The 69137-nt window shown below is 44.5% G+C and overlaps 6 protein-coding genes and 1 pseudogene across 9 annotated transcripts; 3 read left to right on the forward strand and 4 right to left on the reverse strand.

Annotated features, from left to right (window-relative positions):
• Nucleotides 1-3565: 3565 nt before the first annotated feature.
• On the forward strand, nt 3566-9902 carry LOC112885839 (kinesin-like protein KIN-14Q). 4 transcript variants are annotated; one of them, XM_025951510.1, is made up of 19 exons: nt 3566-3724; nt 4487-4653; nt 4754-4897; nt 5065-5322; nt 5393-5464; nt 5558-5623; nt 5772-5870; nt 6123-6254; nt 6341-6422; nt 6519-6614; nt 6698-6874; nt 6965-7071; nt 7165-7340; nt 7509-7670; nt 7753-8006; nt 8090-8253; nt 8347-8505; nt 8838-9256; nt 9348-9902. In XM_025951510.1, exons 1-19 carry the CDS (start codon nt 3628-3630, stop codon nt 9517-9519), a joined length of 3003 nt encoding a protein of 1000 aa, XP_025807295.1. In that variant the 5' UTR covers nt 3566-3627; the 3' UTR covers nt 9520-9902. The 4 variants fall into 4 exon arrangements, with proteins under 4 accessions (XP_025807295.1, XP_025807297.1, XP_025807296.1 ...); XM_025951512.1 differs by having other exon boundaries at nt 8841-9256; XM_025951511.1 differs by having other exon boundaries at nt 5775-5870.
• A 15-nt stretch (nt 9903-9917) lies between these two features.
• LOC112885840 (calmodulin-binding protein 60 E-like) lies at nt 9918-13694 on the reverse strand. The gene is made up of 11 exons (XM_025951514.1): nt 13534-13694; nt 13324-13444; nt 12885-12946; nt 12207-12691; nt 11935-12095; nt 11630-11827; nt 11392-11551; nt 11219-11319; nt 10831-11121; nt 10598-10676; nt 9918-10515 (listed from the first exon to the last, which is right to left on the reverse strand). The coding sequence occupies exons 1-11, from the start codon at nt 13641-13643 to the stop codon at nt 10208-10210; spliced, it is 2076 nt and encodes a 691-aa protein (XP_025807299.1). The 5' UTR covers nt 13644-13694; the 3' UTR covers nt 9918-10207.
• Nucleotides 13695-16049: 2355 nt separating this feature from the next.
• On the forward strand, nt 16050-23961 carry LOC112885841. Its single transcript, XM_025951515.1, has 27 exons — nt 16050-16275; nt 16368-16655; nt 17533-17649; nt 17735-17875; nt 18035-18167; nt 18256-18406; nt 18643-18761; nt 18907-18998; nt 19115-19202; nt 19296-19344; nt 19782-19930; nt 20022-20092; nt 20176-20337; nt 20562-20630; nt 20787-20891; nt 20983-21072; nt 21794-21869; nt 21960-22050; nt 22142-22211; nt 22280-22459; nt 22560-22682; nt 22779-22862; nt 22949-23133; nt 23210-23348; nt 23420-23479; nt 23611-23715; nt 23837-23961. The coding sequence occupies exons 1-27, from the start codon at nt 16135-16137 to the stop codon at nt 23948-23950; spliced, it is 3192 nt and encodes a 1063-aa protein (XP_025807300.1). The 5' UTR covers nt 16050-16134; the 3' UTR covers nt 23951-23961.
• A 1412-nt stretch (nt 23962-25373) lies between these two features.
• Nucleotides 25374-31285, reverse strand: LOC112884348 (condensin-2 complex subunit D3). Its single transcript, XM_025949727.1, has 8 exons — nt 29128-31285; nt 28023-28514; nt 27854-27945; nt 27126-27213; nt 26940-27054; nt 26742-26871; nt 26489-26663; nt 25374-26201 (listed from the first exon to the last, which is right to left on the reverse strand). Exons 1-8 carry the CDS (start codon nt 31264-31266, stop codon nt 25548-25550), a joined length of 3885 nt encoding a protein of 1294 aa, XP_025805512.1. The 5' UTR covers nt 31267-31285; the 3' UTR covers nt 25374-25547.
• Nucleotides 31286-33273: 1988 nt separating this feature from the next.
• On the reverse strand, nt 33274-40520 carry LOC112884837 (auxilin-related protein 1-like). Its single transcript, XM_025950436.1, has 8 exons — nt 39619-40520; nt 36496-38008; nt 36300-36414; nt 36105-36202; nt 35765-35830; nt 35529-35618; nt 34729-34905; nt 33274-33864 (listed from the first exon to the last, which is right to left on the reverse strand). The coding sequence occupies exons 1-8, from the start codon at nt 40188-40190 to the stop codon at nt 33826-33828; spliced, it is 2670 nt and encodes an 889-aa protein (XP_025806221.1). The 5' UTR covers nt 40191-40520; the 3' UTR covers nt 33274-33825.
• A 561-nt stretch (nt 40521-41081) lies between these two features.
• LOC112887995 (nucleoside diphosphate kinase 2, chloroplastic-like) lies at nt 41082-44791 on the forward strand. Its single transcript, XM_025954307.1, has 7 exons — nt 41082-41364; nt 42785-42838; nt 42932-43018; nt 43563-43643; nt 43737-43849; nt 43973-44022; nt 44348-44791. Exons 1-7 carry the CDS (start codon nt 41155-41157, stop codon nt 44413-44415), a joined length of 663 nt encoding a protein of 220 aa, XP_025810092.1. The 5' UTR covers nt 41082-41154; the 3' UTR covers nt 44416-44791.
• Nucleotides 44792-46267: 1476 nt separating this feature from the next.
• Nucleotides 46268-48907, reverse strand: LOC112885558 (annotated as a pseudogene).
• Between the last annotated feature and the right edge of the window lie 20230 nt (nt 48908-69137).

Raw genomic sequence — 69137 nt, forward strand, 5'->3', positions numbered from 1 at the left:
AAAGAGTATGGCGAATAAATCTTGTATTTGAAAAAAGTTTGAATTTTAAATAGTTTGTAAAACATAAATTTCAATAAAAAATAACAAAAAGGGGCACCTCCCGCCCACTGGCCGGGCGGGAAGCCTTCCGCCCACTGGCCAGGCGGGATGCCTGCCTCAGGGGCCTCTTCGCGAATAAGAAACTTTTCTTATTCGTGAAGAGGCCCTCGGGAGGGGCCTGTAAATAGTTTTCGAACCTCCCGCCCGCTAGATGGGCGGGAGGTCCCGGCCCCACGCCTCCCACCCGATCAGCGGGCGGGAGGTACCCATTTTTCAAAATATTCCCAACCGGCACCTCTTTTCCGAATTTTATTTTTTTAAACCTTTTTTTAAAAAAGTTCGCGAACGATAGCCCAGATGCTTCTTCCGAGCCGTATAACCTGCTCGCTTTGGTCCAGTTAGCATATTCCAGTCCAATGTTTTCTTTATCGTTTGATTAGTTTCCTCGTTTTGTTTCGTGTTCCCTCCCTTGATTTATTACTTATGCAATATACTTAGTTTATAAAAATGTACAGAGCTGAAAAGATTTATTTGTTTTGATTAGCTTGGTGGAACAGCTCCAACGATCAAATAGAACTATTGTGGGGTGAACTAATACCACACAAATTATATTTCTGGGGAGCAATATTTTGACATCACAACTGAACTGACGAAATGGTGTGACGATGGACCTATCTCTATCTCTACTTTATTATTACTTATATATTTCTAAAGCACCTAAATTTTCCACCTAAATTTTTGGTTGGTCCGCCTTGTATCATTGTCAGGTGAACTTTAGTCTATCCCGTATGCGAGTCGGATCATCCCTTCGTCCACGACTTGATCACGTAGATCCATACAAATTAACGTACGGACAACTATATATATCTCATACTTATACCAACTTTGTTCGTAGCAACGTACAGGTATATTTTCCTACTTTTATTACTAAAGCAAGCAATAGTTTCTTGGTCCGTAATCGGAGTTCTAATCGAAATCCGGATGACGATATATTGAGTTAAGGATCCAAAATCATTTAGAATTATCGCTTGGTGAGTAAAATAAAAAAAGACTGAAGTACTTGGTCCACATGTACTATGTTTTTATATAATACATATAGCATATAATATATATATATATTTATATATAAATTAATATATTTATAAGCTTTTCCGTAGCAATGCACGAAAGGGTGGTACTTACGTAATCCGTATGTCTTGCTCTACAGTATATTCAGTACTATACATATTTTTGTAGCTATCCAAGGGGGTCAGTGTCTAGAACTCAATACATTCCGAACAAGTTGTGAGCACATCGGGCTACCAAAGCACAAAACTTGTTATCTAGTTCCTACCGCAAGATCAAAATGGTAATTACTACGTACCTCTCACTATTTGATCCTGAATATTTGTGTCACAGAATGGAGGACAAAATGACTTCTTTTTTGGTAGAAAGGACAAAATGAGTTGAACCTGCCGATTCCATTGACTTGTCGGTTTCATCGCAAGGAAAAGATGCCATCCTTGTCCCTCTTTTTTTTTTATTGCTTTTATGCTACCTATGTTCTCCCACTTTTGCTGTCGGAGACAGAACAGAAATCTGCAAAAGTGCACAAATTTGTAATCGTTTGGTAATTATCTCCATCATCAGGGGCTTATCTCAAAAGTTTGAGCCAAAGTCAACTTTAAACCGTCCCGACCGTTGGGAGATGGTCCTGAACTCGTGACGCGCTTGAACGCCTCCGCTCTCAGCTCTCTTTAAACGGGTCCGGTTCTTAACCCGCTAGGACCCGATAAGACATATTTCTCTTCAAAAGCCCCCAAATACATCCGTGAAAACGTATTTAATTTTTTTAAAAAAAACGCTCGAGCAACTCCACTCTGGTGTTCCCAAAAAGGTACAATTTTAAAAGGTCGGACCAAGTACATCATTGTACTTCTTCAAATTTCTGCCTTTGTGCCTTCAACCATTAAGCAAAAAAATCGTACCTTGCAATTTTTCTTGATTTTTTTAAAAAACAACAATATATTGGTGATAAGAAGGTCCTTGAATATTTATTCATAAACTCAAATAATAAAGTGCGACAAATGTGAACCACATGAAGCATACTAAACAATCATAGTCATTTAGATAGATGTGCATGATGATGACGAAAGTGTACCTTAAAAAAGAAGGTTAAATATCATAGTTCATAGTTTCTATGTGCTGTTAGCCACCATTTAGATGTTGATGTAGTGCCTTCCTCACCTTCGCCAGCCTAATCAGGTCGCACCTAACTTTATATGCTGTATAGATAGAAAATTTTATTGTGATAATAAGGGTATGGTGCTATTGTAGTTAACAGAAAATTGACACCTTTGTTAATTTTCAAATAGTTCAATTGCTTAACCTTTTATGGAAAATGTCCATTTTTTCATCAAAAGTCTCAGCATGGTGGCCCACCGTGTTTAAACAAAGTAGGCAAAAATCAAGGCGTAGTAAGACCTCACTGTAAAAACCGAAATGCCATAAACCCTCATTATTGCACATGCATTAATTGTTAGAAAAACGAACAAACACCAGATCTCTTCACCTATCTATAAGATATATCTCACAGAAGTTCCATGCTCTAGCAAGAAAGAAGCTCCAGGATCCAATAATAATAATAATCATAATATATTAAGAATCCAATTGCAATTATTAACCTACTAATTATCTCAAACTATACCTGTATATTTGTACAACGACTCAAATCTGCGCAACTAAAAGCGCAATATTAACTCTGCACGTGTGCAGTCTGAGATCATATTTGCTGCAACGCCATTGCACGTGGAGGGTGGCGGATAAGGGCTCTAGGATTTGGATCGGCGGCGGTTTCCAAAAGATAGCCAACTAAAAGAGAAACTAGGAGGAAGACAGTATCGCAAGGCGACAAATGGAAATGTTGTTGTTTCGCGCAAAAAAAATGGAAACGTTGTTGTGACTTGTGAAAAGTTATAAGCCAGGTGTGAAGAACGTCGTAGAGATTAGAAATGGCGGGATATAGGTGTGTGGCACGGTGACCTGCATGGGTGTGCCACAATTAGACAAGTAAGAAAGATGAAGAAAGAAGACACCAAAAATGCACAATACTTTACGTAGTAGCGCATGCTAAATAATGTGGCGTGATCAAGAGCATTAGCAATGCCTACAGTTTCATGAATGGAGTACCATTGTGGAAGAATTCTCTCCGAATCATTCTTCAGATCCAAGAAATATGCAACCCAAGACATGATTAAAGGAAACGGCAAAGACACAGCATTCTGCAGATCCCCCCTCGAGAGAGGTCCCTATTACAACTCCGTCCCCTCCCCAACGTCCACATCGCACCCAACCGCTCTCTGCCCCCACGCGATCGAGCGCCATCGCCATTCGAAACCAGCGCCGCCCGATCCCGAGAAGAAAACCCACCACCCCACCTCGCTGCCGCACCCCATCCCCAGCAGACCAGCCCAGTCCACTCCACTCTCTCTCCTCTCCCCCGACCGGATCTCCCCGTGCCTCCTTCCTCTCTCTCTCTCTCTCTTTCTCAGGGCGACGGTCTGAATCGGTGGTGCTGGTTCGGGGGTGTTCCACGACGCGGCATCCGGAATGGCGGCGGTGGCGTCGGTTGTGGAGGAGGTGCTGCGGCGGGGTGTAGGGAGCGTGGGGGACGACGACGTGGCCGCGCGCAGGGCGGAGGAGGCCGGTGAGTTCGGTGTTCTTGGATTCTTTTAGATGAGTGTTTCGCATGAAAAACGGAGCGATTGGGCATGGAGAGTCTGGCCTTGGTGTTACGGAGGTTTGGGTTGATACTGAAGTTTGATTCAGGAAAGGGGGTGTCTGAGTGAGGGATCAAATTGGGATCCGCGTGGGCCTGTTTCAAGTTGCTTGGTACAATGTATTCGGTAATGATCCTAGTGGCATGTACTGGTGTTTCTTGGTACTTATCTTGTACTTCCTTTTCTTGATTCATTTTGAGCTTCAGTTGAGCTCACGGTCGCGCAGAGTTCATGTGTTTGATCCATGATCTGTGCATCTTACTGGAGAAAAGTTTTGTGTTCTGTTTTCTCTCTGCTATTATTGGTTTGAATCAATAGGTACTAGCTGCCCTGTTCCTGCAGATTTATGGGCAGTGTAGTGCTGCGCAAATTGTGCTGCTGTCCGAATTATACTGCTGCGGTTATTTGTCTCCGTTTCGGTCAAATACTGCCATTACTATTGGTGACACACGGTTCATATAGACACCAAGCTAGCATGAATTGGGGTGACTTAACACTGAGCATACCAAATCGGCCTAAAATGGAATGGAATTGACTGTTCCTTTAAGTTGGATCTCTACTCCAGGAAGGCTATTAAGTTTGGCTTTATTATTGCGCTCAAATTGTTTCAGTTTCAAGGGCATCGCCGTGTGTGATTATTACTATATGTCAGGGATAGGTGAATTTATTACCCTTGTCGTTTAATGCAGCAATAAGAAGGCATGATGCAGCCAGTTGGTTGCGAAAAACGGTTGGGGTAGTGTGCGCAAAGGACCTGCCAGAGGAGCCCTCAGAGGAGGAATTCCAGCTTGGACTAAGAAATGGCATTGTCCTCTGCAACGCACTGAATAAGGTCCAGCCAGGCGCCATACCTAAGGTTACACTTCTGACCTTCAGTTTTCCAGTTTGTTTTGCTAGCTGTCGCACATGGTAAATATTTGATGCCAATTCTTTTCTCAATGTAATAATGATTCTAGGTTGTCGGAGTGCTGTCAGAATCAACTGCCCCTGCGGATGGCCCAGCTTTGTGTGCATATCAGTACTTCGAAAATCTGCGAAATTTTGTTGTTGCTGTACAAAATTTTGGCCTCCCAACATTTGAGGTTTCTGATTTGGAGAAGGTATTTTATGTCCTGCTGATTTAAGATAGCTGCATTTCATAATTCTTTTCATTTAACTCAAGATTTACAATGCACTCAAAACAAATGATTCCTGTGCAAAGTTTGATATCTGCTTTACTTTCTCCTGGAGAAAACTTAACATTTGTTATCTGGCAATTCGAATGTAGGGTGGAAAAAGTGTACGGGTTGTGGACTGTATTCTTGCTCTGAAGTCATTCAATGAAAGCAAGAAAACAGGGAGACAAGCTTCATGTAAATATGGTGGCATTTTGAAGCCTTTGATTCCCGGAAATTATTTCATACTGAAGAATTCTGATGCCTTCATGAATAAGAATACGAGAAACCACTCAGCAGAAGCAATCCAGAATGGTTTTTCAGGGGAGCAAAATGCATCTACCGATTGTTTTCCAGAATCCAATGAGTTGGTAAGTATATTGTAATGTAGTACAGTTTCTTGTTTCACACTCAGCGATGACTCTTATCTATTTTTTATAGTCTACTTCAAACTCGCTTAGCACGCTTGTCCGCGCAGTTCTCTTAGATAAGAAACCAGAAGAAATTCCATTGGTGAGCCTACTTTGCTTGAATAGATAGCTGATTGCTTCTTCAGTATGGTTGATGGACATAAAGAGTGAAATTTAAGGTATTGCTAATTTGCAGATTGTTGAGTCATTGCTAGGCAAAGTTATTCAGGAATATGAGCATCGCTTTGCAAACCAGAACTTGGTATGTCTTGTTTGACTACTGACATGAATATGCCCTTTTATTACGATTCAGAAAATCTATATTTGTTCAAATTTCTTGGGTTGCAAAAAATAGGACAAGCTACTAAGAATAATGACTGCTAACATACTAATTTGGGGATTAAAAATAGCAGTTGGAATGCACAGGCAACCTGAAAGGAACTGTGCCACTTTATGGACCTGACATGCTATTGGAATCAGACTATACTTCCACCAGTGGTCAAGTGAAGGTATATTGTTCTTTGATATGTAAATATATTATATACACAGTATAGTATATAGTATACTTGTACTTTGTTCTTGCTTTCTATATTTTGGCCCATAAGGCCCATGGCCCAAGTAGTCTGCCGTATTTACTTATATGTACAGACTACAATTGTCTAGGGAGATATTCTGAGACCTTCCAGTACCTTCATGTCTTAATTTGATCTTGGCTAAGGCATCATATACTAATATTTGTCCTGCTTGATGAATAAATGAAGATGGATGAAGAGAAGCAAAATATCTTGCATGCAAAGGAGGAGATCGGTTTTGTAGTAAATGGTAGTAAAACAGCTCAACAGTTCCAACCAGAGGAAGAAATAAATTTTGATCTACAGCACAAACAGATCAGGGTATTTCTTTTGTTCTGCAGTCTTAATTTGATCTTGACTAACCGGCATGCCCATCAACCTTCTTTGACAATTTATGCTTCATTCAGGAGTTGAGAGGTACTGTTTCTTCTATCAAGTCCAGTATGGAACAATTGAAATTGCAGTACTCTGAGGAGTTCAGTAATCTTGGTAACTTATAATTGATCTTTTTTGCATTTAGCTAAATTATCCGCTCAAAAAATAGAACCATTTTCCAATAGGGTCTCCATGTCCATGTTGTAACAGGGAAGCATTTGTACACTATATCCAATTCTGCTTCTCGATACCACAAAGTTCTTGAGGAAAACCGCAAATTATACAACCAGATACAGGATCTTAAAGGTACAATTTTGTGCATTGAAGGAGCAAGATGTACAAGATCAAAGTCTACATTACATATAAATATTGGTTTATTTTGTCTCCAGGAAATATTAGAGTTTATTGTCGCGTGAGGCCTTTCCTACCTGGGCAAATAAGTTCCTCAAGCAGTGTTGCTGGAATGGAAGAAAGAACCATCACAATAAGCGCTCCTACAAAATATGCAAAAGATGGAACCAAATCTTTCACTTTCAACAAGGTCTTTGGCCCGGCAGCCACTCAAGGTTCTAAGTAGCTCATATAATGCATTTCATCTCAACAAAACTTGGCATAACTTTACCATTGAACTTTATGCTTTTTTTTTGCTAATGCAGATGAGGTCTTTTCGGATATGCAACCATTGATACGTTCAGTTCTTGATGGTTTCAATGTCTGCATATTTGCATACGGCCAAACAGGATCAGGGAAGACATATACAATGGTATAAGCTGCGCTAGCAAATAGAGTATGCTTGGAGTAATCTTTTTCCCAAAAGTCTGATCATTTTATGGATGTTAACCATTGATACCTGCAGAGTGGACCTAAAGTTCTAACGGAGGAAAGCTTAGGTGTTAACTATAGAGCACTAAATGACTTATTTAGTCTTCAAGCACAGAGAAAGGGGACAATCAATTATGATATCTCTGTACAGATGATTGAGATATACAACGAGCAAGTGAGAGATCTCCTTGACGATAGTGGAAATAGAAGATATCCTTTTCTATTGGATTGTTTACTTTTCTTTAAACCAGTACAAAATCTTGAACAATAATATTTGCACCCCTTGGTTTCTGCTTGAGAAATTAATGGAAACTTCTCTGTTTTTCTATTTTGATCTTAGTTTATTTGCATTTTTGAACATCCCTAACACCAAGCTACATTAGAAATTAAAAACACTTCACAGAAAGGGCTTGCGGTTCCTGATGCGAGCATAGTTCCTGTCACATCTACGGCTGATGTTGTTGAATTGATGAATCAAGGCCAAAAGAATCGTGCAGTGGGTTCAACAGCCATAAACGACCGAAGTAGCCGCTCCCACAGGTTTGGCTTGCATAATAATTTCTTCACACATAGAAGTTCTTCGCTTCATATATTTACTTATGACTGGGGAATCCACATGCAGTTGCTTGACTGTTCATGTTCAAGGAAGAGATTTGACATCCGGGACAATCTTAAGAGGTTGCATGCATCTGGTGGATCTAGCAGGCAGTGAAAGGGTTGATAAGTCTGAGGTTGTCGGAGATAGACTGAAGGAGGCTCAGTACATAAACAAGTCACTCTCTGCACTGGGAGATGTGATTGCATCCCTTGCCCAAAAGAACTCACATGTTCCTTACCGTAACAGCAAGCTCACCCAGCTTTTGCAAGATTCACTAGGTAGCTTACAAAAGTCAGGATCCTTAATTACCACCATGTTAGTACTGGAATATGTGTCATGAATATTTTGTTGTAATGTTCAGGAGGACAAGCAAAGACGCTTATGTTTGTTCACATAAGCCCTGAACCAGATGCTGTTGGTGAGACGATAAGCACCTTAAAGTTTGCTGAACGAGTTGCCTCTGTTGAGCTTGGTGCAGCAAAAGCAAATAAAGAAAGCAGTGAGGTTAGAGAGCTCAAAGAACAGGTGTCTGCTTACTTCTTGCTTATTTCTATAAAATAAGGCTATTGATGAGCTGAAATTGAGATTTATAAGTGATGTTATTTTTGGTCATTTCAGATTGCTTGCCTCAAGGCTGCATTGGCTAAGAAGGAAGGAGAGCCAGAAAACATTCTAAGCACACAGTCAAGCCCAGGCATATACAGAATTAGAAAAGGCAATGCAACACCTATATTTCCTAAAGATAGGCAGCCAATGGAAGAAGTTGGGAACCTAGAGGTGATTCTTTTAAGTCTATTTTAGTTCTTTTTCTTGTAAGTCACTACTTTTTTTTTAATTGAATAGTTCTTGTTCCAACTTTCATTATGGAGTAAACATGTCAAATATTTTGAAGAAAGTCAAATATCTGCATGCCCATAATTTGACAGTGGAAACTTAGTTCTAACATAGAACTATCTATTAAAAAAAGTCACTATTAAGTTGAAAAACACTGTGTTAGATGATCTGAACAAAAAAGAGTCTCAAATATTGGCAAAGATACCACCAGTTTCTTTTCATCATTTTGACATGCCGAACTGTATATTTGATCAATATTATCTTTCTACTTGTAGAAGGTCCGGAATATTTTCACTCCAATGCAAAGGAGGTCAAAATTGAATTTCTCCGGCATCCTCACCGAAAACAACTCATCTAACTCGGTTGAGAAATGCACTGATCTTCAGAAGGAAATGGGATTAGGGGATTGGGTTGATAAGATGACTATTGGTGACGACCACTTTGAGAACTCTAATTCCATTGTACAGCTGGAGCCCGACACAGCACAGCTTCCAACTTCTTTCTATCAAAGATACAGTCCAGTGCAACAAAATTGTAGAGCTGAATCACTAAGATCAGAGGGCCTATACGGCTTTGATTCTGCTACTAGCTGTTCCAACCAAGAAATGGCAATGTCAACCATGGGCCTAAAAGCTTCTGGTATTGCTAATAGAGGTGTCTCATCTATAAAGAAGCCTGAAGTTACACCAATGAGGTGAGTGTGTGTTCAGTTGCTATTTTGTACTTACACATGTAACAATTCTGTGCAAATAATTAACTTGTTCCACTGCATTTGGATTACTTAGGAGTACAAATCCTGCAAGCAAGTCGCCACTACAACAGAAAAAGTTTCAAACACCAACCAGGAATAGGAACCAGCTAACTTTGAGCAGCATAGGTGGAAGAAGAACTCCAAATAGCAAAATTAACATTGCAAAGGGATCAATTAATGTGAAGACTGATTCTGGGCCAAGGTGAAAACAGCAAGACGCCTGAAAGGAGTATGTTTTTGAAACCCTCCAGAAGGATCAATGATGTAAATTGGTTCATGTTTCGAATTTTCGATAGGTAAACCATTTCATTACATTAAAAATGGAAAGAAGAAACCCAAGATGACAGAAAGATGGTAAATGAGGGGAAATTCAAATTTGAGACTTGTTTACATCTTCCATACTTAGAAATTACTCTTGTATTATGTGTCCATTAGCCATGACAGCATCAAGTGAATAGTTGCCTGTAATAGACATGTGCCAAGTTTACAGTTTTCTGCTGTGACATGTATGTTGCCCTGTCTCACATTAAATTGTCAGTTACAGATTGATTGCAGCATTTGCACTGCATAATAGAGTCAGCCTTCCATTTAATGATAGTCACCCTTTTTTAAAGAAAATGTGCTTTGCATGAGATGAAGAAACCTTGTGTTTTTTACATTGCCTGAATTCATCATAGACAACAGAAACTTGAAATCTGCAACTACTCTTACTGACAAAAGTAAAATACTAGCTCCGTTATCTACAGAGTGTGCTACCTAGTGCCTTGACAATCAATTGTACTATCAGTTGAACATACTACAGCTACTTCACATGATCATAGAGTGTAACATTCAGATGGATCTTTGATCCGGAGTTAGCTCTTTTACAACCTCTGTTCAAACTTCTTAGAAGGCTCATATTGTTGGTACAAGCCTTGGCCTTGGCGCAGGGCAGTGCGGACCCCTCCTTGAGGTCCTGGAGAGCCTCCCCACGGATGCTAGCTTGAATGCCACCTTGATCTTGAACCACTTGCGTGGAGAAAGTGGCGTCGCTGCCCTGTCACTGTTAGGGATTTGAGAGATGAAGTTCTGTATGAGATCCTCACATGAGCTAGAGTCAAAGCTGTTCGTTCGTGATGTCTGAAACCCAGTAACAACTTGTTGTGACTGCATTATTGTTTCACCATTGTATCGTTGGTTCCAGTGGTTGCTGGAATTCTCACCTGCAGATGCCACCAAAATATGTGAGCAGCTGAGCATCAAGATGAGAAAATTAGCTGTAGCAGAAGGTTTTAAGGTGCTTACCATTGCTCAGAAGGTGGAACTGAGGTTGCATCAAAGGCATGAACGCATCTGTAGATGACAAACTATCGATAGGAAGCAACTGCAGGAATAAAATAATTGGATTTGGCTCAGTCAACCATGTGCAGTGTTGAGTGTGAATTGTTCCAAATTAGATTTATGTCTGCTTTTTTTAATAGCTTCTAGTTCTGAAGGAAAAAAACAGCTAAATTTCTATGCTGAAAATGATGTCTTACATTGTATGATTCTTCAGAGAAATGAGATGGCTCTCTCTGTCTCCCTTGATTAAATCTCGCAGCAGCCTCACTGACCAGAATGTCATCAGGAACAACAGCGGGAGGACTAGCATCTCTACCAAAATATGTTATTTCATTGTTTGGTATCTGCAGCTGAGTAATCCTTGGTGCAGATAATAAGGTTCCTTGGCTTGAACTGTATTGTACGTCTCTATTTGTTATTGGTTCATGTATCATCTGCACATCATTAGAAGCTTGACCTTGAACAAATCGAGACATATCACCTGGAACCTGCTTGCAAATTAATAATAGTATCTTAGAGACTTAGACTAACATCTATATATGTTCTTTATCATTTACTGATGTGCACACTTAAAGAACTACTTACATTACTGGATCCTTGGGACGTGTTAAAATCCTCTCTTGAATGTTTTGTCCTAAATCCTTGTCTAGTTGAAAAAGTATCTCCCAAATATGAACTGTGTTGACCTGCCAAATAAAATCATCAATGACCAAAGATCCCAAGTTATGGTACAGATGATTCGCAGAACAGGATGTTACCATAGTTCAGTATCTGCTGATTTGGAAGAAGAGGACTCATCAGGGAAGTGCCCTGAGCAGGGAACCTGTGGAGTACAGGATAGTTGTTCACCATCTTGTAGTTAGACTGAATGCCATCTATATTCTGATAGGCCACTTGCTTCAGGGAGTCCACCAAATTCTGGTTATGAGAAACACCCAAATTATTAAAACATCAACGAGAAATACTCCCATTTCAAAGCAAGGGAGGAGACTGCACCTTCTCTATTTGGTCAAGCTGATGAATGGGCTTGTAACAATCACCAAACTTCACCCCAACAAGCTGATATATCTCATCAAAGTAGAGACCTGCATCGCTGTCCTTAACTTCATAAAGATAAAGACTGTCGCCAAATTTGCATGTCATGGCATGCTCTATGATGGATTTCCATGTTGACTGTGGCATCTTGTTGAAAATCTAGAGGTAAAGCCAAAGATCTTGTATTAGTCCACCATCATGAAAATACATGTCTAGAGGAATATCAAGTGGTATCTGTTACCAGAAGAGATTTGTTGAGCCTTTACCTTTACAAGCTTCTGCTCATCCTTCATATAAGCCTGTAAGAACTTCTTCACGGATTCGATTCCATTATCTGACAAGGCCTGGTGGTAAGCACCAGTTTTGCCTATCTTTTTCAAACGCCATACTTCATCGTCCAGCACCGGAGGGTAGTGCTTTTCAAATCCTACAATTAAAAAGGTCGGAAGAACATGATTGGTGTCAACTCTGAGCTCTAAACCAAGATTGTAAATTCTGAAAATATTGAAAAAACTGAATGTTTGGCAAAAAGGGATACCTTCTACCCTGCGTTCCTTCACGCGAAAAGGCTTAGTGACTCCTTCAAGAACTCTCTCACCAGAAGGATTCACAAGCCTCAACCCCAGCCTGAACATCTTGGTGCTAGTGAAGCTGGAGTTATCAGTGAAAATTGCATTTTCAAGCAGAGCCTCCCCACCATTGAGCTTTAGTGTCAGATTGCCTGTGAGAAGTTGCACGCTCTTCTCTCGGCAGGTTACTATATGCTTGTTAAACTCTTCTGGGCTCCAGCATTCCTCACTTTTAGCATTGAAATTGCCATGGAGGGCCACAACCTCAACCCTAACAGAAGAAAGAGGACCGAACCTAACGATGTTCGTCCGGTTGTTTTCAAGTCTTTCAACTATTGCCACCTTAATTGCAGTTCCATCGTCTGCTTCTAATCTTGTCATTGTGTAAAGTGGTTTTAGACCATTCAGGAATACGAGGTGGTACCTCGGGCGCTGATTCCAGTCTACTAGTAATCTACAAATGAAAAGGTATAGTTGAATTGAGTGTGGTAGTTAAATATGCACTTTAATATGTATCAACAAACACATGAAAATATATTGATGCGCTTCAGTATCTACATTAGGAGCAGTATGGCGTCTCTGATCATCAGATATCATTCAGACTTTTTGAACGGATTACTCATAAAAGAGGAAACTAAATGTCTCACCTTGGAGGTGCTGCGGATGCACTGAACTGTCTGAACATTGCTTTCTCTACCTCCTCTGAAACCTGAAATATGCAGAGGTTAGAGGTCAAAACAGGGGAAGAGTTCTAGTGTCTAGAACAGAAACAAGATTAACACCTCAGATAATATTCACGCGCATGATCTTTTTTTTTGAGCGTAAACCAAGCAGCAGGGCATCATAGGTAAACAGTAAAAAACTGGACTTTTCTTTTGAGCTGAAACGGTTGCACCAAGTCCAAAAGGCTGTTCTATCAACAAATCTCCTCAGAAATTTTGCAGTTTCTACTTAAAAACTAACAAAAGGCTATCAAAATCAACCTAGCGAGCAGCGATTGAAACATCAAGAGATCTGGAATCAGAGCCAAGGACCAGTCAGCCAGATCTGAAGAAAAGTAAGAGCTTAGTCTGACCAAGTCCTCACCACTCTCCGCATCATTGACCCGAAGACCGGAAGGAACATGCCCATGAACTCCGCCTCCATGATCCGCCTGAACCCAAACAACCCCTCCGTCGTCGTCTTCCTCCTCATTCCCCTCACCTGCCTGCAACCCAAAAGAACCATGGCCTCCTAATCAGCACAGGACCAAGCAAACAGCATAGAACCAATCAAGAACGCCAAAACCAAACTCACAGCACAACCGACTGCCACCGCCTGCGAGGCCGGGACATCTCGCCGGCGGCGCCGTCGCCGTCGCCGTTGGAGGACCATGGGAGGCGCCTGCTGGAGGAAGGAGGAGCCATTGGGGACGACGATGAACAAAGCAAGGGGAGAGTCCGAGGGAGGGGGTTGATATAGAGGCCGGGGGACGAAGGGGGTACGAAGATGGCGGGAAAGCGGCAGGAACAAGCTGGGAAAGTTCCTGCTTTTCACTGTTACCGCCGGGCCGGGCGGCCGGCTGCCGGTGGAGCGTTTGAAATTTTCTGTGCTCTGACAAGACCTGGGAAGCGTCAACGGTTTGTCTGTTCCTCTGTTCTTTGGGTTTCGGCACTTAGTCTTTGGGTTGAGCTGTCAAGTATTTATCCGCTTTCCCGCCATCTTCTCGGATGAACTGAGCACAGTTGAGTTTCTGAAACAGAGTTTCAGATAATGCAAGTTTTCAGAGAACATTTGTCGGCCTGTTCTTCGTGTTTGATTTGAAAGTCTCAGCTTGGAGTGTATGCCTGTATTACTACGTGGCATAGATTTAGTTAGTATTTACATTTATAACCGAAAAGTATCAGATAGTGGCACTTAACATTTACATGTAGAACCGAAAAGTTAAGCTTGGTGTCGTTGTCATTTTCTAGAGTTTAGTATTGGATTCATCAGAACAAGTTGCTTTTATAGTGTCATTAGTAGCTTAACTCCTTGGAAATCACCAGCTGTACAGTTAAATAGAATGTGTATCACTCGTTGGAAAGAGACAGGAAGCTTGTGCTTGCGGCCTTGTGCAGTGAGTGGTGCTGGTGCACATCCATGAAGTAATGACCTTGACCCTGACGACCTTGGATTTGTTCGTGTTTATCCTCGACAACGTCAGTGTTTGTGCCGTAATCTTGGATTAGTTCGTGTGTCTCCCTTTAAGCAATCTGCAAAGGACTGTTGACCTTGATAAATTGGGTTGCTCGGTGCCAACCCCGTACGGCTTGACAATGGGACGCCTCAGGACAGTGCTAACTAACTGCACTTGGAGACGATCTAAGGGTTTTATTTTCTCCAACAATCTTGCTCATAAAAACCGTGTTTTGCTCATAAAAATTCAGTGGGTGGGAAAAATGAGGACACTAAACTGTATGAAACAGAGGAGTTAGATAGCAACGTAAGCTCAGCTCGGTGAGCTCAGCCCCTACATCATCCAGGCCAGGAATTATCTCGGAAGAATCCATGCGAGACTAAACTGTACAAAAGTCGGCATCGGGGAAAAAAACCCGTAAAAGTCAGCAGTCGGTGAGCTCAGTGGGATCAGCTCAGCTGTTCTTTGAGCTCACAATGGGAGTTTTCTCGGAAGAATCGAAACTGTCCTAACCATAAACTGCCAGGAAGGTAGGTATCCAGGTTGTTTGATTGGCATCTGTAACTTTCCTGCATGATTCGCTCGAAAACGTGCTGATTGGTCCGTATATTACAAGGTGCACGTGCGGCTAGTCTTGTGCTCAATATGACACCGCTACTAATGAACTAGTTTGTGATTTTCACCCTTTTTAAAAAGTCTTTTACTTGAATGAGCTTCTAATGTTTTCACGTTGAAACTGTATCTTCTATGAGATCCGGTTTCTCCCTTCTCTCTCCATTCTCTCTTACTTCTTCCGTTTCAAACTACAGATCGTCTTGGTATTTCTAGATGTGTATACATAGTTTTTGTTTTGTATGTAGATATAGTGTATATTTAGATGCATATTAAAAACTATGCACGTAAAAATGCTAAAATGATCCATAATTTGAAACGGAAGGAGTATTTAATAAGATGTCACATGAGCTATGAATCCTAAAAGTATACTAGGTGGAGCATTGGGACTACGCCAAATGTTACTAAATCGTGCCGGTCCATCTTCTGTTAATGCCAATCATGGGGAGTAACGTTTCGAATGTATAAGCATTGCGAGCATCTTGATGCATGGTTGGGCGAAGGATTTTGGAAGGAAAAAAAAAGACTTGCTGGACCAACGTATTGTTTATAATAGAACTTGATTTGTGTTACCATAATGTTCCCGCGAAATTTGCTAATAAACCATGTGCAACTAAATTTCAAGTTTGAGCAAGATACACATGTGGAGAGAAAATGTGTTTCCCTAAAAGATATTAAGCCACCAAATTGGTCAAAACCGGAATGAGTAGCAAACCTCAAAACTACACCATAAAAGGTCACAAGCAGAGAATGCAGCCCACATCCACTTTAAGACAGCGGAAGCAGCGACTTACGACACTGACAGGTGGGCCCCACACGTCAATAATACCCTGCTGACTCCGTTTTTCTATTTTCTTCACACAGAAAAAAGAAGCAAAAAAAAAAGTTTCTGAACTCAAAAAAACTGGGACGTTGCCGGTTGGCAGTTGCCACGTTGAGGAACCAACCGACCAAAACCGACTTCTGACAAGTGGGCCCACATCGCGACCAATAAAACCTCCTCCCGACCTCCCCTCTCCTTCCCAACTCCCGAGTCCACCGTTTTTCATTTCCTTGCAGAGAAAAACCCCTTCCATTTCCTTTTCCGGAAAGTGTGCCGAACCCCGGCGAACGGCCGCCTGCCCGCCATGGTGGAGACTCGCCGGGGCTCTGCCGCCGCGGCGGACCCGGGCAGTGGTGGACGCGGCGGAGGGAACGCCGACCGCGGCAGGATCAAGCGCCCGGCGACGTCGGCCTCCCCGGTGGCCTCGCCGACCAAGCGCGGAAAGGTGAGCGCGAGCTCCTCGCATTCTCCTCCCCTCAACGAGAATGGAATCCCGCGTCTCGGTTGGTGCTGATGCGGGTTGAATGGATAACGCAGGCGGGGGCGGAGGATGAGGCGTCCGAGCCGAAGGAGCCGCCGGCCGCGGCCGCGGCGGGGAAGAGTTCGGGGCCCTCGAAGGTGAATGGGACGGGGAAGCCGTTGCCGCAGAAGCAGGAGCAGCCGGGGGCGGAGGATGAGGCGTCCGAGCCGAAGGAGCCGCCAGCCGCGGCCGCGGCGGGGAAGAGTTCGGGGCCCTCGGAGGTGAATGGGACGGGGAAGCCGTTGCCGCAGAAGCAGGAGCAGCCGCGGCGGCCGTGGGCGAGGTTGCTCGCGCAGGACCCACAGGTGCGTGCCTCGTGCGTGGGTGTTTGACTTCTTTGGTGATTCTTCTTTTGCTTCTCGATGGTTCTTCGGGGGTTTTCCTGGGGGTTTGCGTGTTCTTCGGCGTGGTAAAGTCCAAACACAGCGACATTTGCGCAATTTCTTGGAGGTTTGGCTATTCGCAGTTCTATGCTAGATGTTGCTTCCGGTCAACTGCACGTGCTCTTGGGGTTTGTCAGGGACAGTGTGTCGCTCTGTGCAGTTTCTTGTGTGTTCTTGCAGTTCAGTTGTTAGGAATTTCGTGAGTTTTTGAGGGAATTAGGCTGTACACTGTAGTATACCTTTTAGTTCTTTCCGCAACAGTAGATGTTGCTTATGCGAGCATGTCTCTTCCGATTCATGATTTGCTTTTACATGTTTTTGTAGTTGAAGGAGATGCAACTCTCGGCTGAAAATACTGATAGTGTAAATGCAGATTACTCTTCGTTCTTGATACTTGCAGTTTAGTGCATCACTTAACGATTTTGATGTTGTATGTCTGCTGTACGGTCGCTTTTGTGTGGCCATAATTATTAACATCACGGGCCATTGGAATTCTTAGAAATTATCATTTGTGATTCATTTGAGGCTCCCAGTAGAAAGTCAATTCTCGGTGTGAAGACCACAAGCAACTCTCTGTTTTTCTTGTAAAAAAAAAATTGGACAAAATATCTTCATGGGATTCTCTGCATTGCAAGTGTGAATGAACATGTAAGTTCTTAATCATGGTTCAGAAATCTTGAGCTACCCAATCAGCTAAAAGTTTCTCACCCTTTTAGCACTTTTGTGCCTGTTCCTTATCCAGTCATAACGCTCAAATGGTTCTTAACTGATATTGGATATCAACCATATATGATTGCAGACTGCTCATGTTCCTATCTGTGGCAATGGAATTTCTGTTGGCAGACGTGACAACTGTCATATCTGTTTGGATGACCAAGCTGCTTCCCGAAATCTATGCATGTTGCGACATCTTCAGGTTTTTTAATGCTTCTGCATTGTTAGAATGCAATTCCATTGTTTTGTTTCTTGGCTTGCATAAATAGTGTTGTTTCTTCTTCCAGGAAGGAGGTCCTTGTGAGTTAGAGGTCACAGGCCAAAATGGTTCGGTTGTAGTAAATGGAACACACATCATCCCAGGTGCCAAAGTTCCCCTCAGAGGAGGGGATGAGGTTATTTTCGGTCGAGGTGCCAAGCATGCCTATGTATCCTTACTATCAAATTTTGCACCATACAAGTCTGTTTCATTCGTCTGTCCTTTCTCCATATATTTTGATTGCTGATAGGTACTTCAGCAACGGTAGAATGAGCCAGGTTTGTTAGTTTGACTTGCTATCCTGTAGTGATCCATAACCTGCGGGCAGATTTTTGAGCATCCTCTGAGGGATACTGAAGTTACTAATGCAGCGCTGATTGGTACTCAAAATTCAGCTGACACTGGGCCCACTATATTAGCATCTGGGTGTAACAATCTGAAGGGGGCGTTAGTAGAATCTGGTAAGTTTACAACTAATAAGGTACAACCAGTTATGATATTGTAGGACCAACTTTATCTGAGGTCTGACTTAACTGGTGAATTCTGAAGCTCCTGAAAATCAGAGCGATTTCAGGTGTCCTAATCCACCAGTCACTTTACCTCCCAGCGGATGGCAAACCTTTAAGGATGGGCTGAAACACGGAATTCTTAACCCAAATGATATTGATGTAACCCTTGATCATTTCCCATATTATCTCAGGTCATATTCTAATTCTGGATAAATGTTTTGTGGATTCACTTTTACAGCTACCTGCTATCAGTCTTTCCTCTTCATGCTATACTCCTACATCTGAACATTTTCCTATTCAGATTTTTTTATCAGATCTGAATACTTTTTGGCAAAATACTAGGACCAAGCAATTTGTCTTTATAGCTTTGGTGCTAGATTGTTCAGCTTCTGTTTTTTACTCATTAATCTGCGCTCATTTTTTGCAGTGATAGTACAAAGGAGATACTCTTGTCATCTTCATTCCCACACTTAGAGAAGAAGTTTGGGAAATCGTTACCAACAATTCGATCTCTAAATCAGCGAATTCTATTATCTGGTCCATCAGGTAGTTTTTGCATTTGTTTATTTTATTACTCGATTGTGACAAATTAATGTCCTGGAGTTTTGTTAAGCTGTTATGCCTGCCGGGCAATTATTTGGTGTTTTCTTTTCTGTACATATCTAACTATTTGGCACAAACATGCTTGTAGGGTCTGAAATTTACCAGGAAAAACTGATAAAGGCACTTGCAAAGCATTTTGATGCTAGACTTCTCATACTTGATTCTCTTACACTGGGTGATGTAAGTCGGATATGAGTTCCCTTACTGATATGAAGTCAAGTTTTCACCATACCTTTCAACTTCTCAATACATCAGAAGAAATATATAGATTATTGATTGAAAGATAATTCTAGCAGACATCTTCCAACAATGCCAAGATGGATGATGCACCTTGTAGTTCAAGAGATATTGAGGGGACATCCAACATAAACACTTTCAGAGAAGGTTCCAACGACCTTTTCTTTTCTTTTTTGTTTATTTTCTATTTATATTTTACTCACACTTTAATTTAACCTTTACATCTATGTCCTTATGCAGGGGATAGGGTCGAGTATATTGGTAATGGTTCCTTAAATTTGATACCAAGGTATTTTTATTGAGAACTATGCTTTCTTGTTTCTTTTAACCTAGCAATTGATCCCTATTTATTCTCTGTGATTTGCATTTAATTAAGTGTGTTCTGAAGGTGGGGTTCATTTGTATCATGTAGATGAAGCCCTTGTCTTCTTGACCTTTGACAATCTCGAAATCGGAATACCTTTGAATATTTTTCTAATATAAGTGAATGGAACACATAATGGAGCAATAGCATTTGGAAATTCATCATAAATGGGGTTTCTGCTGACTATCTTTTTGAGATCATACTATTTCAGAAGTCATGTTGCATGAACTTAAATCAGCATCATAGTTGATTTGTTATGTTAGACACTGAATATTGATAGACCTTGTTGTGGCGGTCATGCGAATATATTGTTACTAAAACACTTCTTTTCACATTCATATAATTGTTTGGTTGATTCACAGGGGCCCTGCTTATGGTTCTCGAGGCAAAGTTGTGCTTGCGTTTGAAAAAAACCGGTTGTCTAAAGTTGGAGTTAGATTCGACAATCCTATCGCTTATGGTAATGATCTTGGAGGTTTGTGTGAGGAAAATCACGGCTTCTATTGTCATGGTTAGCCTGAACTTCTTAAGCATGTGTACTTTAGTGACTTACTGATGCTATTCTCGTCTTATATGTGATTTATCGTTTAACATTTCTGCAGCTTTTCAACTCCGTCCAGATTCTTCTGGTGGTGAAGAAGTTGATAGTGTTGCTTTAGGAAAGTTAATTGAGGTAGAGGTTGTTATAGATGATCAGTATTTTTATAATTTATTTTCTTGCTGCCGGCAACAATATGGTTCTTGGATGCCTTTCAGGTGATTTCAGAAGAAAGCAAAAGCAGTAATTTGATTGTGTTACTCAAGGATGTAGAGTCATTAGCCAAATCTAGAGAATTACATGCATCATTGAGAAGCGAGCTTCCACGTGGTGTTCTGATAATTGGGTCTCACACTCAGGCAGATGGACGCAATGATCAGGTATAGTTGTGCACTTATTAGAAACAAAATGAATTTTATACCACAAGTTGTTAAGACAGAGGATAACGAAGCAATAGAGTCAAACAAAATGCTTACATAGGTTGTAATCTGAAAGGTTATTTGGGATTGGATGATTTTTGAGTTCACAAGTTGGTGTAAAGATATATTCCCACGCTGTCCCTTTCTGTCAAAAATGCTAACATAGTGCTCTGGACTGTTTTTAGTCACATCCTGGAGGATTTTATGTTCCGAGTCTACTTAGTGGCAACCAGGCAGTACTTACCATTGTCCAGGTAACATTATCACCCATTTGCATTATTTTCTGTGGGTATGTAACGTATCATGACATTATTGAGACTTTTAAGCCTGTTATAGTATTTGCATTTGTAGTACTATCACTGTCAATTAATATTTGATCCATCTTTTGAACTTATGTTTCAAAAATGCAGAAAACCTTGGGAACTGGATTGCATGAGATAAGCAGGAGTGCTACAAATTCAGAGGAGCATCTAAATAATCTATTCCCTAATAAAATTTGCATTAAACTTCCCCAGGTATTGTCATCCCTAAGCACTTTAGTTATCCATCGTGCTTGTAGATAGTACTTTGTCTAACCTGGACGTTTTTTGTATGCTTTTCTGGCAGGATGAAGCACAGCTATCAGATTTGAAGAAACAACTACAACGTGATACTGAAACCCTTAAAGCTAAAGCCAATGTTCTTAATATTCGCAAGGTAAGATGCAAGTAAGGCATTTCTTTTCACATATTGACTGGAACATTTTGTTGGAGCTATCAGCTAGGCACATGCAAAATCTTGACACCGTACACAGGGAATGCCGTTTGGTTGCTATAATTTTCTAAAAATAGAAATGTTCCATTGTGTGTTGAGTTGTGAAATTAATTTTCTTCCAAATCATAGTTTTAATGGCCTTCCAACTCTAGTCATGTTTTTTAATTACTTTTTAAATTGTTATTAATGGCTTTCCAAATCAAGTCATGGTTTCTTCTAAATATAATGAATGGTTAGTCATCAACTATCAGATTAATCGTGGACCATTTGATTAGATTTGGATCACTGGATGGATGAGATTAAAATGGACCTTCCACACAAAAAAAACTATGGTGCCTTTATAGTTTAGATTAGATGTAGACTATGTCTATCATGACCCCCACACTTAACTAGTTTTAAAAGAATTTTTTGATACTTCATACTTTATCAAACTAATATATTCCTTTTGTTACTAACATGTATTCTTGAAATCTATTTCATTGTAAGCCATGTTCTGTAATATCATGATGAAATGGCCTTGGAATTTGAATATTACTAGTCCCTGATAAGCTGATAGCTTTTGATCACATCTTTCAGCTGTTCTTTCCATCCCTGCTCAGAAGTTTGGACCTTGTGAGCAAATGTTTGCTGATGATATGGCTCTCACAATGTTTTGTCATTGTAGTTTCTGACCAGCAGAGAAATCGAATGCAATGATCTTCAAGAATTATCTATCAAAGATCGATTACTAACTAATGAAGGTAAGCTGTTTCTTCCAATGTTGCTCTTGGACCAACCATGTTTTTGTATAATGATATTGAAAAAAATTTACCCGTTCCAATTTATTTTAGATGTGGATAAGATTGTCGGATCTGCTATTATTCATCACCTTCAGCACAATAAACCCCCAACTGATGGCAAAATGATACTTCAGATCGAAAGGTAAAAATACAATGCTAATGTTGTATCACGATCCAATATAAACATCAATCGGTCCTTTCTGTGGAATGCTAAATTAGTGTCGTGGATACAGCCTCAAGCATGGATTGAATATGTTACAGAACACACACAGGGGAAGTAAGAGGTCAAAGAATGCACTAAAGGTGACTTCTCCATTCCTCTATCTAGCTTGTTAAAATTCCCTGATACTCAAATACAAGTTTGTTTTCAGGATGTAGTCACGGAGAATGACTTTGAACAAGAAGTCCTTTCAAATGTTCTCTCACCTAATGACACTGGAGTTACCTTTGAGGACATTGGAGCCCTGGACAATGTGAAAGAGACGCTGAGGGAATTGGTTATGCTCCCTCTACAAAGGCCTGAACTGTTCAGCAAAGGGCAGCTAAGAAAGGTGCTCGCTTAATTTCGAAAGGGAAAAGCTGGCCTGACATATTTGTCTGCTAGTTATTGGTTACATTTGGAAGTGCTACCAACACATTTCTTTCTGGCAGCCTGTGAAGGGAATACTGCTCTTTGGACCTCCTGGAACAGGTAAAACAATGCTTGCAAAAGCGGTAGCTACTGAGGCAGGTGCAAACTTTATCAATGTATCAATGTCAGTCATTACCTCAAAGGTACTGTTCAACAAAAACAACAGTTAGTGTTCAGTATTCATACCTTTGTCAGATGTGCGATTAACTCTGATGCAATTTATTTTATTTTTCCTTCAGATGTTTGGAGAATCAGAGAAATATGTGAAGGCTGTTTTCTCTTTGGCTAGCAAAATATCTCCTGCAGTAATATTTGTTGATGAGGTGTGTGAGAGAAGCCGAGAAGATGGGTTGTTCATTGTTTAATACTGTTTAAGTGTGTTGTGCACTTAGTATAACACTTGTGACAGGTTGACAGTTTGCTGGCAAAGAGAGGAAGCCAAGGAGAGCACGAAGCAATGCGCAAGATTAAAAATGAATTTATGGTAAATTGGGATGGTTTGCGCACTAAAGAGCAAGAACGCATACTTGTTCTTGGAGCCACAAATAGGCCATATGATCTTGATGATGCTGTTATTCGAAGGTTTCCTCGCAGGTAAGCTTCTACCATCCCCTGAACTAGATATGTTTATATCCACTGCTTAACTCTTGGCACTGATTCTTATTGACAGAATAATGGTTAGCCTTCCTGATGCATCGAATAGAGGAAAGATTTTGAAAGTCCTACTATCCAAGGAAACGTTGGCACCAGATGTGGATCTTGAGTCAGTTGCCAATATGACTGAAGGATATTCAGGGAGTGATTTGAAGGTATGTTGGTGTGCCTTATACTCTTCAGTAATGTGAAGGAGTTGAAAACTTATATCCTCTCTTCCCCGCAGAATCTCTGTGTAACTGCGGCGCATTGCCCCATTCGTGAAATTCTTGAGAAGGAAAAGAAGGTGCCCAGAATCTCCATCCTTTCTATGCAACCCCCCCCCCCCCCCACACACACACACACACCACCCACCAACACACACACAGACACCTCCATTCCTTTCGATTGTGCCAAAATCCCATCTGTTTTATGCAGGAGAAGAGCTCGGCGATAGCTGAAGGTAGGCCTGAGCCTCCGTTATATGGAAGCGAGGACGTCCGGCCACTTCGAATGGATGACTTGAAATCTGCGCTTGGCCAGGTGAAGGAATAATGTGTACTTATTTCTGCCATTCTAATGAACACTTCTCTTACCGACTAAGATTCCTTTTCCCTTAACTGCATGTTGGGCGCATGATAACCAGTTGGTCGTTTCACTGTAGGTTTGTGCTAGCTTGCCGCCTGATTCAGTATCCACAAACCAAATCGTACAGTGGAACAACGAGTTTGGAGACGGCGGATCAAGAAAGAAGGAAACACTGCCCTACTTCATGTAGTTGAACATAGAGAAAAAAAAACAGCAATACAGCATGTGTACAGTTGCTATACATCCCAAACTGGGCATGTCCTCCCAAGTCGCCATGCCCCGAATCAGTCAGGGTTTTTCTCTGCTACACACAGCAGCAGCTGCCTCTGACGCTCCCCTGTAATTAGCTTGATTAGCCTACTGATCTGAGAGTCCGGATGTTTGATGTTCTAACCGAGATCTGTAATCATTGCCCCCTACACCTCCCTTTCCTTCTTTCTACAACTTTTCTACTACTGTTCTGCGAATTGGCTTAGGCCTTTACATGTAAAGAACAGAGATAACGGGAATGTATAAGAGATCACCGCCAATTAGTTTCAATTTGATTGATGATTGATTGCAGACAAGCTTACAATACATTTAATTTTATATCATAACACATGGCACGCACTAGTTGAGATATTGTGGGGTGGTATCTCCGAAAAAGAAAATGTATTGATCTTATTATGACGGAGGACGTGCCATGCTGTGACATCCTTGTGGCCAAACGACCAGGAACAGCCGGCAGGGTCCTCCGATCCTGCCGGGAACCTGAGTAAACGATGCGCTCAAACACCCCCCGGCGGTGCGCTGGTGGCGGCGGCGTATGCTCTTCTCGCTGGAGGAAGATGGCCCTTCAGTGGAGGGTAAACTCCCAGAGGCTGGGGTCGAGGATCCTGCACATCATCTCCACGCGTCGGGTGGGCCGCTGCCGCCGCCGGGAGCCCTACGGATAGCAGCAGGATAAGGAGAAGGGCCGCCGCCATGGCAGAGGCAGAAGCACCAGTGTTCTTTTGTCGTCCGGCCATGGTTGTTCTTCTTGGCTTGCGTTAGTTCTCCCTTCTCACTCATCTGCGCTGCAATATAATATAAGCACACAGGGCAGGTGATCGAGCTGGCAGAACTGAAACCCTGGACGATTTGTGATGAGGACTGTGCTGGCCAGGTTTTGTGGGATGGATGGCTAAAAACAGCCTTCATTTACTTGCACATACCAAGCGACGGAGATCGTGCTGACAATGAACGGATATTCTGGCAAGATTTGATTTTGGAGAATATATGCATTTGTGCCGTACCTAATTGCTCGGCTAATCATGCCATGCTTAACTAGGAGCGTAATTTGCTCCTACTCTAACACCGTTTTCTGTAGTAGTGTTTACGTGGTGATTTGAGGAAAAATCAATCCTCTCCTCTGGGTTTCACATTACTGCTGACCGTTTCGTTTTTCCTTGCAAATCCAGGTGAACAGGGTGAGGATGTGCAGTGTCACTGCCCTTGTGTTTCCTGGGGCTCTGCTCGGCTGGTTACTGCTCTGCCATGGATGCCAGTCGAAATGGGCAACCAGTTAAGAGAGAGCAAAATGACCGCAATAGTTGGACGCTAGAATAGCAAAAAGTATATGATAAAAGAAGAGAAGCCGCAATTGTTTCGATTTATTTCTACCATGATTGCATTCCAAGAATATGTACACGGCCAGCCGGCCAAAACTCTCATCGAGAGAATGAGATTGGTAGATACCATCCTAATCTGGTACGCAGGTTAGCATCATACTAAAACGACCATCAGACAACATGCCATGAGCGAACACGCTAATTCTCATCGTCCGACTCAAACGGCTGAAGCCGCCGGACCGACTCCAGAACACCGGGGCGGCGAGAGCCAGGACCGGCGGTGCCCAGAATCGACTTCACCTTGGGCACGCTCATGGAATGCAGGGGCGGCGTCGGCGTGTTCCGATTCACCTCCTTCAGCACCGACCTGACAGTGGCTCTCGCGGACGCATCCACCTTCGCCGCAGCCGCACCGGCCGGCGTCTGCCTGGCCGGGGACCTCGCGGTGCCGCTGGGGCCGGTCTCAAACTCGGCGGCCGCCTTGCCCTTCCCTTTGCCGGCCTCGTACTTCTGCATGTCGTACAGGAGCTCCCGCTGGAGCTGCTTGTCCGCCACCAGGATCTCCTCGATCTCGTTCTTGTAGTCCTTGAGCAGGGCGCGCAGGCACTCCATCAGGCAGCCCGTCAGCGGGCTGTTCTTGCTCTCCAGCAGCCGCTTCAGCTCAATGAAGATCGGGACCGCGATCTGTATCAGGTTCTTCTTCGCGACCTGGGTCACCGCCCTCCCTTTGGCCGCCAGGAGCGCGCTGGCTGTCCCTCCACCTTCGCCACCTTCCTCGTCCATCTCGGAATTATCTGTGCAGATATTGGGGTGGATGCGCATCTCCTTGCAAGCCAGTATTTGCAGAGCATCCTGTTGACAAATGGAAAAGTAGCAACATGTAAAGCGATCCAGCTCTCCGAGACATTTAACAACACACTGATACTAAGCATGTACCACAAGCATGAAGCTAAAACCCAGGATGCATGTGCATATTGCAGGTCAGTCAAGTGCCAAGCATGCTATAAGCAGTTCTCATCATGTCAAAGATTGTATCTAGGTATTTGATTTTTTTTTCAAAAAATAATTAGGTACTTGATTTCCGAGATACTTTCTCAGTTCATATTGGCAGGAAATCTTGTGAAGATATTGATCCCTACCTGAAGTACAGCCCTTCCACCAGCATCATCAACACTGAGCAAACCATCACAAACAGCTGCCAAGATCTCAGCACATAATTTGGCCGATGTGGCTAAAAGGTGCTCTGGTGCCATTTGTTTCAGCAAAGAAGCATAAATGTGCATTCTTTTTGACCTTGATCTTTCATCAGTGCCACTGCAACAAAAATGAGCATGAGAAGATTCAGCTAGGGATGAAGCACTGTTCCTGCAAGTACAGTTTAGCTTGTCTCACCGAACTGCAAAAAGGGCAGGTCTTCTGTCTGAACTTCCTTGAGACTCGCTATAAGCACCATGTCCAGTGCAATCATTTAGGACATATATAGCTTCAATAAAACTATTATATGCAAGGAGTGGCGCTTTAGCTGCAAAATTTACGTAGATGTTAGGCAGTGACTTAAAACAAGAGAAGGTTAGTATAAATAGTAAATACCTTTTAAGATGTTGCCGAAAAGGTAGTCAGCCAAATGCCTTATCTTCTCCGACTCATCAACTAAACATGGCAGAAACCGAAGGAAGAGAACTCCTCTCCACTTTACATAGTCCCTCTAGATAAAATAATAATCTCAATAATCATGACCTACTATTCAGATCAATACGATAAAGGAGTGATTAGCACCTGTAGCAACTTGGAGAGTAGAATAAATGTTTGTCTCCGTACTACTTCACAGGGGTCACGAAGTGATTTTGTTATTTTTGACATATAACTGCAGAAACATCATAAAAGAAAGCTCGGTTAGAGTTCACATGTCCAAATAAGACTTTATCTATTTCGAAAAATAAATACTTCTTTATTCATCTGCCAAAGTAGCTGATAGGATAGTGTTGACAAAACTCATTTACCAATGGTGGACAGTATTACACCATTAACCTTGATCCCTCTTTGTGATACCATCTGACATGAATTCAAGCATGTTGCTGGAATGTGTGTGTGTGTGTGGTGGGGTGTGTGTGTTTGGGGGGGGGGGATCACTTTCTTTTAGAAAAACGTACACAATGGGAGTTACACAAATTAATATATGATCATTCACTAAGACCATAACTTAGAGAATGGCCAAATACAACAATAAGAAAACACAGGGAAACAAATGAGCCATGTTTCATTCACCAAAGATTCATGAACCAGCAAATTGTCTGAACATTGTAAGGGTGGCAAAATTTTATAATGTATTGTAAAGTGTGATAGTCGAAGGAACCTTCATTTTTATTGAGAGAAAGTGAGTCTAAAAAACACATTATGATATACAGAAACATGCATCTCTACTTGCAGAAACAGTAACAAATTCTGGAAGGATAGTGATATTAGTATCAATGGTTACATGAATAAAAGATGAAAAATAAGCTCACCAGTCGACCAATGCGGTATAACGGACATAGAAGTCTGCCATTGCAATCATGATATTATTCCGAAGGGTAGCCATATCACTCCTTTCAAGCTCCTGATTCATAGAAGCAACATTGACTGTCTATCTGTTAAGAGTTGTCATAACTCATACGATAAGCACAGAATACATACCTGGACAAAAATTGGAATGTATCGTTTGGCCACTTTGTCGTCTACAAGGCAAATTTTTGCCAATGTATCCCACGACTGTATATATAACGATGGAGCTAACTCTTTGAATGATATTGTCCCACCAACAAGATTTTTTGGCCTCAGCTCAGAGTTTCCAGAAGTTATGATTGTGTGCAGCAAAGGAGTGATGTCTTTCACATTGGCAGTGGGGCAAGCTAGGATCAGTGATCCAACAGTGAACACAGCAATAACTGCGTCTGATGTTGACTTTGATGCGGGTGTCTGTTTCTTTCCCCTGCTTTTGCTACTCACAGGAGTAACGAAACTGTGACCCCTGGCTGATTCTGATGTCTCTTTTATGTATTGGTCAAGGATGTCAACAGCACTACGGATAAGTTGCTGTGCCCACTTCAGGATCAGTGCATCACCCTCCTTTGCTGTTTTTGCTTTCCTTTTACATAAAATTTTCAGCGATTTTACATGGGCATCAACCTGTTTATTTATACATAAAAGGTATGGTCAAGATATGGACATGAATTAATTCTGTTAAGAGCAAATTTGGTGCAGAAATTTGTAGACATTTACACAACACCACAGAGAAATCTATATCAAGGAAAAATCTATGGGCAGGAAAAAAGTGGATAATCAATGATAGAAACAGCAAAGATTCTGGATAATCTTGTATTCTTGTCATTAGATTCCAAACAGGTAACAAGCAGGCCTTACAGCAATATATTGTGATTGCAGTGAGGTTTCAGCCAAGCTAGAGGGATCTCCCTTCCAGAAAATATTGTTGATTATTATAATACCCAAACTGGCAAGCACAGTGGATATAAAGTTATGCCTTTTTATAACTATGGAATCCTGATCTATATTTAAGACCATACCAAATGTCATAATTTACCAAAAAGTCTTCAGAACAGTACATGTTGCCAGGTCCCAACAGAGTTGGCAATAAGATTAGGGCACACTGCATAAAGCCTAGCAGATTTAATCTTGTTTCACATGGCAGATTGAGATCTGGTATTGTTAAAACATAATGCCATGCTAGTTTAAAATTTAACTGTAGTGAAAGCACATGCTAGTTTAAAATTTAACTGATTACCTCACTGAGGTTCATATCAAAATTCTCAATCCTTGTGAGCAAGCTGTGTGCCAATTCTGCTGCAGGTTCCACAGGTAGCTCCATGGAGACATTTGAAATAGTTTGCAAGAGTGATACACGATTAACTGCCCAGAGCGCACAGTTTGGTTCCACTTGAGAACAAGCTTTACCTCTGTCATCTTGCCTAACATTATCAAGGAGTTTCCAGTGGTGGGACAGGAACTTCCAATTAACCGATTTTGGTGCAAATGATGAGACCTCAGAAAGAAGCCACCAAGACCCTATAGGTGCAGTCCAAGTCTCAATTGGCTTACGACTTCTCAACCACAAGGATTCGGATATTGTTATGATGTTCTGCAGTGAACTAGCAAGCAGTGGTTTCAGCTTCTTCTTCTTCCCAAGGCTTGCACATATCTTCTTTATGCACGGAGCAATCTCTCCATCACAGATGCTTTTCAGCAAATCCAGTGTCCCTTCAGGAAAAACATCCTCCAGCTTAATGGAATCATCATCTGGGTTCAAATTGGCAGATTGGCAGATCCTGTTAAGTACCAATTCGAGAAAGAGGTTTTCACATTCCTCCTGGATGCTTGTCTCACTATCAATCACCAGAGGAGGCACAGCCTGAAGCCACTCTTTCATCACTTTCTCATCAGGGAATTTCCTAAACACCTCCGAAATGGCTGCAAGAGCAGCCTTGCGGATGCTGACCAATGGATCAGAGCATGCGGCACCCATTGCACAAAGTAGAGACTCATCAACGGGTCTCCCAATCAGACTGATTGCCTTTGTGATGAGCACAAGCGCAGCCTTCCTCACAGCAGCCTTATCATCAGTGCAACGCCGTCTCAGCAATTCCCCAAGCCCCATGTCCCCAGTCCTCATCACCTCCTGCAACCGATCAACCTCTACACCTCTCTCAGACAAAACATCAAGCGCCTGGGCTGCATTAGTTAATGCCCGAGCTCGAACCCCTCCCACGCTATCGGAGCACCTCTCCACCAACACCTGGAGAAACTTCAGCCCCCAAGAGCCCTCCTCGAGATCCCAGTCATCCCGATCCGATGGCAACAGGACCGGTAACATTGCAAGCACCAAATCCACAGCAAGCAGCCGCCCCTTCGCCTTGCCCTTTGACATGGCCACCACATACCCAGCAAACCCCTCCCTTTCCTCTGACCCCAATGCCCGCACCACCTCGACTATGGCCTCCACTGCCAGTGCCCTGGCCTCCGCCTTGTCCGGGGCCTTCACAGACAAGTACCTTGGCAGGTACTCCATAGCCTTCCTCACCACATCCTCCCCTTCCTCAGCACCCAAAGGTACCAACTTCGTCACAAGGAATTGTACCGCGGCCACCCGTGCCGTAGATTTCGTCCCTGACAGTACAACCGGCGCCAGCGCACGCACCACATCCTGCACCGCCTCGGCGTGGTAGTCGGATCCAAGGACGGCGGCGAGGACATCGAACGCCGCGAGCTCCGCGGCGGTGTCGACGAGTGACCGCCGCGCGTCCGGATGGGCCCGGAGCGGCAGCCTCCCCGCGGCGTCGGCGAGAAGGGAGAGCGCCCGCGGGAGCAGCGACGGCGCCGCCTGCGGTGCCGCAGCCGGCTGGTGGCGCTGGTTCTTGCGCTTCCGGGGATTGCCGCGGCCGCCGCCGGAACCGGAGCTAGGGTTGGCGGCGCCGGCGGAGGAGGAGGCGGCCTTGCGGATGGCCAGGAGGAGGGAGAGGAATGGGAGCGGGGAGAAGAGCGTGAGGAGCGGGGAGGCCGGCGCGAGGAGGAGGCGGAGGTACGCGACCGCGGCGGGGAGCGGGTGCGCGGAGAGGGAGGCCTCGAGCGGGGGGAGCACCGAGGACGCCGGGATGCCGGCCGCGGAGAGGCGAGGGAAGAGGGATGCGACGGCGGCGGGGGCGGAGGAGAGGTAGGTGATGGAGGGAAGGGACAGGGACGGGGAGGCGGAGGAGTAGGAGGAGGAGGAGGAGGAGGATGCGCGGCGGTGGAGGGCGGCGAGCTCGGAGAGGACGGCCGGGAGGGAGCCGGAGGCGGACGCGGGGGAGGCGGAGAAGGGGGCATCGATGTCGTCAGTGGCGCCGGCGCCGGCGCCGTCGAGGTCGATGTCCATCTCGTCGGCGTCCATGGCGGCGAGATCGGGGGTGGGGTGGGGACTGGGGAGGGAGGAGGGAATTTTGAAATTTGCGGTGGGGAAATGAAATGAAACTGGGGTTGGTTGTTAGAGACGAGGGCCAGTCTACCGTTGGAAATTGGAACAGCAGCCGCAGAAGAAGAAACTGTGAATCGATGATATTGGATTTTTTTTTTGGAGTGGCAGCAACTAGTTCACGAGAACAAGCTGCACGGTCGTATAACGAGTAATAACTTTATAAGGTAACATTAAAATGAAAAGGATTCTGATTTAACCTAACTCCATATCCTTACAATTTAGACAAGATCGGAAATGTCATGGTCAAAATAAAATCCAGAAGAAGAGAGAAGTAAATCTAACTCTAAATCCAGCAATAGAGCACCTTCTATTTTAGAAAGCACCTCATCTTCTCACGAAACAATCCAACATAGGATTTCAGGGCTGCAGAGTGGGTTTATGCCTGGCGACTCTAAAGGGGTGGTCCGGAGAACCTACTGAATAGGCGGCGGTTATGGACGGTAGGGTGAGACAACGAGACGGTCATGCAGGATGGCGATTTGCATGGTGTTGGCAAATCATGGTTTTGCTGGATTGGGGAGGAAGTGGTTGCAGTGGTGGTGGATCCAATGGGAGTGGTGTTACTGGAAATAGTAGGGGCGATGGTGGAGATAGAGAAGCTCATCCAGGAGAGGAGGGGAGGAGGAAGAGAAGGGTGATCCTCGGCGACGCGAGATAGGGCTAGGTGAGAGGTTGCGCTAGAGAAGACGACGAGAGGCGCATAAGAAGATTGAATCGAGAGAAAGTGGAGGCTGAACCTGGATAAGTGCGAGGGTGCTCCCATATTAGCACTATTCTGGAGAGCGCTCTCTCTCCCTCCCAAGTCATAATTAGTTGGCTATATTCTTTTTTGGCATGATTGAGATGGGAAACGAACTTATATGTTTCAATGTCTGGTTTGGTCAATTGTCATTAGGATCTTAGGACGACCACAATATGGTGGAAAAGCAGTCCACAAGCAATTTAATATTCCATTCAGCCTTCTTGTAACATTGTACAAGTGGTCTGTATAATGGTCCATAGTAGAGGATACCCATATACGTATGGATAGCCCATAAAAAATAAACAAGTATTCATCTCTCTCTTCCCACTTATTATCTCTCTCCACCTTCTTACCTTCTTTCACTTTTAACATTGTGCACATGGTAGAAAGGGTCCCATCTATATAGACTATTTGTTCCAAATACATTGGGCTTGCCCTTAGAGGCTATATGTCTATATTGGGTGTAGAACTATAGATAAAAGAAGATGTCCTGGGGGCGGTATTCTAGGTTTGAAGGATTTCCAATCACATGAAATCGCAATGGCTACCGTGTTAAGATAGGAGGGTGGAAGGCAATATGAAGATACAACAAGAGGAAGGGCTCATATAAGGCAAAGGGCGTGGAGGCGTGAGCTCCAATGTATCGGTGGTGTCGACGAGGAAGGATCACAAAAAACTATAAATAAATAAATGCAGGTTGAAATTGTTTATATAGTCTGAGATAATCCTATACAACTATTGTTTTATTTTGAGCGGCTAATTACATGATGAAAGTCCCCACAGAAAGTGGTACTAGTTGCAGCATGTAGATAATCTTTTTGCGAAAGCATCCAGATAATCTTGACAACAAAACCGCTGACGGTGGCAAAAAAAAAACAATGTGGATGTGGCAGTAAAGGCTCGAACAAGAAGTAGCGAAGGGGATACGTAGGAGAGCTGGGGAGCCCATCTAAAAGAGGATAGTTTGGCAGGTACCCCACAGCCTTCCAAAACTATCTGACCGTTTGTATCCTTCACATGGGTGCAAGAATGTTTGTTTATAGTTTGCATTGAACGCATAATCAAGCCGATGAAGCGTTTGTATCCTGTTTTATAACTAAGTACAATTTTGGAGAACCTACTAGGATTCTTTAAAAAATATCCCACACGAAACAACATTTGTTCCTCATTGAACGCAGAAGAATCCAAGCAATCAAAACTCCAGATCATTTTTATACAAAATCAGACAGCAATCAGATGACTGGGCTACAACGGGATGTTCCACAAATCGACTATGGACAAGATAAACCAAAACTTACCACAGCACCCATGGCACCAGACAGGTAACATCCATGACCATCAAGTAAAACCAGCTCTCCATGGTAATTAAACCCTGTATACCTAATCCAAAATCACAACACTGGCCTCTCAACACGCCCCGCACCCGCTCTGCCGGCACATACAGCCCAGGATAAATAGTACAAAACAGCGCACTGATATACACCTACTGGATGAGGTCCAGCTAGGGCCGCCGCCGCATGTCGCTGTGAGATGTAATTGAATCAACGTACAAATGGGAAGGAAAATTGGGGGCACTAAAAACAAGCAATGGTGATTACAGTAACTACAGCTATAGTTGAGGTTTTGCTTGGTCCCACCCCCCCTCCCCCCGTCTGCAAGCCACTCCAGCTTGGGAGTTTCTTCTTGAGTAACCTTGTGCAGGCGCTGATGGGTATGCTCATTCATGAGGCTTGTTAGAAGAGCTCTTCAGAGTTGAATTTGTTCCATGCCTCCTGTTTGATTTAAAAGTACAGAGGTGAATTATTAAAGTTGGATATGCTAAGTGCGGAAACACAGAATATCATCTAAGAAACTTCAGAGTTACTATCTAACAACTTGGTAAAGTGAACATAATTGTTACTAGAAACCACATAAATAATACCTCCTAATACTTGCCCAACGCCCTTTCAACCAATAGTGCTTATTGAGTTAAATGGAAATCAAATAAACAGTGCAAAGATTTAATTCGCAGTAATCAGCACAGTGCATTAAAATTACTCAACCAGTAGGTGTTGTAATTTTTAAAGACTGTAGTACTTTTTTCACGAACTTCTAAGACTACTATGAACTATGAAGAAGGCTAACAGGTCATTATGATTAGCATTGATTTGGCTGTAGGCAGAACAGTACACATCAGGTACTTCCCCCGCACCAGATGGTGGTCCAAGCTGACACAAACCATTGCAGCAATAAACATTCTGTTGTGCCAGGTGCCACAGATAACGTCAAACTATAAAGGCTCAGTACTTTCCATGTCTGATTATCCAGGCACCCCATCTTTTGTTTCCATGGACCAGTGGACCACAGTAACCACAAATACTAATTGAAAGTGAACGGTAAATGAGAAAAGACTAATTTTTGTGTTCAGCAAAACAGTTGACACCTCTTATAGAATGCAAGTCTTCTTCACCTCCGGAAATATAAAATACCCTATCAAGGGGACAAATTTTCTTAACATTGAAAAAAAGAGAACTAGTTTTTAATGTCTTGACAGTTGACACCATGGTGGCATGGGTTCAATAAAAACAAGGATAAACAATATTATCATATTGGTGTGAAAATAGTAACTGCTGGAAATGTTTCGAGGCAATACACACCTTAAGGAGATCAAAAACCTTCTCAGCAATATATTTCTGCTGGAGATTTGCACCCTTTTGTTGCACCTTGTCAGGATGGATACACAATGTTGCTTTTCTGTACACTTTTTTAACAGCGGCAGCAGTGATCAAATCAGTAAGGGATACAGGTTGCCACCCACATTCTGGCCAAAGAACCTGTTCAGAAAGAATACACGAATTAATACAGAAAGCTATTGGACATCTTTTTAACTAATTGTGCACAAGAATCATTCCAAAGATTAAAAATGTAAAACAATGGCATTGTGCACGATTACTGTTTCGAGTATTGCTCAAAATAAAACATTTTGATGGTATGGCAGAGGGGCAAATGTTACTTCTGTCAATGTTCTATAACATTGCATGAAACCTTCAGAAATGCTACCAGTGGACCTGAATGCTTATATCATAACAAAGAGCCTCAAAGCCAAACTTGAACTGGAGGCACAACATGGTGATCATGGTGCATACACAATAAGAAACACACTACATTTGTAAAATCACAAACAGGATGGAAAAAATCATAGATTACAGTTGGAAAGACCCAAATGCAGAATTTTTATCTAAGAAGAATAATACCCACAAAACGAACAGAGAATTGATAAAATTGAGGGAGAGAGAATTGCATCAATCTAGGGGGCTGTTTGGAGTGCCGCCTAACCCGCCACGGCGTGCCTAACTTGTGGCGCTCAAAACGGCCGCCACACCTGCGGCGGAATAAGTGTGGCGCGCCGTGGCGGGTTAGGCGGCACTCCAAACAGCCCTTAGATGTTTCAACTCACGTATTGTAAAGTTGACAGCAATGCACGCAAATTGCCTTCTTTTCCAGCAGCCCACCGCTTAATCTCAAAGTCCAGTGTTTCCGCAATCCTCTGGAATAATCAGACAACACAATTTGAACGAAGTGAGGAATAAGTCACTAGCAGCCAATTAAGTGCATCTAAAAGGATAAATTAAATGTTTATGATGTAGATTCAGCATTGCAATGTATTTACGAGTTTATGACAAAAGTACTTACATGTCTTTCAGCCTGCTCTCGTTGTTGCTGCATGTCACGCTCATTCTTCTCAGCCAAAGCCTTTGCCTGTAAGATAGGAAACTAATAAAAACCAAGCATTGAAATATGTTTATCCAATAAAATATGCTTAAAATAAAGTCCAAACAGGAACATACAAAGTATCCAAAACCTTATGAACAACCACATCATTATCATCAACAACAACCTAGTCCCAAACAAGTTGGGCTAGGCAACCAAGAACATACAAGTGTCCACAGTATAAATTGTATAGAGGGCTATATGAGATAACTATTCTAATTCTTCGTCAAAAAAACTATTCTAGTTAAAGTTGCAACATTACCGCTCGTTCACGAGTTCTTTGATGCCGTTCCAATCTAGCACGCCTTCTTTCTTCACTCTCTCCATCAATTTCTTGAAATTCATCTGATGATGTAGGAGCTAAAATAACAAATAAATCAAATGCACTATTAATGTCATGTGTCAAGGAACACTGGCATCATAAGATTATCAGTACCACTACTCAAATGATTAGTACCTCCTCCAAATATTGCAGACAAGTCATCAGCAATATTTGTTGTTGATGATGCCTTTTTCATTGATGCTGAAGTGGAAGTCCCTCTATTTTGCGTTTGAGTATCAAACATTGAATCCTGATATTTCCACAATCAGAAAACAATGAGAAAATTGAAACAAATACAGATCTGGAATGAATATTTTGGCAGAGTAATCACCGGGGCCCTTTGCTTCGGAGCACTATTAGCTCGGGCGCCCATACCGAAGAATGACTCAAGATCATCTGGTTTACTCTGTTTTTCTCTTGCAGCTGCAGCCGCAGCAGCGGCAGCCTGTCTTTCCCGAGACTCAGCAGCAGCCCTTTCCACTGCCGCTCGTTCAGCTCTCTTCCTCGCTTCTTGCTGAGCTCTCTCCACAGCAGCTCTTTCTGCTGCAGCCCTATCCCTGGCTTGACTAGCAGCTTTCTCCTTAGCTTCAGCAGCAGCCCTTTCCTTAGCTTCTGCTCGCTCTTTAGCATCCACTGCAGCCCTCTCACGTGCTTCCTGTTGAGCTCTCTGCACCGCAGCACGTTCTGCACGTTGGCGTGCCTCCCTTTCTGCTTTTGCACGAGCCTCAGCAGCTGCTCTTTCCCTTGCCTCCTTTGTAGCTCTTTCCACTGCTTGCCTAGCTCTTTCTCTTTCTCTCTGTCGCTCAAGTTCTCTCTCTTCTTCAAGTCTTCTTTGCTCTCTTTCCTTTTCTTCTTTTTGCCTCATCTCTCTTTCTTGTTCTAGTCTTTCCTTTCTCTCTTTGTCCTCACGATCCTGGGCATACGACCTTGCTTCATTATCTTGTTCCTGATGTTCTCTATTTCTAAGCTTTGCATCACGTTCTCTCTCTCGTACTTCCTTGGCATGTTTGAACTTTGCCTCAGCTTTATCCATGGCCTCTTTCATAGCAGCTGCAGATGCTGCTGCTGCTGTGCTTCTCTCAAATTCTTCCTCATTAAAAGCATGTGCATTCTGAGACTTGCCCATGGCAAAATCTTCTAGTTCATCTACTGAAGAAACACCAGCCTTATTTGATGAACTTCTTTGATGATCATAGTTTTTCCTAGACCGCCGTAGATACTCATCATCTTTTCTTTTTGATTTCGATCCATGCTGTTTTTGCTTAATTGCAAGAGGTGGTGGTGGTCTTGAAGGTGGTGGGGCACTAGTTGGCTGTGTGAAGAGCGGAATCTCAGAAACTGTAAGCCATATCTCATCTTCAGATTCATCAGATCTTGGTGACTGATCATTTATACCATTCCCACTGTATTTCTCAGTGCCAATGTCAACATGGACATCAGAATATCTGGCAGACTGTGACTTAGGAAAGATATTTTCAAAATCCTCTACAGAAGGTTGTTGGGCAGAGTTCCTTTTGGGGAAACTTTGTACAGGATTTGAGTCTCGGCCTCTGCTCGAGTCATTCCTATCTTTCGTTACATTGTCCACCTCTGAGAACAAAGGTTCTGATTTTGATGCCTGGTTGAAAGTGCTTGGATCCTCAAACAAGCTGCTGTCAGTGCCAGTACTTTCATGGCTTTTCCCTTGATATTTTGCAGGTTTACCCAATTCATCCAAGGGATCTGTAAATGGATGAGCTGATGATGAAGTTGTTTCAAGAACAACAAAGGGGTCACTTGCCATGCTAGCAGTTGGCTTAGATGTTGACATGGAAACCTTCTTTTCTTTTGCACCAACAGTCTCCCTGAAGTTAAGAAAGAGATAGAAGTTAATATGTGAACATGTTTAGAAGCAAGTGAACATGAAATTGCACAAAAGGGCAGCCATTGTCATAAACACAGCAGGTTATGACTCCCTCATTTTTCCACATGCATAACAATAAATAATCTGTTAGCCCATTACTTCCTACGCATGCCTGGGACTCAAATGTCAAAACTCGTCATAACAAAAAAAAATTTGGACACTATGGAGCACTTGAAAGTTGAAACCACTGCATTTGCAATAACATTATCGTGTTACGTGGCTCTATTCAAGAAATGTAGATTAAAAAACAAAGAGTTAAACTGTTTAATAACATATGGGCTATGGATGCCCAGCACATCATCTCAGTTTTCTGTGTACCTTACTAAATATGAAAAATCTAAACAAATTTGCACATAAACATCAAAGCAAATTACAACTCAAATAATTCATTATGTGAGCAGTATATAATACAATTCCTTGTTCCAGGGAAAAACTTCTAATGTATTAAATTGCCTAAACTTAAATTTTGTATGGGCATCACCTCCACTGAACATGTATGCAATTTCCTCAAGAAGGTTGGTAGTCATAACCTTCGAGGAATATGAGACATGGCTCAGAAATGTATACTTAAATGCACTTAAATTCAAAGCAATCTTGAAATTCAATTTCATTATATAACAATGAATATGTTACTCCAGCAACACTATACATATCAATCAGGCCTGATAGAATTATTTAAATCTATTCAACAGTTCAACATTTGAATGAGCCTTTTTAGACCTTGTTTTTCATCTTGAAATCATAAAAACATACTCCCTCCAGTGGTAAACTTGAGATTTCAGACAAGAAAGTAGAAAACAAGCTGGTTTTGCTGTCTGGAACATCAAGTAAACATGACTGCAGCTAGTAACTTTCTAACTAGTCCATCTCAGTAGGCACACAAAAGTACAAAACTCACAGCACCAATTCAATATGTCTCCACAAACAATCTGACATTAACTACAATATCTCAATCAATAAAATTACGCCAACCTCATGACAGTATGATTGCATTATCAAATCAAATTTGTGCTTGACCTAGCACATGTATTAGAATCAACACAAGTACCTAAATTAAACCTAACATACATTATATGTATTTCAGTAAGGTCCAAGCAACCAACATCGTAAAAGATTGTCTGAGAAGGTGCATGGACATCCAGTAATCTAATATGTTATTGATTTGCACAATATGATCAATATTAAATGCGTATCATAACCAAGGGAAACTGACAATTGAGTCGAACTTCCTAAACAGTTTTGAGATAATTTCTGCAGCATAGAACTCTCCGTATATCATAAATGTTTCACTACCTACAGATTACCAAATCAAATCGAGGACACAACAGCAAGCTAGAATCTACTTGACAACACATCCAATACATGAGGCAGCACAATTTGTCCATCTCAGCAAAGTTCACATGATCCAGTCATTACCAAATACCGACAATAGTTTCCGTTTCAGTTGATTGAACTAACAAACATATGCGCACTGGCACACCTAGACCGTGCATATCGACAATATAACGCCCAAGGATCCCATGCACTTTGAATTGCATATAAAGCACTCACCTTTGCCGTGGCGAGCTTCTCCCGCCAAATCCTGGGATCAAATCATCGAACCCAGTGGACGCAGCAGCAGGCTTCGGCTTCCTCTTCTCCTCCGCCTCTTCCCTCCCCTGTGACTTCTTCCCAAACCCACCAAGCAGGTCATCGAAAGCCGGAGGCGGCGCGTGGCCCTGGCTGCCCCCGAACACGTCGTCGTACGGCGCCGAGGAGCTCTTCACCCCAGGGACCCCGTCGAAGATGTCATCGTCGTAGACCGGCTTGTCGTAGACCGGCATGGACGAGTGCTTCGGCTTGGGCGGCGGCGCGGCGGACGAGGGCTCCTTGTACGAGTCAAAGATGGCGTCAAAGGAGGCCGACGGCTCCGGGGCAGGCTTGGTTGGCGCCGGGGCGGACGCAGCGGGCCCGAAGAGGTCGTCGTACGAGGGCGCGGCGGGGGCGGCGGACGCCGAGGCGGATCTGGTGCTGGCCCAGGCGGATCCGGAGGGCCCCGAGGACCGGGCGGCCGACATGGGCGCGGCCTTCCCCTGCGGGCGGAGGCCGAAGTCGCGGGCCAGCAGGCCCTGGAAGTCGTCCATGCAGGGCCGTGCGGCAGGCGGATCGCTGGATCTGACGCTCAAGCAAGCGGGCCGCGGGGCCTCCACCGCCCGCCGATCGGCGCGTGGGGAGCGGGGTGGGAGCGCGAGGAGACTGGTGGATCTGGGCAGCCGCGCGGGGTCAAGGCGGGGGGGTACCGGGCGTGATGCGGCGATCGGAGAAATGGGGAGCGGTGGCGGCGGGGTCGCCGGAGACGCAGCGCCGCCGGGGAGGTCACCGGCGATGGAGGGGGAGAGGTTGAGACTTGAGAGAGAGAGAGAGAGAGAGAGAGACAAACACCACCCCCTCTTCCTATTCTCTCTCTGACGCGGGTGACTGGCGAGCGGGCCCGCGGGGGCGCGTGGGATATCATATCATCGCTGCGCGTAGGGCCCGCACCTCGTGGGCCCCGGAGAAAAGCGAGAGTGGAAGTCACGAGGAAGCAGATCCATCCACCCCGCACCACTGCCATGCGGGATCCAACACATGAGGGCCCCACGTGTCGGTGAAGGGTGGAGCGGCGCGGGGCCGGGGCTTCCGCGAGCGCGTCGGTGGCAGCTGCGCTCGCTCGTCCCCGTCGTCGGCGACACGCGTGGGACCAGGGGCCAGCGGGGCCGCGTGGCGACGCGCCGTTGGACGAAGCGGTGCTCCGTGTTGTGCGCCGTGCGTGGGGATTGGGAGGCGCGGTGGCGGCCGTCGAAGTGGAGGCCGCCCCGGCCCCACTCCCCCACTCGTCCCCCCACCTGCGCGACCCAGTCAAAAGACGTAAACACGTTTGCTCGCTGCGATGACTCCGCGTCCAACCTTTGAATGCGGAAATATATAAATACGTAAACGTCGAAGCGAAGCGGAACCGCTGCTGCGCTTAAGAGAGGGCGCGTTGTGCTCTGCTGGCGGTTAGCCTCTCCTAATCCGAAAGGCCGCGTGCTCTGCTCGGCCGGCGCTCGCACGGGCTGGTGGGGAAGGATGGAGACGACGATGGCCGTGCTCGCGAGGACGGCGGCGCCGCTCGCCGGGACCGGCCGCCGGCCCTCCGGCTCGGTGCGGCCTTCGGCATCCCTCTCCTTCGCTGCCGCTACGAAGTCCCGTGGCCGGCTCGGGGTGGGGCTGAGCGCGCGGAGCGGGAGGGCGGCCGGGGCGCGTCGCGCCGTCCCGCGCGGCATCGTCGCATCCGCGGTTGGTTCCCTACGCGTGCTTTTTTGGATTTTATTTACTTGCATTTGCTAGGAAGTGGTTGAAATATGGCTAGGAGACGGGTTTCGATCTCTTTTTTTTTTCATGTTCCTTTGGTTGGAGGATTAGGCCTGCTATGGGAGTAATTTAGCTAGTTTTTGATAGTTTTACTTTGACTTTGTAGTGGCTTGGCTCTATTATGGAGAGGGGAAACTGGGAAGGGTAAAGGAAACGATAGGCTAATTCATAATTCTCTCAACCTTTTGATTGCAAGCCTAGTGGGTGGGTTATGCAGAACAGCACAACTGAAGAAAATGCACCGTGAAACGTGTCAATTTCGTTTATTTCACCTACTGTAGCCTGAAACATGTGTGTCCGTTCATAGATTCTCTGCGACTGTTGTGGCAGGAAGGATATTGGAATGGAATTAAGTTTTCGGTCTTCCAGTCAGCAGTCAATGCTGACAACATGCTATACATAAGTGTTAATTATCAAGGGGCTCTCACTTTTTTCTTTGGCTGGATACGTAGTCACAGCATGTCTTCCCTTTTATTTTATACTAATATAACTTTCAATAGGATTGTTGTCTGCGTCATGTTCTCCCTGTTTCCATTCAAAGTTTGACCTTGCTTTCTTCAAAGTTTGAGTCCCTGTTTCCAACCATGTGTTGGACAATTGCAGTACTTTTACATCGAACGGATGCAACTTTTTCTCTGACAATGATGTTCTCACTGAAGCATGATATCAGCTTACTAACTTCACTGGTTTTACATGTCTTAAGGCGTGCTTTGTGGAATACCAAATTATGTTGAAATTATTTAATTTTCTGTTTCAGCAGTTCTCAATACAGAGTCGAGGCTGCTGAGTTATTTTTGAAATATCTAAACATAAATCTATTACTTCCACAAATTTCCATGGGCACAAACAATAGAACACTATTTTCTCTACACAAATCTCAGGTACATGTTACTAGGTAAATAGTGCTTAGTAATATCATCCATTGATCCCCCTGAAAGTCCTCGTTAAGGTCATCAATAATTCATGTGGGCCAGTTAATTCAGTTTTGCTATTGAACTCTAGCTAGGGAAACAAACTTAGTGAACATGCTTCGTTTCCCACAAACATAGTCCTACGCCACAATCCTTGTCACAACCATTGTTTCCTAGCGGCTTTATCATGAACCTGCCAAATTTTTAATTTCCGTAGTCCTACGCCTGAGGCTTGAATATGTCACACTTACCCCGTCTTTAATGAAACTAAGTCATCTTTCTATTTTCATCAAAGAAGTTTAGAACTCATGTAATGTCAGAATTTTTTAATTACTTCAATATCCCTTGACCTCAGCTAGAGGAGTTGAGAAACCTAGATTCATCTAGTCCCTTACACAAAATGGAATCTTTCTTGACAAGAAATTTATTTGCAGGAGGTTGAGCAAACCTACATTATGATAAAACCTGATGGAGTTCAGCGTGGCCTGGTGCGCCTTATTTTTTCCTACCTTTTCCAACTGTTAATTTCTTTCTTTCTTTCAAGTTTGATCTCAGATAAAGCACATATCTGGTGCATATAGGTTGGGGAGATCATTTCTCGCTTTGAGAAGAAAGGCTTTTTGTTGAAGGGGTTGAAGCTTTTTCAGTGCTCCAAGGACTTGGCTCAGGTTTGCCTCTCAAAATGTACTGAACATGGGAAAGCTATTGTGGTTCTTGCAAAGTTAGTCATCGAGGGGGCCAAAAGTCTGTGATAGGCAACACCATTTTGAAGGAACATGTCTTTATCTGCATCTGTTTCTTTATTAGTTGAAATGGCCAAATTATAATCTTTTATTGTCTAATATACCTTCCAGTGCCCCACATTTAGCTTATGTGCTTATGATCCTTATGTTTATCCTTTCTGCATACAAATACTGCAAAAAGATTTTATTCCTCAACCATCTCATTCTCACATGAATTATTTAAGTGACTGAAAGTTTTATTGTCTCAAGCATCTCATTATTACATCAAAACATCTACCTATTTAAGTGACTGTGGCTTTTCTTGTGTTCTTTTTGTACTAATCATTGATAAAGACATTACTCACATTTCATCTTTTTCTTGACATTTGTGGAAACATCAAAGAATTCTAGTTTAGTTTTCGGCATGTTGAGTCAACTAGCTGTTAATGCTCTTCATATACTGTCTTATTTGCCATTTCTTTTCTCTCAGGAACATTACAAGGATTTGAAGGACAAACCATTCTTTCCCAAACTGACTGATTACATAACTTCTGGCCCTGTTGTTTGCATGGTATATTTTTGTTGTGAATAGACATACCTGCCGCTCTATGCTTTGGCCAAATACATAGTTCACAGCTACAATTTTTGTTATTCTTCTTATAAGGCCTGGGAAGGTGATGGTGTTGTTGCATCAGCTCGTAAATTAATCGGAGCTACTAATCCCCTTCAAGCTGAACCAGGAACCATAAGGGGTGATCTTGCAGTTCAAACAGGAAGGTTGGCACCAACCCTCTTTCATGTCTTATATGTGATTATGTACCGTATCCCCTGATATTTAGTTGTAATGCACCTCCATTTAACCAATATATCAAACAAAGTATGATGGAATATGCATTTCAGGAATGTTGTCCATGGAAGTGATAGTCCTGATAACGGCAAGCGTGAAATCGGTAAGTCCAGCAATAATTGAGTATGGTTCTATGTTGCTGTTAGGTAATTTTCTGAGCCAATAATCATTTTAAACAATTGACAAGCTACATGGAATGGCAAACTGATTTTATAACTTCAGACTTTGAGGAGTAGGGCTGGAGTAGTTAACATGGCAATCAGGAACAGATTAAATTGTCTTAAGACAAATGTTCTCATTTACAAAGACAAATTGTCTCATTTACTTAGTGATATGGCGTGCATATTGGCTTGGACCTAAATTTGTTTACACCTGCTAGCTATTATAATCGATAAGATGACAAGCTAAAGTTACTTTCCTATTTGCAGCTCTGTGGTTCAAAGAAGGTGAGCTCTGCCAGTGGGAATCAGTTCAAACACCTTGGCTTACAGAGTAATCTCTGCCGATTGTTGTGAGATCTGTATCGAATTTGTGCTTGTTCAACTTTACTCATGGGGCCATGTATGGGTGTACGAGTTCAGTTCGGCTTAGTAAATTAGCTCATCAGGCCCACCTTTTCAGTATCTATTACCTTTAGTGGGATGCTCATTTTGTAATACTGAGCATCCGTGCAACAGAAAACCTTTCATCAGCTGTCCTGGAGAGATTTCTCCTGACATTTGCATGTAACGCCTTGGGCTAAATACGGGCAACAAAGTTCCATGCCATTTGTTGGCATTGGTTGTATTTCAGATGATGCCAGTATGAGGAGAATCGAGACAAACTATTCGCCTTTTGCTGTGTGGGGAGTTAAGAGAAGCTTGTTATACTGATGGTGAAAGTGCAATGGTTGAATCAAACTGTTTGTGCATTTATGTTGTGGAAATTCGGAGTTGGATCATGGTTCTTGCGAGGTTAAGCAGGTCTCCGATTGGGCCTCTCTGATTCCGCCATATTCGGCCTGGGCAAGTCGGCCCAAGGATCAGGTGAGTTGGTGGGATTGGTGATGGGCCGTTAAACATAGAGGGAAAAAGGCTTTGGACCGATTGTTCGAAGTCTGTGCTTTGGGTTTAAATGAGGTTCGACAGTTGCCCGTTTTTTATTTTTGAATATCGACAGTTGCCCGTTGGAGGAAGGTTTGCTGTAGATTTCTTTCTTTTCCTTTTTTTTTTACCTGCCTCAACTATTATCTGAGTCCACGAGGTCCAAGGATCATGTGACCCCTCAAGAATGCTCCACACAATACTTTGTATCATTTTGTTTAGTTTGTCGTTAACTTTTTCAGAATGCTAAATTATTTATTCTTTTTTGACTAAATTGCTGACCGGTTGGTCTCATACGTTCGCGAAGCTCAGTTTCTATTGTATGTTCGTGATGATGTTTAATTTCTGGAGGCCGGAGCACTGAAGTAGCTGCTGCGGGGCGGGCTAGCGGCGAGCCTCGTGAGTCCCGCATCGCCGAAGAACCCCACGAGGCCACGAGTCTCGTGGGGCCAACGCATTTGATGTTCCGGATCAACGACGGCTGACGGTGTGATTTGAGTATTTGATGTGGTGTTATCTGCAGTGGCGGATCCAGAGATTAAATTGAGCCTAGGTAAATGTTACAATAGCTATCTATTCCTATCCTTAGCAGAATATGGCTACAACCATGATGGCCAATTTAACCTTACAACTAGCGCATCGGAGCCTGGCTCAGCGACCAGGATCGCCGGGTCCTAGATCCGCTTATGGTTCTCTGTGAGACTGCCTTGAGAAATATATGATGTATATGCATAAACTTGTGATTTGTGATGGGTAACCTATGAGATGAACTTGTATGTTGTTACATGTGAGATGAATTTGTGATCCTTACTTTCTCCATGTGCTGTGCCTGTAGGATAAGGCGACGGCATGTCACGAATAGTTAGACGGGTCGTGCCTTGATGGATAGTTAGATGGGTCGTGCCTTAACGGGCCATGCTACAGTGGGCCCGGGTCATACCATGCCGGGCTGTCCATTTAGCCATGTATAGTTGTGGTGACGCCTAATATAAATTTAACGACTTGACTGATGTAGTACACCGTTTGGCATTTGGATGGTGAGTAGGAAAGGGAAATGGGTATAGCATGCGTTATGAAGAGGTGGGTTACGGATCGGGAAATGAGCTTGAGTTGTTTGCCCGACTGGAATTGGGTTTGGGTTAAGTGGGGTCCACTGGCTTTATTATATTAAAAAACACTCGTATGCGGTATCTCATATCGATTCACCAAGCCAGCTGCTAGTCTTATCCTCATTTCGTCAAGCACGGACGGCAGTCATTGCGGCTCTCAGTGGATCGAGGAGCTCGAGGTGTTGACCCAGCTTGCCCACGAGGAGCTCTGCGAGTCTGCGGCGGCGGCGGCGGCGGCGGCGAGCTGTTGCTGCACGAGCTCGGCGAAGCGGGGCAGCTGCTCGGCATGATTTTAAGGTCCTGTCTGGGACAGCTGGAATTTGTTCAGAAGTCAGCTGGTAGCCAGCTGGCTAGAGAAGCAGCTGGTTGAAGAAGCAGCTGGTCACAAAAGTTAGATGTTTGGCAGACTACTTATTGAATGGGCTGAAACCCTGTCAGAAGTGGGAAATGACTGAAATACTCTCCCTGTTATCTGAATACATGTATTTAGTATGTATAGATGTATATTTATGTATTTATAATAATAAAATAATTAACAACACAAATTAAATAATTATATATTAGATAATTCATGATTGTTACATAAGTTATTTGGGCAAATATTACATATCTAGTAACCTCCCATCAATGCTTGCGCAATGGCATCACGTACACCTTCCATATCTTCTTTATCCACAAATTGACTTGTACTAGCTCCCATGTCCCCATCCTCATCGATATACGTCTCATCTGCTGCCATTTTATCAAAATCTACATCACTCAAATTACTATCTCTAATAAAGTTATGTAACGCCATACAAGCAATTATGATCATTGTTTACTTCTCCACTGGGTAGCTTGGCACATTTCGAAGAATGCGCCATTTCATTTTCAAGACTCCAAATGAACGTTCAATAATATTTCTAAGTGATGAGTGAGCATGGTTGAACACCTCTTTCAATCCAATCGGTTGCCCTGCATTTTGAAATTCTGGAATGTGGTACCTTTGATCTTTGTACGGTGCTAGATAACCCTTTCGATTTGGATAACCTGAATCAACAAGATAGAACTTTCCTTGAGGAGGATGTGGAAATTTATCCTTGTACTTGCCATACAAAGTGTCCCTCCATATACGTGTATCATGAGCAGATCCAGGCCATCCCGCCACCACAAATGTGAATCTCATGTCAAAATCACAAACAGCCATAACATTTTGACTACAATATCCATGTCTATTCATATGTACTGCCTGCTCTGATGCTGGTACAGTGACTTCAATATGGGTTCCATCTATTGCGCCAATGCAATTTTTGAAATGAGTCCAAGATCTATGCTCTCTAATTTTTGGATGTACCACAGCAAAAGAAGGATCTTTAGGTTTAATGTTATCAGCAGCCAAAATGTGAACACTTTCCAAAACATCATTGAACCTCCTACTAATAGTTTCTAAGGAATGCGTAAAAATATGTTTTGCTTGGCGAACTGACTGAGGGGCACCACACATCCATAGAAACATGCCAAGAGCTTCTATTGAGCACATCTCATCCGAAGATGCTAAGCCATAATTATTCACCAAGACCTCATGCAAGCTGAAGAACACTGATCTTCTCATTCTAAACATGTCATAGCAACTTTCTGGATCACTTAGCTGCCTTTGAACCCACTGAAAACCTGTCTCCTTCGGCACTTTCCTTGGCTTCTTTGCAGATGAAGGTATCCCACAATCAACCATTGCATAAGCTGCAATTGCAGCAGCTTCATACATCCAATCACTTGATTCACTTGAATTACTTGGTATCCCAGTTTCATTAGAGTCGCTTGAAGTGAATGCCATCTGTATAAATGAGCAGCACCTCAGCCATAGAAAATATTTAATAATAACACACAGATTTTAGAACTAATTACAACCATACGAGATATTTCATATCAGTCATAAATTATTGATATCAGGTTCAACATTGAAAACCAAGTTCATCATGCAACAAGATAAAATCAAAGTACAATACTAATGGTACAATGCAAAGTTATTATTGTCTAGCGTGTCTTCCTCTCCTCCCAAGTTCTCTTCAGCCATGCAAGCTTCCCAGCTGGGGTCTTAAGAGTGGTAAACACATCACGGTACTCCTTCTTGACGAGGAGTTGTGTGGCATAGAAATGTTCATCACTTCCTTCACATGTTCCAGCCTCAATAACTGATTCCAACATTTCTGTTATCTCTTGTCTAACATAATCATTAGGAGATGAAGTTGCGGAAGACTTGCTTGAACTAGCTTTTTCCACAAATGAATCCACAAACCGTTTGAACTGCAAGTCTCTAAAATTCTTCTTTGTTTTCTTCATTGGGGATTTGTGAGCAGCACCTCTTTTCCTAGCATTTGCTCCTGGCGGGGAAAATGGAAGCACCTCCTCAACCTCATCGTCAGTACCATCTGATCTCTCATTTGATCCTACTGTTCCCTCCTTTGCTCCTGCTGTTCCCTCCTTTGCTCCTGGAATAACAGCATATACATTGGTGCAAGACGCACCACTAAACATTATTTCAAGATCTTCTTCATTCTCCAATGGAGCAAGTCTAAATTTTTTACATGCGGGCATGGCCTGAAACACAATTAGTTGTAATAGTTAAAATCAAGCCATGAAACTAATATAATATAACAGAACCTAGTACAAGATTGCATACCTCTATTTTTTCTTTCCACCATCCATCATCAGCTGCAATAGAACCAGTCCTTGGATCTCTCCCTAAACCAGATGCGGCCAGGAGTAGTGTCTTCCATGTTGTATAGTCATTTTTCAGTGCATCCCAACGATTTTTCATTTGAGAACGGTTGTAATTTCTGCCAGTCCTTTCATTAAACTGGGCAATAAGATTGGCATACCCTTTATTGTTCAAACAACCTTGTGGTCTATTATTTGCCAACACTTGTTCCACACATATCTCATTAAAAATTTTAGCAGCAGTTGGATCCCATTGTGCATTTGGTTTCCTGCTCTTTGAAGTGTTCTCCATCTATGCAAGTGACTAAATTACAGCTACTCTAATTGTTTAAATTAGCACAAAGTAGATCACAGAAACTAGTTGCGTTGCCTTACCTTGCTGGTGTCGATCTTGAAGAAGTGGCAGCAGGGGCGGGGCGGGGCGGTCCTGGCCTACCTTCAAAGAAAGGTATGATAATTCCTGCAACTCAGTACCTGCCAAACTGTATAAGATCATCGTAAATATTTACATCAATAATACAATTTGGGTTAAGAGTAAGTGTGAATCGGTCCAGCAGTATTGCTGTCAGAAGGATATCGTCTTATTGAGTGAGTAAATGGTAAATTTCTTAATTCAAAGATATAGAAAATGATCTTTACTCAAATAACTCTCTAAATGATGATTCAGAGAGTATATTTTAGAAAGCAGATAAACGAAGTCCACAACTGAGTTCAAACTATTGTTAAGAGTTACAAGCAAGTGTGCAAATAGAATATTCAAATGTAACTGCAGCTGCAGCAGCTCATGTTTATACCCCATTATTAACATAAAGACCTATTATCAGACTATTGTTGTCCACTTCTAGAGAAAAAGCTGGTCTTCGTTCACCAGATCAACGTAACTTAGTCTGCTAATTAGCCTCAACCCCACCCAATTTACAGCATGAAGTAGACCATACATACGGTTAACAGAACACACCAACCATGAATCAGAGTTTCAGACTGATGTGAGCTGCTTTTGCATTCTCACTAACCCGTTGGGCATCCATTTCTACTCTGAATTCCACCGACAAATCAATCCCGGCGCATGACTATGCCATCGCTTTCTTACTGATCGGTTACTCACGCAAGCAGGATTCAGATATTTTTGGCGCTATACAGTATACTCCTTTTTCTTTGGGGTGAAAGGCAATGTAAACCGCACTCTCATATAAAATTCAGAATCACCCTGACGAGATCATCTCGCCCTCTCCAACATTAAGGCTATCTCCAGCGATATCCTCTAAATCTCATCCCCTATCCTTTTCCTCCACATCAACTTCATTCTCTATACTAAACTTTACTCCAACAATATCCTCTATTTCCATCTTCTATACCCCACAATCTCAATTTTTTTTCTTTTTTTTCCCAACCGCCCGCCCCCTCCCCTCCTCCTCCTCCGCCCGCCCCTCTGCCTCCGCCCGCCCCCCTCCTCCTCTGCCTCCGCCCGCCCTCCTCCTCCGCCCGCCCTCCCTCCTCCTCTGCCTCCGCCCGCCCTCCGCCCGCCCCCCTCCTCCTCCTCCTCCGCCCGCCCCCCCTCCGCCGCCCCGCCCCCCCTCCTCCTCCTCCGCCGCCCGCCCTCCTCCTCTGCCTCCGCCCGCCCTCCTCCTCCTCCTCCGCCGCCGCCCGCCCCCCCTCCTCCTCCTCCGCCGCCCCCCCTCCTCCTCCTCCGCCGCCCCCCCTCCTCCTCTGCCTCCGCCCGCCCTCCGCCCGCCCCCCCTCCTCCTCCTCCGCCGCCCCCCTCCTCCTCTGCCTCCGCCCGCCCTCCGCCCGCCCCCCCCCTCCTCCTCCTCCGCCGCCCCGCCCCCCCTCCTCCTCCTCCTCCGCCGCCCCCTCCTCCTCCTCCGCCGCCCCGCCCCCCCTCCTCCTCCTCCGCCGCCGCCCGCCCCCCTCCTCCTCCTCCGCCGCCCCCCTCCTCCTCTGCCTCCGCCCGCCCTCCGCCCGCCCCCCTCCTCCTCCTCCTCCGCCGCTGCCCGCCCCCCTCCTCCTCCGCCGCCGCCCGCCCCCCTCCTCCGCCGCCGCCCGCCCCTCCTCCTCCTCCGCCCCGCCCGCGCGCCGCCGCCTCGCGCGGCCCGCCGCCTCGCCCCTGCCGCCCCGCCCCTGCCGCGCCGCCCCGCCCGCGCGCCGCCGCCTCGCGCGGCCCGCCGCCCCGCCCCTGCCGCGCCGCCCCGCCGCCCGCGCGCGTGGAGATGCGCTGGAGGGCCCACGCGATGGAGGACGCCGGTACTCCCTGCCTCTGTGCGGGACACAAGCCATACCCTCCATTTTACCGCACGCTTTGCCGCACACCGATGGAGCGATAGAGTGCTACAGGATCCTCCGTTAATAGCGAACCGGACGTTTTAGCGCATGCCGCTGGAGTCAGCCTAAGAGGCAGCTGCAGGTAGCTCTTATGTGCCACATCATCTTTTGGGTGTAAGGCTTTTTTATTTCATATCTTCTTCCTTCTGCTATTTGTGGGACCCGTTCTTATCCTATATTTATATTTATTCTAGTGCACGTGAGAGAGGGACGGCGGCTGACATGAACACGAGGCGATGGAAGCGTTGAATGCCATGCTGCGTTCTGCGGATGAGAAGGCCGGGGTTTATTTCACCCGCTGCACACTAAAGTCACGGAATGGGCTTTCTTTTATGCCGATGACGTTGTCATCTTCCTATCTCCCAAGCAGCAAGACCTGGTTCTTTTAAAAGGAACTAGAACATTTGGCGCGCGTTGCACGCCCCATCATGTGAACGTAACAATAGAAATAAATGTACAAATAATAGACTGTCCGTGCAAACCCGTGCAAACCAACTAACAAAAGTCGCAAAAAATTCTCAAAACAATTATGTATATACTTCATAGTCTTCCTTACCACTGTATAAAATTTCAAGTTCAAATTCATCATATGTTAAGAGATACAAAAAAGAGAAAGTTTTAAGAGTTTTCTCTTTTATTTATCTCTCAGAATTTTCTCTTTTTAGTATCTCTTAACATATGATGAATTTGAACTTGAAATTTTATACAGTGGTAGAGTAGTCTATGAAGTATATACATAATTTGTTTGAGAATTTTTTGCGACTTTTGTTAGTTGGTTTGCACGGAGTTTGCACGGATACCCTGGTTTGCACCTGATATGTTGCCTTAGATATAAATGCATATAACATTAGTCAAAATGATAATATTAGTCAGCAATTTCTGAAGTACCATGTTAATCATCCATATCACAAATCACATAGCCAACTAATTCAATTAATCAAACAATAGCTGAACTTAGTCACTCATGTGCAATAGCAGCCGCGATTTATATATAATCACATGCACACCCACCACTTCACCAATAGTAGCACCAAACTTGGATAGGTAACACTATTATAATAATAAGTAAAAGAGCTGTATGAAAAAAGAGAGGAAAAAAACAAATGCCAGCCAGACCAGCAAGGACAACAACTACTAGAAAAGGAAAACCACCCAAAGACCAACCCAAACAATCACTACAGCGAATTAAGGTCATCTCTAGCTACTCCCCCATAACACCATCCAATAATCTACCTAGGAACCTTCGCAACCTGCAAATTACAGAAAGGATCAAAACAAATTTCATCAGTTCTATTGTTTTCTGCCTCTTAGTCATGGAGAATTTTAATGCATGTATCATAATTTAGTAGCATTCTGAGATAAGTCTACACTCAATCACTTGTATAATTTTCTAGGATTAGAATCATTGTGCTACTAATAAAAACCTGTGTTGCACTGAAAATTCAGAGTTTCAGATTCAGACTACACTTTTAACAAATAATTTTGACTTGTTTTTTATTTCCACTCGCAGATACATTCAGTACTAAGCAAGTACGCATCTACAGTTAGATCCTGACGGCACCAAAAAGAGAAGATGGAAGCTGCTAGCAGCTAGGTAGCTAGGTGAGGGCGTCGCCTACCTTCAGACATGCACACAACAACCCATCCTATATAGTCAAATCATGTGTATAGTAGGTGGGATGGATATTAGCAATCTTGTGAAAGAAATAACTTTTCAAATTTAAGATAGCAATATGAACACGAAACTCTGTCAGCTTTAAAATCAGTAACTAAACATTGAGTATTAGTATCTGTGCATGTTTGTTCTTTTAGAATTAGCAAAAGAAAGTTCTGTTCCATACAAAGGATACTTCCATCCCATCTCAAAATAATTCTCTAAAAGTTGCTTGACACATATTTCATCTTGTATATTTTTGTATTGAAAATCTTTGATTAAGATCATTCATGTTTCTATCCCATTGGCAGACACCTCAATATAGATGAATGGTTGGGAATTGACTACCGAATGCAAGATTCTGAGATTAGGCAAAGCTTGCTGCTGCAGTGCTGCTATTGCTGATGAAGAAAGTCCTTTATTTTGTTTGTTGTACCTAGTGTATTCTATTTCTTTGGCCAATGACTCTTTCATCTATGCTTTGTAAAAACTGAAATCAAGCAAAGTAACTGCATCTCTTATCGTTTGTATCTTATAATGTACTTAGTGATACTAACTGCATCTACTCCTACAATTTGTTACCCAAACAATATAATGGACAAGAGAGATAGGAATTCTGCTCCAGTTTTTCTGGGAATAATTTTAGTGTTCCTGCGATGATTACAAAAATAGGAACATTTCAGGTGTGGCATGTCTAGGGACAGGGATTTGGGGTAAATCACTTGCCTGGGAGCCTGTCTGCAAAAGCACGTTTGGAATTGAGCACCCACTGCAAAGCACCAAAAAATCTCATGAGATTTGTATCCAATCTCTACCAAATCGACGGAGGGGGTGAACATCAGGGGAAAATCACTTGCCTGTTTCTTGCACACGGTACCAATCGATCACCCACTACAAAGAAGAGAGGAGAGAATGGGACGGTCAGGTGGGAGGATATGGTTGACCTTGGCCTGACCTGTGAGAACAACAAATGAAGCCGCACGGGCTGGCGCGCGTTCATGGCGAAGCAGAGATGGATGGGGGTGATGGCGTCGAACGCCGCGGCACGGGCGCGGCTCTACACGCCTTGGTGATGAGCACCTCAAAGGCGGAGCACCAGCCCCCGCCTGGCACCGCCGCGAGTTGGGACTTGAAGTGGTCGATGTAGTCAGCGGAGACGTCGATGGCTAGGTACTCGAGCCACTTGGCGCCGTCCAGCTCGGGGAGACCGCTGACGTGCACACCGGCCGGGTCCGAAATGGCGTCGTGGCCCCAGGTCGGGGGTGGGATCTGGTCCGCTCCGCGCGCCAACTCCCTTAATGCTGCGGCTTCTCCCTGCCTCTCCTGCTCGCCACGTCGGATCTGGATCCTGCGGGAGCAGGTGATGGCGGCGGAGAGCAGGAGGAGTGGCGGCGGGGAGGGGCGATGGAGGTAGGCGGAGGGGGAGAAGGGGAGGGAGGCAGAGAGCAGAGAGGGGGGATAGGGCAGCAGCGGGGAGTAGGAGATGGAGGGAGAGGGTAGCGGGGAGCCGGGGAGGAGAGCGAGGGGGGTTAGGTTTCGGAGCTGCGGGAAGGGGTAAATGTAAAAGTGTCTCATGGGAGGTTTTTTAAACACGACGGTATTATCGAATTTTTCCTTGTTTGTATCAAAATAAATATTAGTTTGAGGGCCTATGTGAAAAATGTATGAATATGGCTGCTGCACGGTCCGGACAAGCTGGATTTAGTTGTTATTTTCAGAAAGTCGGAGGGCTTTTTTGTAAAATAGCTAAAACAAAGGCTGAGCAACACGTGTCGCCTTCCCCCTAAAGCGCGGATGGGAGGGCAAAGCCCAGCAGCTTTTATTTGAAAGGAATACTGGAGATCTCTGGCCAAGCTTCTGGATTGACAACAAATGGTAACAAGTGCCTTATCTCACCTATCCAATGCGGCCTCGAGGAGACTGACCAGGCCTGGTGTAGTTTTTCCCCCGGGAAGCTGGATCCTTTCCCTGCCAAGTCTTGGTATACCACTGGCAATCACGAAGTTACGCAAGTCGCACCTGCAACCCTTGGTGGACAAGGTAGCTAACTGCCTACCTGCCTAGCTGGAAGTCGTCTGTGATGAACAAAGCCGGCAGGACAGTCCTCATCAAGGCTAAACTCTCAGCCATTCCTATCCGATCCACACGGCGCTGGCAGCCGTGAACTCTCCCTGGATCATTAGGTGCATTGATAAAATTAGGACCGAGGTCCTTGCTTTGGAATGGCTCTGCTTCTGCAAAAGGGTGGCCGCTGTGCCCTCGCATGGCCCAAGGTGTGCCGTCCGCCTGATCTTGGTGGCTTAGGAATTCTGGACATGGAAATCTTTGGGTACGCGCTGCGTTGGCGTTGGCTATGGCTGCAACGGACGGATGATACCCGGCCTTGGTCGCACTTGCCCGTCAAGCATGAGCCTATTGTCAGTGCTTGTTCAGCGTTTCGGTCTCTGTTCAAATTGGCGATGGAACTACTGCTCTATTTTTGCAGGATCGGTGGTTGCAGGGTCGCTCGATCGTTCTGACACGGATACATTGGCATTCCTTGGCCCCGAGAGATCCAAATGCTTTGTTCACTGATTGGTGGCTACAAGCTCGGAAGCGGCTTGGAAAAAGTGATCGCAGGTGTTTTGGATGGTCTGGAAGGAGCGTATCAGGAGGACTTCTGATCGCGCTGCTCATTCGGTCGACTCGGTCGTGAACCTGATCGTCAATGAGGCAGCCGCCTGGGCGCTCGCGGGGTTCTCGACGCTTGAGCCTTTTCTCACTGCTTGTGGGCGTTCAGTGGGTCGCTCGCTCGTTCCTGTGTAATACGCGTTCGTGATCTCTATCTTTCTTTCTTTTTTTTCCCCAATTTCTCTTTCTTTTTCCTCCTTGGATCGCTCTTGCTTTGAACCGTGATTCATTGCTTTGAGATACTTGGTACTTCTCTGCTGCTTCCCTCCTAATAAAATACGTGACTATGCACATTCGCTAAAAAAGCTATTTAATTAACTGTGTGTCTTATACATGATGGCACCCTCTAAAATTTTCGGCACACCAAAATCTTTTTTGAATAAATTATTATGCTAAGAAGATGGACTAATTTATGAGCCATCAGCATTCCCTACCGCGCCGCACGGACGCCACGGCCTGGCACAGCCTTCCCTTGCTCGAGCCTCGCCGTCCTCTCCTCGGAGAGCTGCTTCGCCAGGTCGGCGAGAGCTTGCGCATTGGTCCTCTCACCCGGCACCACCTCGTACTTGCCGGTGTCGACGTTGACCCTCGACACCTGCTGCCTCAGCAGGTTCTCGCCAGTCCCGACGAGGTCCCTCATGTTCTCCGGCGTCGCCACGTCCACCGTCGCGGCGGTGCCGCCAAGCGTGTTGTCCTGGACGCGGAGGTAGTTGCTCTCGCTGCGGAACAGCTTGAACTTGGCGGCGACGTGGATGTCGACGAGGTCGGAGCTGGCGGCCATGAACACGTCCATGATGGGCGCCATGCCCCTCTTGCGCAGCCACCCGATGATGCCCCACCTGGAGCACGTCTCCGCGGTGTACTGCTCCTCCTCGGACCTCAAGCCGGTGCCGATGGACAGCATCAGGAACCGGCCGCAGTTCTCCTCCAGAGTCTTGGTCAGGTACTGGTGCGCGTCCTCTTTCCTGGCCATGATCTCTTCCGTGATGATCGTCATGGCAACTATTGTCTGCAGGCAGGTGCAAAGCAGACACATCATGATCATATTGTAACTGATTTTCCGGAACACAATCGTGAAATGCATGCTGTTTACAGACCGGATTGTTGGCCGCAACACCACCGTCGATGAGGTTGAATTAGCGCTGTTCTCTGTTGGCATCTTTAGTCCAGAAGTAGTGCGCTGGGAGGTAGGTCGGAGCCGCCGACGTGCCGATGCAGACATCAGATAGCAGCGCATTCTTCGAAGGCGTCACCATGGCCTGTTTCAGAAGTACAGATTATTTTATTCATCTATAACTATGACGAGGTAGTGGTCGTGAGTATACATACGTCGTACGTGGAGAAGATGATAGGCTGCAGCAGCTTGACGTCGAAGGTGGGGATGACGACATTGGTGAGCGTGTCGAGCACCCTCTTCTCGCCGAGCCTTTCCCGGATCAAGGCCCGGAGGTACTCGCCGTCGTACTTGGGGCCCCACGCCGCGGCGACGCCAGCAGCGAGGCTGCTCCACCTCTGAGGGAAGATGCGCTGGCCGTGCTCGAGGTAGAAGGGGTTGATGCCTTCGGCGGAGAAGAGCGGGCGGCCGTCCTTCCCCGGTGTGGCCAGCATCGCCGTGATGAGGCCGCCGGTGCTCGTCCCGGCGATGTAGTCGAAGTAGTCCGCCAGCCTCGCCGCCGGCCCGTCCAGCTCCTGCAGCCGGGCCTCGAGGAAGGCGAGCACCGTGCCCGCGATGAGGCCCCGGATGCCGCCGCCGTCGATGGTCAGGACCGTCACCCGGTCACCGACGAGGCTGCATGGGGCCCCGGTCCGCTACTGCATGGGTGGTGGAAGACACGGCGCTGCTGGGGAGGGTAGCTCGTCCTCCTCCTCCTCCCGGATTCCTACCCTTAGTTCAGCTGCCACGACGAGCCAACAATCACCGATCGGTGAAGGTCTACTACATTAAGAGGGGCAGTAGAGGATGCACGGCACAGTTGCCGACCACAACTACGAAGAGAAAACATGGCAGCTAACAGAGCAAGAAGAGAGAGCTGATGGCTGGCGTCAAGGAAGATCAATGCAAGTTGAAGGACACTGTGATGCAAATAGATAGTTACGGCCGTAAGAGGGGGACACAGACCCGGTTGTGTTTCATAGACTTCATCTTTTGCAACGCAAGGTCGATAGAGAATGACCAAAGAGGGGTGAAGTCTTCACAAAAAAGTAACAGCAACCAAGGTAACGATTGAAAGGCTCAACTGAGACACAAATTACCTTGTGGAGACTGTATTCAGTGTGGCGAGCTTGACCAACAGCTAACTGAACAAGGTTATCTAGTAACTTAGAACATGTGGAAGTGAGGACTTCCACACTCTGCTGTATCTCCTCACGCACATGACTGCTCGCTGCATGCAGTCAGGACTCAGGAGTGTCAGGATAGTTGTAGACTGTGTAAGTGTGTCCTGGGATCATTCCATGCATTAACCACATGTCGGCCGTCTCCATGACACCGTCACATGGTGTCTATATATGCCATGCACTGGACCCCATCACACACAAACACCCCCTTGTAGATGCATCTCTTGAGTAGCATCTCTGTTCGTCATTTTTTCTTCTTGATCCTAAGTGTTGTACTTGTACAACTGGATGTAGCTCATCTTCAATCACTTGGTAGAGCATAAAGCCCATAGTGGAAGAGCATGGCCACAATGGTGGTTCCCTAGCACTTCTTCAGCAAAAGGTGGTTGCAATGACTCTAAACCTAAGGCTAATCACAATGGGAGTTTCATGGTGAGTTTCATGGCATTAATTATCATGATACATCAACATTTTTGATGATGTGGCACTGATTTAACGAGAGAAGAGAAGGAACCAGTTTCATCCCCATGACACTCTGCTAACTCGTTTTCAAGATATTGGAAATGGCATGAAACGACCACTGTGACCGCTGTTGTTTCATGGGGGATCCTGTGCGCCAATAGATCAACTAGCATTTAATTACACTGGTTAGCTTTGGAAACAGTGAAATGAAACTTTCTATTGAGGCATAGTGTTTCATTTATCCCCCAAGCTGACGTGACGTTCTTGGAAATAGGGATATGAAACTCCCCATTGTGATTAGCCTAATAAAGTACTAATAAAGTAGTGATGGATTCTTAAGTATCTAGTTCCAAGTATGCAGTTTATCATAGAGAATTAATGACATGGGGTGCACGATAAGTCTCCAAAAATAACACTCACCTACAAATCGATTGGCTGGCTCAATTGGCCCACAAATAAAATAGCAAGTGGAGATTATATTCAGTGTGGTAATTAAGCCATGTTGAAGTCTAGCTCGAAAGACACCCAAGGAAACAAACGTAGTGAACATGCCATCACACAAACACCGTACACCAGTAGTAGTTATATATAATCATCATTTGTTAGCGACTTTATCATGAATTATTGTACACACACATTTGTACATGTTCAAATATTGCAACCTTACAAGTTGCAATAGAATGGCAGATAACTATATACAGACCATCCTCGTGACACACACTCAGCTTAATGAGGATATGGATCGGAGCAATACACATATCGGCCACACCACATGTTGGCAGGTACTCCCTCCATTCCAAATTGTATATCGTTTTGGCAAACCTAGATACATAGAATTTGCTATGCATTTAGATACACATTATATCTACGTACATAGCAAAATTTATATATCTTGATTTGGCAAAACGAACTACAATTTGGAATGGAGGGAATAGTCAATAGTCTACTTTCATCATGTTTCACTTAAAGAACTAGCCAAGTAGCCATACAGTCACCAATCCTTGAGCATTTTCTTCTCCTTCAGGAGTTTATCACGTACTTCTGTCACGAGCGGAGCGAAAGTCTTGGCAGGCATCCCCTGCTCTGAACATAACCTAGATGTGATATTATCGAATCGGCGAGTCACATCTTGATCTTTGCCGATCCAATTTTTTATTATCACCATGCACAAGGATATCAAGGCTTCCTGCACCTTGCTGACCTCAGGTTGCTCGTTACCATTTTTCTGCTGAGAAGAGGCGTTTTCCTGACCTCTACCTTGTGAAACATCACCTTTTTCTATGTCAGCGCCCGGTGCGGCCCAAACCTGGTCGTTGTTTTCTTCTGTCACCACTTGTATTTCTTCACTTGTCGACCCGCAACCAATTATTTCTTGAAGAATCTGCAGCATCAGTAATTAAACTTCAGTTTGAAAGTAGTAACCATACAAGGCATATGCCCACCTGGTCACATACATACATGACGGTAATAACAACTTAGGGCTTATCCAGTTTTAATGTTGGCACAGATAAATTACCTTTGGCAGCACATTGGTTATGCCATTCTTCAGTCCCTCAAGAAATACGCCACGCTCGGTGTAGCGACGACAAAGATCCATCAGGATATGCACCGCATGTAATCTGTGTGAGTTGTCTATGGCATCTACAATTGTTCTACTGACGAGGTCGCCAGCAACAGCACCAAGTGATTGTAGCATTCTTGTTTCACTTCCTTCACTTTGTAAAGATAGCACAGACTGCAGCTTTCCACCTGCTAATTTTCTGATGTAACTGCTCTTCTTTGCCAGATGAGTGGAACCACATCTCTCGCGGTCCGGCAAAAGAAAAATATGCAGTAGTATCCAGGTGAATATTACCTTCCTGCTCTCACTGGCCGCAATAATGGAAGAGGTATCCACAGACATATCTAGGAGAACCTGTACGGTCTGTCTTTTCAACAGCATGTCGCAATCGGGACAGTCCATAACTCTTTCAGATGTGCTGATGACTGCCTCCATGCTGCCTGATATCTGATGCCGTAGCTTCGTCCCAGTCTCCCCAGGAGCAGCCATGAGCCCGGTCATGAGTTTCAGTGATTCTACTGCAATGCCGCACCATTCATCGTGATGGTCCCTGTGGAGATGGCCAGAGGTTAGATGCACCATGGTCTTCAGTACAAGGCCTTCGGTGCTGCTTATGACCATGCAGTTGTCCGCATGGACGGCGAGCTTCTGAAGGATGCGGAGGCCAACTACCACCAGTGCTTTGTAGCCATGGAGCCGGTGACGGTCACTTTCCGGAGACTCACCTTCAGCAGCCTTTGGTCTTGGAACGCCGTCGATTGCTAGGTAGTCTTCATCATATTCCTCGAATAGCCAATCTCTATCACATTCCTTGGGTATGTCAACTTTTCGCTCGTATCCCCCAGACCACCAGATGTATTCGTCAAATGTGTCGAGCAGGGAAGATACACAGTGAATCGCTACTCCCGGGAATTGCTCCAACCGGATGCTGCGGGCAACAAGCTCCACTATCCTGGCAGCCTCCTCCCTGATTTCTGAGCTATATGGGCTTGTAGGACCAAATGTCTCCAGCAGCTGCCGCACCACATGGCTAAAGGATGCTGATCCAGTTAGTACTTGTTTGATCACACCGGCCTGTCCAGACCACCTATGTTTTGGCCGGAGGAGTGCGCCAAGAATCAGAACCCCGTTAAGAAAGCTTTTGCGTGAGTTAGGTTTCATTGTCAGGTCTGCAGCATAGGTGACAAGGTTCCTTCCTCTGGCGAAGGATGGGTCCTTCTCACATTCCCTGACCATTTCACTTAGGTAGTCCAACACTATCTTCTGATCTAGCTGATACCACGTGCCAACTTCTTTTGCTATTCTACGTTTTGCCCCATGATAATAGATGAACCTGTAGCCAAATAGAATGCCCTGTGCCACAGCTAAGGAGTACAAAACTTCCAGTGCAGGCTTCAGGTTAGAGTCTTCCTTGATGCTGCCGAAATCATGGTCTATGAGACGCCATAGTGAGATCCCAGCAGAGATAAACAACCCAAACACATAGAGAATAGCTAGCGGGCACAACAGAAATGCAAACACAAGTAGCTGAACTGCAAAGACGCCATATGCTAAAGTCCAACGGGCATTTGATGGCCTCTCTGTTCTACTTGAGTAGTGGACGATCACGCTAGCTATAGCAGCCAATAAACCCCATCCCGAGTTTATGACGTTACTTAATGTCTCCGGTATAATAAAGTCAGAGACCCTGTTGCATGTTGCAAGTTAGATGAGAAAGTTCCCAAGTGGTTTAATGAATCAAGGGAAAACAATAACTTTGAAATGAACTAGGTAGAAAGGCTACCGATTATATTAAAAAACATAAAAAGCCCAAGGTCAACAATAAAACAAATAGAAATAAAATACAACTGCAACATCAACCAACACCTGGCAGCTCAACCAACTACTCACCGCATTGCTAGAAGCAACAAACACACGCCGCACCATTAGGCGAACACTACGCACGATTCACTACCGCAAACTCCACAACTCAACATCACGGCAAGCAGCTGTAAAAAGCATGGCCCCATTAGATCATTATTGTAATTTTGGTGATTGGTCAATAGGACTAATTTGTGAGCTTAAATTTATATAGGTTCCATGGATAAAGTCCAATCCATAGTCAAAGTGTCCAAATTGTTGTCAAGGTGCCCAAGTTAACGGGTCGGATAAACCAACGCCCTGGAATTACAACGGGTTAGCGCAATGCAGAATTGCAATGGCGATCAAGTGAAGAGAAGTCTTCAACGTCGGATGAACCGGTCCTCAAATGTCGCATGATCCGACAAATAGTAGTTTGATTGCTCAAAGAGATAGAAGGTTTTGGAAGAAAATCCTTCAGTGCCGGATGAACCGACGGGCGTCGGATGTAGCATTAGATGAAGGCATCGGTGCAATAACGCAAGTAAAAGCTGGAGTGGCAGAGAGGGGCCAACGGGTATATGGCAAAAAGAGGGTGACCGGATGAACCGACACCCACCCAGACAGAGCGTCGGTTCATCCGACACTACTTTACTTTTACTGGCCGTTAGAGCAACGATTCTTTGGACTTGTTGGGCTATTTATACCCCCTCTACTCGCCCATTTAGGGTGGCTGGATTTCAGAGGAAGCATACACACACTGAAGAACATCTCCAAGCCACCATAGTGCTTAGTGATTAATTTATAGGCTTTAGCACAAGCTTTGAGAGTGTGAGTGCTAGATTAGGCCAAGAGAGAGTGAGAGAGCAAGGTGTAGCTGCCTTGTGCATGGTTCTAGAGTGAACCACACTTGTAATCTTGGTGTGCCATCCACTTGGAGTTTTGGAGTCTTGGTGACTCGCCGGCAAGTGTTCTGACCCTCTGGCTTGGTGTGGAGCAGTGTCGACGATCTTGTATGGTGGATGAGGAGACCTCTTCTTCGTGGGAAGCTCCGTAGTAAAGACGGCATCAGGGTGACTGGGGCAAGAGGTGGTGAGCATTACCTTTGTGGTAATGACTTCACCTACTTGGCACGAGCCTTAGTGGCGAGACCAAGCTCTTGACCAGAAGAGACTTGGTGACTAAAAACGTACTTGGTGGAGCTCCAACGTGGACTAGAGGTGGCTTTAGTCCACCGATACCACGGAAAAAAATTGACGTGCCGGGTTTGCATTCTCCCAACCCACTCCTTTACGTTTCCGCATTTCATACTTGTAACTTGTGTGCTTTGACTTTCTTAGAGTAGTTTCAAGCTAGGATTAGCTATAGCTTGCAAAATTCTTTTAGGTTGGGTTGGAACACTAGAAGAACCTTAGTTGCACATCTAGATAGCTGTTTTAGATTATGTTTTGTGCAAACTAGATGGAGACCATATGTTAAGGTTTTAAGTTACCTAATTCGTCCCCTCCCCCTCTTAGGTTATGAGCACTGATTCCTTTCAGCAGCACACTCTGGCGCCCTCAAATTAGTGAGAGAAACGAGAGCTGAAGGCAGGAGTAAATACTATGGATAGCCTGTGAAACAACATGCACTATTACAAGATGCCTCCTTGTCATCGGTAATGGTGGCAGCCAATGCACATTGGTCTAACCCACCTGACTCAGATCGGCATGCGAGACAGCTATGGTCATTTGATGGCTTGCTTGCCCGCGGTGGCCATGAATTGTTTTGCAGGAGCTTCGGGGGCGAAAGCTCTACCTAACTGTTGTGTTGGATCAACATCGGCGGCGTTATTTGGGCATCGTTTTCCTCCTTAAGGTGCTGTTGTGATGCTTTCTGTAATGATCAGTAGTTCTTCGGGTGAAAACCTAACTCCGGCTTGTCAGATGGGCGGCGCCGGCGTCTACAACACCGTGTTTATCTTAAAGGCGTCACTCTAGAGATTCTGTGCACCTAAATTCATTTGTTTAAGTGGAGTTTATTTATGTGATTTCTACGTGGAAGGATTTGGCAAGCAACAGACAATTCAGACATCAAGTTTCTAAGCAGACAAGAGATGTGTTGGATTGGTGTTGCGCAAAAATTTATTGCAAGACTGAAATATGAACGAAGAAGAAGATTAAAGCATAGGCTTCTAGTCTTTTTTTCTTCGTTTTAGAGCCTTCTGTCTTGTGTTTGTAACCCTCATTTTGAGATTTAGAGTCTAAGTGCTCTTGTAATCTTTGGCTATATATATCCACCATGTAGATATAAAAGGCCGGTTTTTAACCTTAATCTAAAAAAATTACAAGACGAGCTCTAGTTGATGTGGTGATTTTAGAAATAACAAAATCGAAGTCCCTGTTTGGCTTCAGAAAACAGGATGAAATGCAGGAAACATAAACCAATCAAAAGGTGGAAGAATGAAAAAATGGTATTGAGATGATTCTAGCTAACCTGATAGTCTGGATGAGAGTGACAAGAGTGAGAGACCAGAAGTCTTTCCTCTCCAGATTGTCGACAAAGCCTCCGAGGAGGACGGCCGTGGACCACGTAACCACCAGCAAGGCCAGCCCCCTGACGCCCATCAGCAGGTACCCCATGAACACGGCGTACCCGTTGATGAACCTTACCTCGTCCCAGCGCGAGTCGTCAATGTGGATCCGGCGAGCCATTCTTCCCTTACCATATATATTAGCAGCAAGCTAGCTCATTGCTCAGTCAGTCTACACTCCAGAACCGATGATGATGACTTGCTTGGACCGGAGCCGAGCTCGGCCGGTACTAGTAACCACTTACCGGTGTCTTTGTTAAAAGGCGAGAGCAAGATTATCCTGATGCTCCGATCTATGTACGCATGCAAATGACCGGTGCTGCGCTATCATTGCAGAAAGGAAAAGGTTAATTACCCGGATAACAAGAAGTAAATGTGCACAAATACTACTATATAGGCCGGTTGCATTGTTACCTTCTTGCAGGGACCGCAGGAACACTAAGCCTGCTTCCTCTGCTTGATCGCAGACAAAGTGGATGCAATTGTGCCCTACACTGATGAAGTGCGGGAAATAAGCCAGAGAATGATGATCTTCAGCTGAAGAGATCGAGCGTTTGATGGTTTGATGATAACCAGGCCGGGAAGATAGGAACTGATGCAGTCGTCAGCGCTTTCCCATCGCATCAAACCATGGCATCTACCTTTACTTGCACAGTGAGGATCGAGTAGCTAGACAGCTAAATTAAAATCGAAAAGGAGAGATCGAAGAGAGTAATCTATTCCCGGGTGATGTTGATGCATGCTCCCAGGCTAAAGAGGAACAATAAGCTGCAGCGACCCGTTCGGCAGCGATGCAAGCAGCGTGACCAACGGCAGATAAAGGCTGACAAGTTGCGATAAGCGCTAGCCCATCGATCCGCCACATGAGCCAATTTCTTTGAACGTGGGACCCACGTGGCGAATCAATCTCTTGCCAAGGTAATAGGCGTATAAAGTGTCACTAACAGGTTTCTTTTGTTCGAATGTACCAATGTCCTATATATGAGAGCTTAATACGTAAATATGGTTGGAACAGTAGTTTCAAACCTGTAGTATTACGAAAGATACGTGCCTAGACTTGTAAGGCTAGCTACTACCGATGGGGGTTTCTTTTTAATTAATTAATGAGTTATTATGTAAGAAAAGCCATTGCCTACTGCCTATAAATACGACGATATGCTTGCATTGGGAGCATAGCAAGTCAAGCAATGGACAGGAATAATCAGAGCAACTAGTCATCTAGAGAGGAGGGATTTTTTTGGAGTATTGGTATCCTTATTTTTCGTAGCTGCCGTATCGCCGTATCGGAGTATCAGTATTCAGTATTGGTGCATCGTAGGCGGGGAGCGGAGCTAGCGGCGGTTGGGGCGGTAGCGGGCGGGCTAGGGGAGCGGGCGGACTCAGTGGGGCGGCGGCGGACGCGGGCAAGGCGGCCTTCTTGGCGGGCGGAAGTTGCTGCTGCGGCGGTGTTCGGGGACCGGCACGGCCACCTGCTCATGGCCGCGAACCTGGCGGCCGCGAGGGGGGCCTCGGCGTGGGACGCTACGGTGACGATGGCGCACGACGCCGAGGGGACCGGCGGTGGCCCGGACGACGCCTCCATGGCCGCCACCAACGCCTCCATGGCCGTCGATGTCGTGCCGGCTTTCCTGGACAACAACTGTGCCCCTTGCCTGGCGCTGCCCTGAGGTGGAGGCGGAGGTAGCACGCGATCGCAGAGAGGAGGAGGCGGTGGTTGCAACGGAACCGAGGGGGCTGGCGCTGAGGCTGGCGCAGCCGCTGCCGAGGCCGGGGGAGCGAGGGGAGGAGAGGAGGGAGGAGAATGAGTTAAGATAATAGAAATTAGGGTTTTTTTAAAAAAATATTTGCCAGCATGGCGCCGACGTGGCATAATACGTCAGGTTCGAATGCCTACATCGCGAGTTGTTTGGGGATCTAAATAGACGATTTGAGAGTTTAAGAACCTAGGTGAAACTGCGGGACAATTTTGAGGATCCGGGGTGCAATTTACTCCCCGGATAATAATATATGAACATCAGAGCAAGTAAGGCTAAATGCTGAGGTGGAGGAGAGAAAGAAGAAGCGGGTTGTAAAGGTTGAAATATAGAAACCATGTATTAATGGTGAACATGTATTAATAGTGAAGAGCTAAATTACTGTACGAGCGATACGAGAGATAGGCTCAAAAAATACTTACAGGCAGGCAGCCGGCTGTATCGGAAACCTTGCTCTCAGGCAGCAGTGTTCAGTTTATCAGACTACATCTGAATCTGAACCTTGCTGCTGTTCACACAGATCGCATTAGCCGGCTCCAAGGCAGTCACATCCCGGCCGGATCACCGACGACGGATAGCAAGCAGAGAGCATTAAGTATATTTATGCATATATATTCTGATTAAATTTTTGATGGTTTGATTTGATTTGATTTGATTATTCGGAGGAGCCATATCCTGCACGACGGATGAGCTTGGGAGGAAGAAACGGTGCTCTACTTGTGCTTGGTGGTAAATTACATAAACGGGGTATTGTTGGATGTGTTGTGTAGCTACGTCTATCATATTTAATTGAGTTTCATCAGTTTTTTCAGTACTAGATATTTGAATAATTATTTCCAGTAGATATTTGAATTGTTCTCTGGTGATGTTTGAATTGTACGTACGTTCTCTGATGAGCCCAAGCTGTTTGAATTCATTCAAGTAATTTGCGCTCAACCGAGATCAATGGATACTACATTAATTCTGGGACGTCACTCTTTAGAATGACCTTATGTTGACTATTGATCTATTTATATCAATAAAAGATGATGATACTTTCCTAAAGGTATTTACACAAAAAATAATGTGATAGGCTAGAAAATTATTTATTGAGAAGAAAATATTTAGCCGCTAATTGATGGGGCCGGGCATGATACATTTGGATAAGAAAAATACAAATAAATAGTTGGAGAGAGGCATGGAGGAGGAGATAAGTGGATACGACCCACGGCGCACAATGGAAGAGAGGTAGACGGACATGGTGCTCTCACCTCACCCGGCCCGGTGTTCATGTTCCATCCTTTTTAGTTTCCATGTTTGTGTGTTTTGTTTGTACTCCAGGAGTACATGTGGTGTATGCATGAGTAACGAGTAACCCGCGCGTGCGTGGAGAAAGAAAGAGAAGGGTGGTGGTGTTCTACTTGTGGGTTTGGTGATTAAATAAACGGGATACCTTGGATGCGTCTCTCATCATATTTTGGATTTCGGTAGATGTTTGAATGGTTCTCTCACATTAACCCAAGCTGTTTTCCTTTTCTCCAGGAAATAATGTGCCCACAACCTAGATTGATGATGAGCACGACAGTAATGTGTTGAACAAAATTGTGATGTCTCACTTCAGAATGGCCTGAAGATCGTCTACTTAATTAAATCCACACGACTGTAGCTAAAAACAGACTAATTAATGGCCTACAAATTTTTAGTTAAATAAAAACTCCTGCTCTTAATTATCTCCCTACCTAATTTGGAAAAAAATCTCCCTTAATTCTCTCCTTAGCAAATGATGAGCCGCTTCAATCATAGTTGTAGCTATAGATTCTAAGAATCTCAATTTTACATATTAATTAATAAGGTGGTTGGCGTGTTGTGTGTTGGGTATATAGGTTCGTAATCTCAAAATAGCTAGGTGGAGTTGAAGAGCTAGATACTGGAATTAAAAGAGTATCTCTAGCAATAACTTCTAACTCCTACTTCTAATTTCTATTCTTTTTATATGAACTTCTCTTTTTGAGGCTACGATTTTTACCCTCAATTCCAGCAACAGTCCTTACATTTCATTTCAGCTCCTACTCTCCTGTGACTACTCTCCTATGACAGGTGGAACCCACCCATCAGAGTCTTATCCGTATTCCTTTTTCTTTTCTCCCTAAGCATCCATGTACCCCCCATGCATCTCTACCACGTCTCTCCCTCCCCCCGAAGCATCTCTATCGGCTCTCTCCCCCACACACATCTCTCTCTCTCTCTCTCCCCTCTATCCTCCCATGCATCTCTCTCGGCTCTCTCCCCAAACGCATTTGTCTCCTTCATCCCTCTCCCAGTTTCCCTTTCCCCGATGCATCTCTCGCGTGTCTTGATCTGGCAGTTTCTTGTTTCCACCCGCCGGAAACGAAGAACTCTTTTAATTCTCTTTGCAGGATCCCACTTGGTACTCTGTTCTGCCACACTTTAGACACCAAGTGTCAAAACGCTTCCACCAAGGTTGAGGTAGGTTCTTCGATTACCTGGCAAGGTGAAGATGCAAATAATAAACGTTTTATTACCAGCAAAGCCGTAGACTTTGATTGATTAGGATGTCACAGAAGGTGATATTGCCATCTCCCCACCGAGTTAGAGAGGCTGTTGACATGTAGACATAGCAAAACATGTCGGCCTCCTCTGTTCAGCACAGAGCATCAGTCTCGACAATGACATCTATACCTGCTCGTATTTGTGAATTTAATTTTTTTTTCCATCCTTACGACATGAGTGGCATATAATGCATGTATGCATGAAAATGTACTGCGAGCCGACCCTGGCTTGGTTGGTTAGAATGCATGTTAATTGCATCATGTTTTGCACGCAGAAGACACCAAGGAAGCTGGCCACCTAATGAAGTTGAACGAACCACAATGATCATGTTCAGACGACGTATGGAGCAGCAACCACTCCACTGTCTCGTTGAGCCCGTGACGACAGACACATACGAGGTTCAACAAAATGCCATCATATCGATCGCATGGAAATAGGAGCGCGATTATAGTGGAGCAGCTATACCCAGCTTTAGTTTGGTAAACACTGTATTTGCAGTTTTGCAACCATTGTGCAAAAGAACATGACATGCATAGCAGTGCACATTTTTTTTTGTCAACTGTACATATAAGTGTGGCATATTGTTCCAGTCAGGTACAATCATGAATCGTT

The sequence above is a fragment of the Panicum hallii genome, chromosome 3, assembly GCF_002211085.1.
Source record: "Panicum hallii strain FIL2 chromosome 3, PHallii_v3.1, whole genome shotgun sequence".
NCBI lineage: Eukaryota > Viridiplantae > Streptophyta > Magnoliopsida > Poales > Poaceae > Panicum > Panicum hallii.

Coding starts and splice junctions, on each gene's coding strand:
- LOC112885839 (XM_025951510.1), top strand. CDS start 3,628: ATGGCGGCGGTGGCGTCGGTTGTGGAGGAGGTGCTGCGGCGGGGTGTA. Junction 6,615..6,697: donor CCAGATACAGGATCTTAAAG/GTACAATTTTGT, acceptor TTTTGTCTCCAG/GAAATATTAGAGTTTATTGT. Junction 7,072..7,164: donor CAGGGAAGACATATACAATG/GTATAAGCTGCG, acceptor TGATACCTGCAG/AGTGGACCTAAAGTTCTAAC.
- LOC112885840 (XM_025951514.1), bottom strand. CDS start 13,643: ATGGCTCCTCCTTCCTCCAGCAGGCGCCTCCCATGGTCCTCCAACGGC. Junction 11,320..11,391: donor TCAGCAGATACTGAACTATG/GTAACATCCTGT, acceptor TTTATTTGGCAG/GTCAACACAGTTCATATTTG. Junction 10,516..10,597: donor GTTCCACCTTCTGAGCAATG/GTAAGCACCTTA, acceptor TGGCATCTGCAG/GTGAGAATTCCAGCAACCAC.
- LOC112885841 (XM_025951515.1), top strand. CDS start 16,135: ATGGTGGAGACTCGCCGGGGCTCTGCCGCCGCGGCGGACCCGGGCAGT. Junction 23,134..23,209: donor ATTCGAAGGTTTCCTCGCAG/GTAAGCTTCTAC, acceptor TCTTATTGACAG/AATAATGGTTAGCCTTCCTG. Junction 23,349..23,419: donor ATTCAGGGAGTGATTTGAAG/GTATGTTGGTGT, acceptor TCTTCCCCGCAG/AATCTCTGTGTAACTGCGGC.
- LOC112884348 (XM_025949727.1), bottom strand. CDS start 31,266: ATGGACGCCGACGAGATGGACATCGACCTCGACGGCGCCGGCGCCGGC. Junction 27,214..27,853: donor TATACCGCATTGGTCGACTG/GTGAGCTTATTT, acceptor ATGTTTCTGCAG/TTATATGTCAAAAATAACAA. Junction 26,664..26,741: donor CCTGCCCTTTTTGCAGTTCG/GTGAGACAAGCT, acceptor TTTTTGTTGCAG/TGGCACTGATGAAAGATCAA.
- LOC112884837 (XM_025950436.1), bottom strand. CDS start 40,190: ATGGACGACTTCCAGGGCCTGCTGGCCCGCGACTTCGGCCTCCGCCCG. Junction 38,009..39,618: donor AGAAGCTCGCCACGGCAAAG/GTGAGTGCTTTA, acceptor TCTTAACTTCAG/GGAGACTGTTGGTGCAAAAG. Junction 35,619..35,764: donor GAGAGCAGGCTGAAAGACAT/GTAAGTACTTTT, acceptor TGATTATTCCAG/AGGATTGCGGAAACACTGGA.
- LOC112887995 (XM_025954307.1), top strand. CDS start 41,155: ATGGAGACGACGATGGCCGTGCTCGCGAGGACGGCGGCGCCGCTCGCC. Junction 42,839..42,931: donor ATGGAGTTCAGCGTGGCCTG/GTGCGCCTTATT, acceptor TGGTGCATATAG/GTTGGGGAGATCATTTCTCG. Junction 43,644..43,736: donor CTGGCCCTGTTGTTTGCATG/GTATATTTTTGT, acceptor TCTTCTTATAAG/GCCTGGGAAGGTGATGGTGT.